Genomic DNA, 72,089 nt, shown 5'->3' with positions numbered 1-72,089 from the left:
CCAAACACTGACCCAATCCGTGATCCAAAAACGAATCTTAACCCTAAAGCTAACCCTGATCCTGAACCTACTCATAAAACAGAACCTAAACATAAAGCTGACCTTATCATAACCATGAACCTAACCCTGACCCTGACCCTAACCCTGACACTAAACCTGTCCAAACCTAACCCTGACCCTGACATGAACCTTGCCCCCAAACCAAAACTTGAACCTGACCCTAAACCTAACCATCAACCTAACACTGACCCTGACCCTGACTCTGGCCCTAACACTAACTGTGAACCTACTGTGAGCCTGACCCTAAACCTAACCATGAACCTAATACTAACCCTGAACCCTACCCTAAGCCTTACGCTAACCCTGACCCCAATGAGGTCTAACCCTAACCCTGACCCTAAGTCTTTCTTAACCCTAACCCTAACACTAACCTGGTCTAAACCCAGGTCTGTTGCCTTGAGCGGGGACAACAGCTGCATCCAGGCCTCGCAGGCGCTGGGTGGAGGCTGTATGGGGGTCACTGGATGGGAACGGCATTGAGTGGAGTGTGAGCCCGAGCATTTTGGGGACTGGCGGCTCAGGGATCTCTGGTACAGCAGGAAGTTCGGTAAGGAGCCCCCAGGCAGTGGTGATTACACATTCTTGACGACAGAGCCCAACGGAATTGGAACCCATGTATCCAGGCACCCCATTACAGAGAAAACCCCCCTGCCCAGCTCATTTCAAGGCACATCCGAAAGGAAGCAACATGTTCTTCCGCTGTACTGAAGCTGAGAGGATGCAAGGAGAAGAGAGCTTGCCTGCCAGACACGTCCCCTCCCTGGCAGGTCATATCAGGATTCCCCAATGCCTCTGGCCCTTTGGCTAATAAAATCAAAAGGTGACACCAGGGGGCTCAGAGTCAGAGAGTCCCACACTTTCTGATCCACGGGTGTAGCCCTAGGTCTCCTCCCCGTTTCTGTGTGTGTGTGTGTGTGTGTGCCTCTGGGTGTCTGTGTGTCTTTGTGTAATAAGGAACTGGACATGCCATCGTGAGTGGAGATGCCCCAAGCAAGATCAGGCTGATGAGGGGTTAGATGTCTGGTGGGCAAGTCATGTTCATACCCCAGTTTAAGGCTGGTTAAGTGGGTCGGGTGGAGGGTCTATACCCTTCGGCCCAGGGTATCGTGAGACCTTGAAGGGATGGGTCCATGACCCAGGAGCTGGGCTCACCCTAAGAGTAACCACTAACCCTGACCCTGACACTGACTGTGAGCCTGCCCCAAACCCGAAACCAAGCCCTGACCCTGACCCTGACCCTGAACCTGACTGTGATCCTGACCTGAACACTAAACATAAACCTAAGCCTGACACTGACCCTGATGTGGACCCTGAATCTAAACCTAACATTGATATTACCGTAACCATGAGTTATACCTAACCATGACCCTGACCCTGACCCTAATCCTAACCCTGACACTGACCTAACCCTGACCCTAACCCTAAAACTGACCGTGACTGTGAGCCTGACCCTAACCATAAACCTAAGGGTAACTCTAACCAATAAGGACCCTGAACCTAAACCTAACGCTGACCCTGACCCTAACACTAACCCCGACCCTAAACCAAATCCTAACCCTGACCTTACGCTGTCTAACCCTAAGCCTAACCATAACCCTACTTCTAACTCTAACCCTAACTCCAATCCCAAACCCTACCGCCAAAACCTAACTGTGACACTGAACCGAACATTGACCCTAAACCAAAGCCTGACCCTAAACCTGACCCTGGCACTGACCTTCACCTGACCCTGACCCTGACCCTAATCCAAACCACGACACTAACACTGACCACTACATAACCCTACCCTGACCCAAAGGTGGACTTTAAACCAAGACCTGAAACTGACCCTAAACCTGACAGTAGCGCTAAACTTCACGCTGACCCTGACCCAGACCATGACCATAAACCTAACCCTGACACTTACAGTGACCCCGACCCTCACCTAAACACTAAACCTGACCCTGACTTTGAGCCTGATCTTAACTCTAACCCTAATTGTAACCCTGACCCTGACACTAACACGGGCCCTCCCCCAAATCCTATCGCTGAACCTAACCCTAACACTAACCCCTAACCCTACCAAGGACCCTGTCCCTAACAAGTTCTAAACCTAATCGTCAAACTAACGCTAACACTAACACTAACCCTAAACTTTAACAATAACCCTGACCTTATACCTGACTGTGATCATAACCCTAACCCTGAACTTTGCCTAAACCAGACCCTGACCCTAAACCTGAATCTGGCCTGACCCTAAACCTAACCATGACCCTAACACAGTGGACTTTAAACCAATACCTGATCCTGCCCGTAAACCTGACACTGGCCCTAGACTTCACCCTGACCCTGACCCAGGCAAAGACCAGAAACCTAACCCTGACTCTAACAGTGACCCTGACCCTGACCCTAACAATAACCCTGACACTGAATGTGATCCCGACCCTAACTCTAACCCTAAACATAACCCTGACCCTGACACTAACAAGGGCCCTGAACCGAAACCTAACGCTGAACCTAACCCTAAAACAAACCCCTAACATTATCCCTGACACTGACCCTAACCGGGTCTAACCCTAACCCGCAACCTACCTCTAACCCTAACCCTAACCCCACATTAACAATAATCCTGACCCTCTCCCGGACCCTGATCATAACCCTAACTCTGAATTTGCCTATGTCAGACCTTAACCTTAAACCTGACCCTGGCCTTGACCTTAACACTGACCCTAACCCTGACTGTAAACCTAACGCTGACCCAATCAGTGATGCTGGACAGAATCGTAACCCTAAAGGTAAACTGATCCTGAACCTACTCATAAAACAGAACCTAAACATAAAGCTGACCTTACCATAACCATGAACCTAACGCTGACCCTGACCCTAACCCTGACACTAAACCTGTGCCAAACCTATCCCTAACCCTGACATGAACCCGGTCCCCAAAACAAAACTTGAACCTGAACCTAAATCTGACCATGACACTGCCTGACCCTAAACCTAACCGTTACCCTAACACTGACCCGGACCTTGACTCTGACAGTAACGCTAACCGTGACCCTACTGTGAGCCTGACTCTAAACCTAACCATGAACCTAACCCTAACCCTGACCCCTACCCTAAGCCTAAAAGTAACGATGACCCCAAAGACGTCTAACCCTAACCGTCACCCTAAGTCTTTCTTAACCCTAACCCTAACAGTAACCTCATCTAAACCCAGCTCTGTTCCCTCTGTTGAGGACAACAGCTGCACTCAGGCCTCCCAGGAGTTTGGGATGGCTATATGGGGGTCACTGGATGGGAAATGCATTGAGTGGACTGTGAGCCTTGACCAGCTTGGGGACCGGTGGCTCAGGGAGCTCTGCTGGAGAAGGAAGTTCGGTAAGGAGCCCCCAGGCAGTGGTTCCCTCACTTCCCTGACGACAGAGCCCAACGGAATTGGAACCCACGTATCCAGGCACCCCATTACAGAGAAAACACCCCTGCCCAGCTCATTTCTAGGCACATCCTAAAGGAAGTGACATGTTCTTCTGCTGTACTGAAGCCGAGAGGATGCAGGGAGAAGAGAGCTCACCCGCCAGACACGTCCCCACCCTGGCAGGTCATATCAGGTTTCCCCAACATCTCAGGCCCTTTGGCTAATAAAATCAAAAGGTGACACCAGGGGGCTCAGAGTCAGAGAGTCCCATGCCTTCTGATCGACGGTGTAGCCCTAGGTCTCCTCCTCGTCTGTGTGTGTGTGTGTGTGTGTGTGTGTGTGTGTGTGTGTCTGTGTGTGCCTCTGGGTGTCTGTGTGTCTGTGTGTAAAGAGGACCTGGCCATGCCATCGTGGGTGGAGATGCCACAAGCAGGATCAGGCTGATGAGGGTTTAGATGTCTGGTGGACAAGTTGTGTTCACACCCCATTTTAAGGCTGGTTAAGTGGGATCAGGTGGAGGATCTACACCCTTCTGCCCAGGGTTTATCCTGAGAACGTGAACGGATGGGTCCATGACCCAGGAGCGGGGCTAACCCTAACAGTAACCACTAACCCTGACCCTGACACTGACTATGAGCCTGCACCAAGCCCTAACCCAAACCCTGACCCTGACCCAGATCCTGTCTGTGATCCTGAACTGAACCCTAAACCTAAACCTAAGCCTGACACTGACCCTGATTGCACCCTGAACCTAAACCTAACGTTGATAGTATTGTAACCAAGACTCATACATAACCATGAACCTGAACCTGACCATAATCCTAACCCTGACGCTGACCTAACTCTGACCCTAACCCTACCCCTGACCGTGACTGTGAGCCTGACCCTAACCCTAAACCTAAAGGTAACTCTAACCATCACCCTAATACGGACCCTGAACCTAAACCTAACGCTGACCCTGACCCTAACAATAACCCCTACCCTAAACCAAACCCTATTTCTGACCTTAAGCTGTCTAACCCTAACCCTAACCATAAAACTACTTCTAACTCTAACCCTAACCCCAATCCCAAAAACTACCGCCAAAACCTAACTGTGAAACTGAACCGAACATTGACCCTAAACCAAAGCCTGAACCTAAACCTCACCCTGGCCCTGACTTTCACCTGACCCTGACCCTGATCCTAAATCTAACCATGACACTAACACTGACCACTACATAACCCTGTCCATGACCTGAAGGTGGACTTTAAACCAATACCTGAACCTGACCCTAAACCTGACACTGGCACTAAACTTCATCTGAATCTGACCCAGACCATGAACATAAACCTAACCCTGACCCTTAAGGTGACCCTGACCCTGACCTGAACACTAAACCTGACCAGGACTGTGAGCCTGACCCTAACTCTAACCCTAAATGTAACCCTAACCCTGACACTAACACGGGCCCTCCCCCGAATCCTATCACTGAACCCAACACTAACACTAATATCTAACCCTACCACGGACCCTGATCCTAACAAGTTCTGACCCTAACCGTCAACCAAACGCTACCCGTAATACTAACCCTAAACTTTAACAATAACCCTGACGTTATACCTGATTATGATCATAACCCTAACCCTGAACTTTGCCTATACCAGACCCTGACCCTATACCTGAACCTGGCCCTGATCCTAAACCTAACCATGACCCTAACACTGACCACGACATAAACCTGTCGCTGACCCGAATGTGGACTTTAAACCAATACCTGATACTGCCCGTAAACCTGACACTGGCCCTAGACTTCACCCTGACCCTGACCCATGCAAAGACCAGAAACGTAACCCTGACCCTAACTGTGACCCTGACCATGACCCTAACAATAGCCCTGACACTGATGTGAGCCTAACCCTAACTCTAACCCTACACGTAACCCTGAACCTGACACTAACACGGGCCCGGACCTGAAACTTAAAGCTGAACCTAACACTAAAACTAACCCCTAACATTATCCCTGACACTGACCCTAACCTGGTCTAACCCTAACCCTCAACCTACATAGCCCTAACCCTAACCCCACTTTAACAATAATCGTGACCCTCTACCTGACTCTGATCATAACCCTATCTCTGAATGTTGCCTATGTCAGAACTTAACCTTAAACCTGTCCCTGGCCTTGACCTTAACACTGACCTTAGCCCTGAATGTACACCTAACTCTGACCCAATCCATGATCCTGAACAGAATCGTAACCCTAAAGCTAACCCTGATTCTGAACCTACTCTTAAAACAGATCCAAAACGTAAAGCTGACCTTACGATAACCATGAATCCAACCCTGACCCTGACCCTAACTCTGACACTAAACCTGTCCCAAACCTAACCCTGACCCTGACATGAACCTAGCCCCCAAACCAAAACGTGAACTTGACCCTAAATCTGACCATGACCCTGAACCTGACCCTAAACCTAACCTTCACACTAACACTGACACTGACCCTGATTCTGACCGTAACCCTAACCCTGACCCTACTGTGAGTTTGACCCTAAACCTAACCATAAACCTAACCCTAACCCTGACCCCTACCCTAAGCCTTACACTAACCCTGACCCCAACGACGTCTAACTCTAACCCTGACCCTAAGTCTTTCTAAACCCTAACCCTAACACTAACCTAGTCTAAACCCAGCTCTGTTGCCTCCAGCGGGGACAACAGCTGCACCCAGGCCTCCCAGTGGTTGGTTGGAGTCTTATGGGGGTCACTGGATGGGCACTGCATTGACTGGAGTGTGAGCCTGAGCAGCTTGCGGACCGGTGGCTCACGGAGCTCTGGTAGAGCAGGAAGTTCAGTAAGGAGCCCCCAGGCAGTGGTGACCTCACTTCCCTGAAGACAGAGCCCAACGCAATTGGAACCCACATATCACGGCACCATATTACAGAGAAAACCCCCCTGCCAAGCTCATTTCTAGGCACATTTTAAAAGAAGCGACATGTTCTTCTGCTGTACTGAAGCCGAGAGGATGCAGGGAGAAGAGAGCTCGCCCGCCAGACACGTCCCCTCCCTGGCAGGTCATATCAGGATTCCCCAACCCCTCTGGCCCTTTGGCTAATTAAATCAAAAGGTGGCACCAGGAGACTCAGAGTCAGAGAGTCCAACACCTTCTGATCGACTGGTGGAGCCTTAGGTCTCCTCCCCGTCTCTGTGTGTGTGTGTGTGTGTGCCTCTGGGTGTCTGTTTGTCTTTGTGTAAAAAGGACCTGGCCATGCCATCGTGGGTGGAGATGCCCCAAGGAGGATCAGGCTGATGAGGGTTTAGATATCTGGTGGGCAAGTCATGTTCATACCCCAATTTAAGGCTGGTTAAGTGGGTCGGGTGGAGGGTCTATACCCTTCGGCCCAGGGTTTCTCGAGAGACCATGAGGGGATGGGTACATGACCCAGGAGCGGGCCTAACCCTAAGAGTAACCACTAACCCTGACCCTGATACTGACTCTGAGCCTGCCCCAAACCCTAACTGAAGCCCTGACCCTGACCCTGACCCTGACCCTGACTGTGATCCTGACCTGAACACTAAACCTAAATGTAAGCCTGACACTCACCGTGATGTGGACTCTGAACCTAAACCTAACTCTGACATTACCGTAACCATGACTCATACCTAACCAAGACACTGACCCTAACCCTATTCCTACACCTGACGCTGACCTAACCCTCACCCTAACACTAACCCTGAACGTGACTGTGAACCTGATCCTAACCCTAAACTAAAGGTAAGTCTAACCATGACCCTAATACGGACCCTTCATAAACTTAATACTGACCCTGACCTCCATATTACCCTGTACCCTAAACCAAACCCTAACCCTGACCTTAAGCTGACTAACCCTACCCCTAACCATAACCCTACTTCTAACCCCAATCCCAAACCCTACAGCCAAAACCTAACTGTGACACAGAACCGAACATTGACCCTAAACCAAAGCCTGACGCTAAGCCGGACCCTGTCCATTACCTTCACCTGACCCTGACCCTGATCCTAATCCTAACCATGACACTAAAACTGACCACTACATAACCCTGTCCCAGACCCGAATGTGGTCTTTAAACCAATACCTGAACCTGACCCTAAACCTGACACTGGCGCTACCCTTCACCCTGAACCTGACCCAGGCAAAGACCATAAACCTAACCCTGACCCTAACAGTGACACTCACCCCGACACTAACAATAACCCTGACAGTGAATGTGAGCCTGACCCTAACTCTAACACTATCGTAACCCTAACCCTGACACTAACACGGGCCCTGACCCGAAAACTAAAGCTGAACCTAACCCTAAAACTAACCCCTAACATTATCCCTGACACTGACCCTAACCTGGTCTAACTCAACCTACTTCCTACCCTAACCCTAACCCACTTTAACAATAATCCTGACCCTCTACCTGACCCTGATCATAACCCTAACTCTGAACTTTGCCTATGTCAGACCTTAACCTTAAACCTGACCCTGGCCTTGACCTTAACACTGACCCTAACCCTGACTGTAAACCTAACTCTGACCCAATCTGTGATGCTGGACAGAATCGTAACCCTAAAGGTAACACTGATCCTGAACTTACTCATAAAACAGAACCTAAACATAAAGCTGACCTTACCATAACCATGAAACTAACCCTGACCCTGACCCTAACCCTGACACTAAACCTGTCCCAAAGCTAACCCTGACCCTGACATGAACCTTGCCCCCAAACCTAAACCTGAACCTGACCCTAAATCTGACTATGACCCTGAACCTGACCCTAAACCTAACCGTCACCTTAACACTGACCCTGACCCTGACTCTGACCGTTACGCTAACCGTGACCCTACTGTGAGCCTGACCCTAAACCTAAACATGAACCTAACCCTAACCCTGACCCCTACCCTAAGCCTTACGCTAACCCTGACCCCAACGACGTCTAAACCTAACTCTGACCCTAAGTCTTTCTAAACCCTAACCCTAACACTAACCTAGTCTAAACCCAGCTCGGTTGCTTCCAGCGGGGACAACATCTGCACCCAGGCCTCCCAGGCGCTGGGTGGAGGCTGTATGGAGGTCACTGGATGGGCACTGCATTGAGTGGAGTGTGAGCCTGAGCAGCTTGCAGACCGAGGCTCAGGGAGCTCTGGTGAAGGAGGAAGATCGGTAAGGAGCCCCCAGGCAGTGGTGACCTCACTTCCCTGACGACAGAGCCCAACGGAATTGGAACCCACGTATCCAGGCACCCCATTACAGAGAAAACCCCCCTGCCCAGCTCATTTCTAGGCACATCCTAAAGGAAGCGATATGTTCTTCTGCTGTACTGAAGCCGAGAGGATGCAGGGAGAAGAGAGATCGCCCGCCAGACACGTCGCCTCCCTTCAGGTCATATCAGGATTCCCCAATGCCTCAGAACCTTTGGCTAATAAAATCTAAAGGGGACACCAGGGGGCTCAGAGTCAGAGAGTCCCACACTTTCTGATCCACGGGTGTAGCCCTAGGTCTCCTCCCCGTCTCTCTGTGTGTGTGTGTGTGTGTGTGTGTGTGTGTGTGTGTGTGCCTCTGGGTGTCTGTGTGTCTGTGTGTAAAGAGGACCTGGCCATGCCATCGTGGGTGGAGATGCCCCAAGGAGGATCAGGCTGATGAGGGTTTAGATATCTGGTGGGCAAGTCATGTTCATATCCCAATTTAAGGCTGGTTAAGTGGGTCGGGTGGAGGGTCTATACCCTTCGGCCCAGGGTTTCTCGAGAGACCATGAGGGGATGGGTACATGACCCAGGAGCGGGCCTAACCCTAAGAGTAACCACTAACCCTGACCCTGATACTGACTCTGAGCCTGCCCCAAACCCTAACTGAAGCCCTGACCCTGACCCTGACCCTGACCCTGACTGTGATCCTGACCTGAACACTAAACCTAAATGTAAGCCTGACACTCACCGTGATGTGGACTCTGAACCTAAACCTAACTCTGACATTACCGTAACCATGACTCATACCTAACCAAGACACTGACCCTAACCCTATTCCTACACCTGACGCTGACCTAACCCTCACCCTAACACTAACCCTGAACGTGACTGTGAGCCTGATCCTAACCCTAAACTAAAGGTAAGTCTAACCATGACCCTAATACGGACCCTTCATAAACTTAATACTGACCCTGACCTCCATATTACCCTGTACCCTAAACCAAACCCTAACCCTGACCTTAAGCTGACTAACCCTACCCCTAACCATAACCCTACTTCTAACTCTAACTCTAACCCCAATCCCAAACCCTACAGCCAAAACCTAACTGTGACACAGAACCGAACATTGACCCTAAACCAAAGCCTGACGCTAAGCCGGACCCTGTCCATTACCTTCACCTGACCCTGACCCTGATCCTAATCCTAACCATGACACTAAAACTGACCACTACATAACCCTGTCCCAGACCCGAATGTGGTCTTTAAACCAATACCTGAACCTGACCCTAAACCTGACACTGGCGCTACCCTTCACCCTGAACCTGACCCAGGCAAAGACCATAAACCTAACCCTGACCCTAACAGTGACACTCACCCCGACACTAACAATAACCCTGACAGTGAATGTGAGCCTGACCCTAACTCTAACACTATCGTAACCCTAACCCTGACACTAACACGGGCCCTGACCCGAAAACTAAAGCTGAACCTAACCCTAAAACTAACCCCTAACATTATCCCTGACACTGACCCTAACCTGGTCTAACTCAACCTACTTCCTACCCTAACCCTAACCCACTTTAACAATAATCCTGACCCTCTACCTGACCCTGATCATAACCCTAACTCTATTATGGTTACGATTCTGATATTTGAAATCCTCCGGTAGCTCCCTGTGCCCCCACAGTGTAGTCCCTCACCTCCTTGGCATAATATACAAACCATCTCACCCCAGTATTAACCCTGGGGCTCAGCCTCCATCCCCAGGTGATGCTGCCAAATCAGCTGTCAGTTATCAAGAACTTGCTGTAGTTTCCTGAATGCACTGAGATGCCTCCTGTCACTTTGAATCTTGACACACTCATCCTCATACTTCCCTTTGCCCTTGTCTATCACCTCCCCTGAAAATCTGTTCCTAAGTGGCTTTTCCCATCTCCCACCGACCCTTGGCAGTCTTTTCTCTCGTGTGGTAAAGCCTGTCACACTGCACTACGGACATGCAGGTTGTCCCCCTGAGAAGAGAAAAGGGACAGTGAGGGCACCCCAGCATTTGCAGCTCTAGTGCAGAGCCCCATGCCTGGCTTCCAGGAAAAGCCAGATCATGACGACAAACGGAGATCATCCTCTGGCTAAAACCAGCTCTTCTTTGCCTACCGCAGGATCTGGATCATTAAAGAGCAGCCAGTTATTATTGCTGTTTTTCTAGGGATTTTTTTTCCCCATATATTTCCGAGGTCTTTACTCATTTTATAGCACTTTAATTCAGGCGTCAACCACTTCCTAGTCAGATCAGCGGAAGTCATTTTCCTTCCCATACCCTCGATGTATTTCACACCTAGTAATTCTTTTTTTAAAGATCTTATTTACCCATTTGACAGACAGATCAGAAGTAGTTAGAGAGGCAGGCAGAGAGAGGGGGGAAGCAGGCTCCCCGCTGAGCAGAGGGCCTGATTTGCGGCCCCACCCTGGACCCTGAAATCATGACCTGAGCCGAAGGCAGAGGCCTAAATCACTGAGTCACCCCGGAGCCCCATATCTGGTAATTTTTAATCAACGTGGATTTGCTGCATGAAATAGTTCCTTCTTCAAATATAAATATATAAATATATTGATTAGGTCACATGCAAGTCTGAGGAGAACGTCATACCTTTACTAGCAAACTTGAAATTTTGGCCATTGGTTATGATTTTTGTTTTGGTTTAATTTGGTTCAGTTTCTGTAATTTTAAAAATTCCTCCAGCCCTTGACTCTGTCTGACCTGATTGCTTTCAGCTGTTTCTGCAACCAAGTTGTCCCAGCAGCGAAAACTCTCATTGTTTACAGTGGCGCCCCCTTCTGAACACTTTGTTAATAAAAAGATTTTTCTTTTTTTCTTTTTTTTTTTTTTTGACTATGGTAAATGTGGAACAACAGTGAGGTATTTCAAAGAGGTGAACCACAGATAAATTTCTCTAAGGGTGGGGTGAGGGTTACTCAAAAAGGAACTTGACAAGGCTTTTAAAGATATCGACAGTCATTATAACATAACGTGACTGATTGTTACCGTGCTCTTAACTGTGGAACACTTGTTGGCTTCCAAGATAGACTAACATAGTTGAAATGGTTCTAGCGGCCTGCTAGCACAGGGTCTCATGAGGCAGGGATTCTAGCCACTGGCTGGGCAAGGCATGAGGCCTGTTAGTGATTCTATTTTTTCCTCTACAGAATGGGTCTTTCTACATTCCAGGTCCTTTCTACCTCAATAAATAATGCGGCGATTCTCTAAGTGAGTTGTACTTTTGGTTTAAACAGCCAACTGTCTCTTAAAAAGGACTTTTGTTTAAATTCCTTTAAAAAAAAAAGTACTTTCAAAAAAATCTTTTATTTATTTTTTATCCCATAGGTTTACTCTGATCCTGCAACTTTGTCATTTTGACCTTCTCTGCTGATTAAAATATTCTTCATCATCAGCACCTACTGCTCTCCTCTCCTGGTGTTCTCTCGCGACGGGGTCTTCTCTAGCTCTTCTAGCAGGAGATGGGCACTTCCCCTCTACCCATGTTGCCAGACCAACCTTACCTATACTGCAGGGTCAGGTCGGCCTGGCCTTTTATCTCTTGCTCTCTTCTGAGTGGTTAGTTTTATAGATACCATGCTTTGCTTTTTTCAGGATTTACCCTGGACTATCAAAACCCTTTTTTGGCGCCAGTGAAGCCTAAGAAACAGTCCTGATGAGTGAACCAGGAACTCGAACAGATCATATTTATCCTGAATGTTCCATCCAAAATGAAAAATACATTTCTGAGGAGCCTCAAGATCTCTGAGAAGGGAAGTTTCACCAACTCTGTCATGTAGGGGCATCAATTCCGATTCTGTGTCAATTTTCCTACGTTCCCAGCTAATAATTCTCTACCTCAGAAAGCCCACTCTCAAACGTTTCCTCTCTCAAAGGCAGTTGCTCTTAGAGTCTGCACATGGCACTTGGGGCCTGCTGGTCGTTGACTACTGCCCTCTGTACCTTGGGTCTAACAGCTGCGAGGCATCAAGATGAGAATGTCTCTTGTTCTAAGACTTAATATAGTTGGGTGCACATGGTAAGCAATAACCACTTATTTTGTTGATCCAAGTGTTCGACCTTTCTTAATTATTCTAGTACCACAGTTTACTTGTTCTAAGATTTGTCCTCCCCGCCCCCATTTTAATATCTCTTAAAGTGGCACTCACCTTGAAGTTGAGGACATATCCTAGTTTAACTGACAGCATTTCTCTTTCTGGGTCGAACATAAACTATAGTGCACCTTACCCTTGATGAAAGCTAGGATGCAATTAAATACTCTATTATGGTTACGATTCGGATATTTGAAATCCTCCGGTAGCTCCCTGTGCCCCCACAGTGTAGTCCCTCACCTCCTTGGCATAGTATACAAACCATCTCACCCCAGTGTTAACCCTGGGGCTCATCCTCCATCCCCAGGTGATGCTGCCAGATCAGCTGTCGGTTATCATGAACTTGCTGTAGTTTCCTGAATGCACTGTGCTGCCTCCTGTCACTTTGAATCTTGACACATTCATCCTTATTCTTCGCTTTGCCCTTGTCTATCACCTCCCCTGAAAATCTGTTCCTAAGTGGCTTTTCCCAGCTCCCACCGACCCTTGGCAGTCTTTTCTCTCGTGTGGTAAAGCCTGTCACACTGCACCACGGACATGCAGGTTGTCCCCCTGAGAAGAGAAAAGGGACAGTGAGGGCCCCCCAGCATTTGCAGCTCTAGTGAAGAGCCCCATGCCTTGCTTGCAGGAAATGCCAGATCATGACGACAAACGGAGATCATCCTCTGGCTAAAACCAGCTCTTCTTTGCCTACCGCAGGATCTGGATCATTAAAGAGCAGCAAGTTATTATTGCTGTTTTTCTAGGGATTTTTTTCCCCATATATTTCCGAGGTCTTTACTCATTTTATAGCACTTTAATTCAGGCATCAACCACATCCTAGTCAGATCAGCGGAAGTCATTTTCCTTCCCATACCCTCGATGTATTTCACACCTAGTAATTCTTTTTTTAAAGATCTTATTTACCCATTTGACAGACAGATCACAAGTAGGTAGAGAGGCAGGCAGAGAGAGAGGGGGAAGCAGGCTCCCCGCTGAGCAGAGGGCCTGATTTGCGGCTCCACCTCGGACCCTGAAATCATGACCTGAGCCGAAGGCAGAGGCCTAAACCACTGAGTCACCCTGGAGCCCCATATCTGGTAATTTTTAATCAACATGGATTTGCTGCATCAAATAGTTTCTTCTTCAAATAGAAATATATAAATATATTGATTAAGTCACACGCAAGTCTGAGGAGAACGTGATACCTTTACTAGCAAACTTGAAATCTTGGCCATTGGTTATGATTTTTGTTTTGGTTTGATTTGGTTCAGTTTCTGTAATTTTAAAAATTCCTCCAGCCCTTGGCTCTGTCTGACCTGATTGCTTTCAGCTGTTTCTGCAACCAAGTTGTCCCAGCAGCGAAAACTCTCATTGTTTACAGTGGCGCCCCCTTCTGAACACTTTGTTAATAAAAAGATTTTTCTTTTTTTTCTTTTTTTTTTTTTTTTTTTACTATGGTAAATGTGGAACAACAGTGAGGTATTTCAAAGAGGTGAACCACAGATAAATTTCTCTAAGGGTGGGGTGAGGGTTACTCAAAAAGGAATTGACAAGGCTTTTAAAGATATCGACAGTCATTATAACATAACGTGACTGATTGTTACTGTGCTCTTAACTGTGAAACACTTGTTGGCTTCCAAGATAGACTAACATAGTTGAGATGGTTCTAGCGGCCTGCTAGCACAGGGTCTCATGAGGCAGGGATTCTAGCCACTGGCTGGGCAAGGCATGAGGCCTGTTAGTGATTCTATTTTTTCCTCTACAGAATGGGTCTTTCTACATTCCAGGTCCTTTCTACCCCAATAAATTATGCGGCGATTCTCTCAGTGAGTTGTACTTTTGGTTTAAACAGCCAACTGTCTCTTAAAAAGGACTTTTGTTTAAATTCCTTTAATAAAAAAGTCCTTTCAAAAAAATCGTTCATTTATTTTTTATTTTTTAATACCATAGGTTTACTGTGATCCTGGATCTTTGTCATTTTGACCTTCTCTGCTGATTAAAATATTCTTCATCATCAGCACCTACTGCTCTCCTCTCCTGGTGGTCTCTCAGGAAGGGGTCTTCTCTAGCTCTTCTAGCAGGAGATGGGCACTTCCCCTCTACCCCTGTTGCCAGACAAACCTTACCTATCCTGCAGGGTCAGGTCGGCCTGGCCTTTTATCTCTTGTTCTCTTCTGAGTGGTTAGTTTTTCATAGATACCGTGCTTTGCTTTTGTCAGGATTTACCCTGGACTATCAAAACCCTTTTCTTGTGCCAGTGAAGCCTAAGAAACAGTCCTGATGAGAGAACCAGGAACTCGAACAGATCATATTTATCCTGAATGTTCCGTCCAAAATGAAAAATACATTACTGAGGAGCCTCAAGATCTCTGAGAAGGGAAGTTTCACCAACTCTGTCATGTAGGGGCATCAATTCTGATTCTGTGTCAATTTTCCTACGTTCCCAGCTAATAATTCTCTACCTCAGAAAGCCCACTCTCCAACGTTTCCTCTCTCAAAGGCAGTTGCTCTTAAGAGTCTGCACATGGCACTTGGGGCCTGCTGGTCGTTGGCTACTGCCCTCTGTACCTTGGGTCTAACAGCTGCGAGGCATCAAGATGAGAATGTCTCTTGTTCTAAGACTTAATATAGTTGGGTGCACATGGTAAGCAATAACCACTTATTTTGTTGATCCAAGTGTTCGAACTTTCTTAATTATTCTAGTACCACATTTACTTGTTCTAAGATTTGTCCTCCCCGCCCCCATTTTAATATTTCTTAAGGTGGCACTCACCTTGCAGTTGAGGACATATCCCAGTTTAACTTACAGCATTTCACTTTCTTAGTCGAACATAAACTATAGTGCACCTTAACCTTGATGAAAGCTAGGATGCAATTAAATACTCTATTATGGTTACGATTCTGATATTTGAAATCCTCCGGTAGCTCCCTGTGCCCCCACAGTGTAGTCCCTCACCTCCTTGGCATAATATACAAACCATCTCACCCCAGTTTTAACCCTGGGGCTCAGCCTCCATCCCCAGGTGATGCTGCCAAATCAGCTGTCAGTTATCAAGAACTTGCTGTAGTTTCCTGAATGCACTGAGCTGCCTCCTGTCACTTTGAATCTTGACACACTCATCCTCATACTTCGCTTTGCCCTTGTCTATCACCTCCCCTGAAAATCTGTTCCTAAGTGGCTTTTCCCAGCTCCCACCGACCCTTGGCAGTCTTTTCTCTCGTGTGGTAAAGCCTGTCACACTGCACTACGGACATGCAGGTTGTCCCCCTGAGAAGAGAAAAGGGACAGTGAGGGCCCCCCAGTATTTGCAGCTCTAGTGCAGAGCCCCATGCCTGGCTTGCAGGAAATGCCAGATCATGACGACAAACGGAGATCATCCTCTGGCTAAAACCAGCTCTTCTTTGCCTACCGCAGGATCTGGATCATTAAAGAGCAGCCAGTTATTATTGCTGTTTTTCTAGGGATTTTTTTTCCCCATATATTTCCGAGGTCTTTACTCATTTTATAGCACTTTAATTCAGGCGTCAACCACTTCCTAGTCAGATCAGCGGAAGTCATTTTCCTTCCCATACCCTCGATGTATTTCACACCTAGTAATTCTTTTTTTAAAGATCTTATTTACCCATTTGACAGACAGATCAGAAGTAGTTAGAGAGGCAGGCAGAGAGAGCGGGGGAAGCAGGCTCCCCGCTGAGCAGAGGGCCTGATTTGCGGCTCCACCCTGGACCCTGAAATCATGACCTGAGTCGAAGGCAGAGGCCTAAACCACTGAGTCACCCCGGAGCCCCATATCTGGTAATTTTTAATCAACGTGGATTTGCTGCATGAAATAGTTCCTTCTTCAAATATAAATATATAAATATATTGATTAGGTCACATGCAAGTCTGAGGAGAACGTCATACCTTTACTAGCAAACTTTAAATTTTGGCCATTGGTTATGATTTTTGTTTTGGTTTAATTTGGTTCAGTTTCTGTAATTTTAAAAATTCCTCCAGCCCTTGGCTCTGTCTGACCTGATTGCTTTCAGCTGTTTCTGCAACCAAATTGTCCCAGCAGCGAAAACTCTCATTGTTTACAGTGGCGCCCCCTTCTGAACACTTTGTTAATAAAAAGATTTTTCTTTTTTTCTTTTTTTTTTTTTTGACTATGTTAAATGTGGAACAACAGTGAGGTATTTCAAAGAGGTGAACCACAGATAAATTTCTCTAAGGGTGGGGTGAGGGTTACTCAAAAAGGAACTTGACAAGGCTTTTAAAGATATCGACAGTCATTATAACATAACGTGACTGATTGTTACCGTGCTCTTAACTGTGAAACACTTGTTGGCTTCCAAGATAGACTAACATAGTTGAGATGGTTCTAGCGGCCTGCTAGCACAGGGTCCCATGAGGCAGGGATTCTAGCCACTGGCTGTGCAAGGCATGAGGCCTGTTAGTGATTCTATTTTTTCCTCTACAGAATGGGTCTTTCTACATTCCAGGTCCTTTCTACCTCAATAAATAATGCGGCGATTCTCTAAGTGAGTTGTACTTTTGGTTTAAACAGCCAAGTGTCTCTTAAAAAGGACTTTTGTTTAAATTCCTTTAAAAAAAAAGTCCTTTCAAAAAAATCTTTTATTTATTTTTTATCCCATAGGTTTACTCTGATCCTGGAACTTTGTCATTTTGACCTTCTCTGCTGATTAAAATATTCTTCATCATCAGCACCTACTGCTCTCCTCTCCTGGTGTTCTCTCGCGAAGGGGTCTTCTCTAGCTCTTCTAGCAGGAGATGGGCACTTCCCCTCTACCCATGTTGCCAGACCAACCTTACCTATCCTGCAGGGTCAGGTCGGCCTGGCCTTTTATCTCTTGCTCTCTTCTGAGTGGTTAGTTTTATAGATACCATGCTTTGCTTTTTTCAGGATTTACCCTGGACTATCAAAACCCTTTTCTTGTGCCAGTGAAGCCTAAGAAACAGTCCTGATGAGTGAACCAGGAACTCGAACAGATCATATTTATCCTGAATGTTCCATCCAAAATGAAAAATACATTTCTGAGGAGCCTCAAGATCTCTGAGAAGGGAAGTTTCACCAACTCTGTCATGTAGGGGCATCAATTCCGATTCTGTGTCAATTTTCCTACGTTCCCAGCTAATAATTCTCTACCTCAGAAAGCCCACTCTCCAACGTTTCCTCTCTCAAAGGCAGTTGCTCTTAGAGTCTGCACATGGCACTTGGGGCCTGCTGGTCGTTGACTACTGCCCTCTGTACCTTGGGTCTAACAGCTGCGAGGCATCAAGATGAGAATGTCTCTTGTTCTAAGACTTAATATAGTTGGGTGCACATGGTAAGCAATAACCACTTATTTTGTTGATCCAAGTGTTCGACCTTTCTTAATTATTCTAGTACCACAGTTTACTTGTTCTAAGATTTGTCCTCCCCGCCCCCATTTTAATATCTCTTAAGGTGGCACTCACCTTGAAGTTGAGGACATATCCTAGTTTAACTGACAGCATTTCTCTTTCTTAGTCGAACATAAACTATAGTGCACCTTACCCTTGATGAAAGCTAGGATGCAATTAAATACTCTATTATGGTTACGAGTCTGATATTTGAAATCCTCCGGTAGCTCCCTGTGCCCCCACAGTGTAGTCCCTCACCTCCTTGGCATAGTATACAAACCATCTCACCCCAGTGTTAACCCTGGGGCTCAGCCTCCATCCCCAGGTGATGCTGCCAGATCAGCTGTCGGTTATCATGAACTTGCTGTAGTTTCCTGAATGCACTGTGCTGCCTCCTGTCACTTTGAATCTTGACACATTCATCCTTATTCTTTGCTTTGCCCTTGTCTATCACCTCCCCTGAAAATCTGTTCCTAAGTGGCTTTTCCCAGCTCCCACCGACCCTTGGCAGTCTTTTCTCTCGTGTGGTAAAGCCTGTCACACTGCACCACGGACATGCAGGTTGTCCCCCTGAGAAGAGAAAAGGGACAGTGAGGGCCCCCCAGCATTTGCAGCTCAAGTGAAGAGCCCCATACCTTGCTTGCAGGAAATGCCAGATCATGACGACAAATGGAGATCATCCTCTGGCTAAAACCAGCTCTTCTTTGCCTACCGCAGGATCTGGATCATTAAAGAGCAGCTAGTCATCATTGCTGTTTTTCTAGGGATTTTTTTCCCCCATATATTTAACAGGTCTTTACTCATTTTATAGCACTTTAATTCAGGCGTCAACCACTTCCTAGTCAGATCAGCGGAAGTCATTTTCCTTCCCATACCCTCGATGCATTTCACACCTAGTAATTCTTTTTTTAAAGATCTTATTTACCCATTTGACAGACAGATCACAAGTAGGTAGAGAGGCAGGCAGAGAGAGAGGGGGAAGCAGGCTCCCCGCTGAGCAGAGAGCCTGATTTGCGGCTCCACCTCGGACCCTGAAATCATGACCTGAGCCGAAGGCAGAGGCCTAAATCACTGAGTCACCCCGGAGCCCCATATCTGGTAATTTTTAATCAACGTGGATTTGCTGCATGAAATAGTTCCTTCTTCAAATATAAATATATAAATATATTGATTAGGTCACATGCAAGTCTGAGGAGAACGTCATACCTTTACTAGCAAACTTTAAATTTTGGCCATTGGTTATGATTTTTGTTTTGGTTTAATTTGGTTCAGTTTCTGTAATTTTAAAAATTCCTCCAGCCCTTGGCTCTGTCTGACCTGATTGCTTTCAGCTGTTTCTGCAACAAAGTTGTCCCAGCAGCAAAAACTCTCATTGTTTACAGTGGCGCCCCCTTCTGAACACTTTGTTAATAAAAAGATTTTTCTTTTTTTCTTTTTTTTTTTTTTTTTGACTATGGTAAATGTGGAACAACAGTGAGGTATTTCAAAGAGGTGAACCACAGATAAATTTCTCTAAGGGTGGGGTGAGGGTTACTCAAAAAGGAACTTGACAAGGCTTTTAAAGATATCGACAGTCATTATAACATAACGTGACTGATTGTTACCGTGCTCTTAACTGTGAAACACTTGTTGGCTTCCAGATAGACTAACATAGTTGAGATGGTTCTAGCGGCCTGCTAGCACAGGGTCTCATGAGGCAGGGATTCTAGCCACTGGCTATGCAAGGCATGAGGCCTGTTAGTGATTCTATTTTTTCCTCTACAGAATGGGTCTTTCTACATTCCAGGTCCTTTCTACCCCAATAAATAATACGGCGATTCTCTCAGTGAGTTGTACTTTTGGTTTAAACAGCCAACTCTCTCTTAAAAAGTACTTTTGTTTAAATTCCTTTAAAAAGAATGTCCTTTCAAAAAAATCGTTCATTTATTTTTTATTTTTTAATCCCATAGGTTTACTCTGATCCTGGAACTTTGTCATTTTGACCTTCTCTGCTGATAAAGTATTCTTCATCATCAGCACCTACTGCTCTCCTCTCCTACTTGTGATCGGTACTCAAATGGGTAAGTAATATTTGTAAAAAAAGAATTACTAGGTGTGAAATACATCGAGGGAATGGGAAGAAAATGATTTCACCTAATCTGACTAGGAAGTGGTTGACGCCTGAATTAAAGTGCTATAAAAAGAGTAAAGACCTGGGAAATATAGGGGGAAAAATCCCTAGAAAAACAGCAATAATAACTGGCTGCTCTTTAATGATCCATATCCTGCAGTTGGCAAAGAAGAGCTGCTTTTAGCCAGAGGATGATCTCCGTTTGTCTTCATGATCTGGCATTTCCTGCAAGCAAGGCATGGGGCTCTGCACTAGAGCTGCAAATTCTGGGGGGCCGTCACTGTCCCTATTCTCTTCTCAGGGGACATCCGGCATGTCCATGGTGCAGTGTGACAGGCTTTACCACAGGGAGAGAAAAGACTGCCAAGGGTCGGTTGGAGCTGGGAAAAGCCACTTAGGAACAGATTTTCAGGGGAGGTGATAGACCAGGGGAAAGCGAAGAATGAGGATGAATGTGTCAAGATTCAAAGTGACAGGAGGCAGCACAGTGCATTCAGGAAACTACAGCAATTTCAAGATAACCGACAACTGATCTGGCAGCATCACCTGGGGATGGAGGCTGAGCCCCAGGGTTAACACTGGGGTGAGATGGTTTGTATACTATGCCAAGGAGGTGAGGTACTACACTGTGGAGGCACAGGGAGCTACCGGAGGATTTCAAATATCAGAATCGTAACCATAATAGAGTATTTAATTGCATCCTAGCTTTCATCAAGGGTAAGGTGCACTATAGTTTATGTTCGACTAAGAAAGTGAAATGCTGTCAGTTAAACTGGGATATGTCCTCAACTGCAAGGTGAGTGCCACCTTAAGAAATATTAAAATGGGGGCGGGGTGGACAAATCTTAGAACAAGTAAATGTGGTACTAGAATAATTAAGAAAGGTCGAACACTTGGGATCAACAAAATAAGTGATTATTGCTTACCATGTGAACCCAACTATATTAAGTTTTAGAACAAGAGACATTCTCATCTTGATGCCTCGCAGCTGTTAGACCCAAGGTACAGAGGGCAGTATCCAACGACCAGCAGGCCCCAAGTGCCATGTGCAGACTCTAAGAGCAACTGCCTTTGAGAGAGGAAACGGTTGAGAGTGGGCTTTCTGAGGTAGAGAATTATTAGCTGGGAACATAGGAAAATTGACACAGAATCGGAATTGATGCCCCTACATGACAGAGTTGGTGAAACTTCCCTTCTCAGAGACCTTGAGGCTCCTCAGAAATGTATTTTTCATTTTGGACGGAACATTCAGGATAAATATGATCTGTTCGAGTTCCTGGTTCTCTCATCAGGACTGTTTCTTAGGCTTCACTGGCACAAGAAAAGGGTTTTGATAGTCCAGGGTAAATCCCGACAAAATCAAAGCAAGGGATCTATGAAAAATATATCTTAGAAGAGAACAACAGATAAAAGGCCAGACCGACCTGACTCTGCAGGATAGGTAAGGTTTGTCTGGCAACAGGGGTAGAGGGGAAGTGCCCATCTCCTGTTGAAGAGCTAGAGAAGACCCCTTCCCGAGAGACCACCAGGAGAGGAGAGCAGAAGGTGCTGCTGATGAAGAATATTTTAATCAGCAGAGAAGGTCAAAATGACAAAGTTCCAGGATCGGAGTAAACATATGTGATTAAAAAATAAAAAATAAATAAAAGATTTTTTTGAAAGGACTTTTTTTTTTAAAGGAATTTAAACAAAAGTCCTTTTTAAGAGACAGTTGGCTGTTTAAACCAAAAGTACAACTCACTGAGAGAATCGCCGCATTATTCATTGGGGTAGAAAGGACCTGGAATGTAGAAAGACCCATTCTGTAGAGGAAAAAATAGAATCACTAACAGGCCTCATGCCTTGCCCAGCCAGTGGCTAGAATCCCTGCCTCATGAGACCCTGTGCTAGCAGGCCGCTAGAACCATCTCAACTATGTTAGTCTATCTTGGAAGCCAACAAGTGTTTCACAGTTAAGAGCACGGTAACAATCAGTCACGTTATGTTATAATGACTGTCGATATCTTTAAAAGCCTTGTCAAGTTCCTTTTTGAGTAACCCTCACCCCAACCTTAGAGAAATTTATCTGTGGTTCACCTCTTTGAAATACCTCACTGTTGTTCCACATTTACCCTAGACAAAAAAAGAAAAAGAAAAATCTTTTTATTAACAAAGTGTTCAGAAGGGGGCGCTTCTGTAAACAATGAGAGTTTTCGTTGCTGGGACAACTTTGTTGCAGAAACAGCTGAAAGCAATCAGGTCAGACAGAGCCAAGGGCTGGAGGGATTTTTAAAATTACAAAAACCGAACCAAATCAAACCAAAACAAAAATCATAACCAATGGCCAAGATTTCAAGTTTGCTACTAAATGTATGACATTCTCCTAAGACATGCGTGTGACTTGATCAATATATTTATATATTTATATTTGAAGAAGAAGGAACTATTTGATGCAGCAAATCCATGTTGATTAAAAATTACCAGATATGGGGCTCCTGGGTGGCTCAGTGGTTTAGGCCTCTGCCTTCGGCTCAGGTCATGATTTAGGGTCCGGGGTGGAGTCCCAAATCAGGCTCTCTGCTCAGCGGGGAGCCTGCTTCCCCCTCTCTCTCTGCCTGCCTCTCTACCTACTTGTAATCTGTCTGTCAAATGGATAAATAATATCTTTAACAAAAGAATTACTAGGTGTGAAATACATCGAGGGTATGGGAAGGAAAATGATTTCACCTGATCTGACTAGGAAGTGTTTGAAGCCTGAATTAAAGTGCTATAAAATGAATAAAGACATCGGAAAAATTTGGGGAAAAAATCCCTAGAAAAACAGCAATAATAACTAGCTGCTCTTTAATGATCCAGATCCTGTGGTAGGCAAAGAAGAGCTGGTTTTAGCCAGAGGATGATCTCCGTTTGTCTTCACGATCTGGCATTTACTGCAAGCCAGGCATGGGGCTCTGCGCTAGAGCTGCAAATGCTGGGGGGCCCTCACTGAACCTTTTCTCTTCTCAGGGGAACAACCGGCATGTCCGTGGTGCAGTGTGACAGGCTTTACCACACGAGAGAAAAGACTGCCAAGGGTCGGTTGGAGCTGGGAAAAGCCACTTAGGAAAAGATTTTCAGGGGAGGTGATAGACAAGGGCAAAGCGAAGAATATGGATGAGTGTGTCAAGATTCAAAGTGAAAGGAGACAGCACAGTGCATTCAGGAAACTACAGCAAGATCATGATAACTGACAGCTGATCTGGCAGCATCACCTGGGGATGGAGGCTGAGCCCCAGGGTTAACACTGGGGTGAGATGGTTTGTATACTATGCCAAGGAGGTGAGGTACTACACTGTGGAGGCACAGGGAGCTACCGGAGGATTTCAAATATCAGAATCGTAACCATAATAGAGTATTTAATTGCATCCTAGCTTTCATCAAGGTTAAGGTGCACTATAGTTTATGTTCGACTAAGAAAGAGAAATGCTGTCAGTTAAACTAGGATATGTCCTCAAGTGCAAGGTGAGTGCCACCTTAAGAGATATTAAAATGGGGGCGGGGAGGACAAATCTTAGAACAAGTAAACTGTGGTACTAGAATAATTAAGAAAGGTCGAACACTTGGATCAACAAAATAAGTGGTTATTGCTTACCATGTGCACCCAACTATATTAAGTCTTAGAACAAGAGACATTCTCATCTTGATGCCTCGCAGCTGTTAGACCCAAGGTACAGAGGGCAGTAGCCAACGACCAGCAGGCCCCAAGTGCCATGTGCAGACTCTAAGAGCAACTGCCTTTGAGAGAGGAAACGTTTGAGAGTGGGCTTTCTGAGGTAGAGAATTATTAGCTGGGAACGTAGGAAAATTGACACAGAATCGGAATTGATGCCCCTACATGACAGAGTTGGTGGAACTTCCCTTCTCAGAGATCTTGAGGCTCCTCAGAAATGTATTTTTCATTTTGGACGGAACATTCAGGATAAATATGATCTGTTCGAGTTCCTGGTTCTCTCATCAGGACTGTTTCTTAGGCTTCACTGGCACAAGAAAAGGGTTTTGATAGTCCAGGGTAAATCCTGACAAAAGCAAAGCACGGTATCTATGAAAAACTAACCACTCAGAAGAGAACAAGAGATAAAAGGCCAGGCCGACCTGACCCTGCAGGATAGGTAAGGTTGGTCTGGCAACAGGGTTAGAGGGGAAGTGCCCATCTCCTGCTAGAACAGCTATAGAAGACCCCTTTGCGAGAGACCACCAGGAGAGGAGAGCAGTAGGTGCTGATGATGAAGAATATTTTAATCAGCAGCAAAGGTCAAAATGACAAAGTTCCAGGATCAGAGTATACCTATGGGATTATAAAATAAAAGTAAATAAAAGATTTTTTTGAAAGGACTTTTTTTAAAAGGAATTTAAACAAAAGTCCTTTTTAAGAGACAGTTGGCTGTTTAAACCAAAAGTACAACTCACTGAGAGAATCGCCGCATTATTTATTGGGGTAGAAAGGACCTGGAATGTAGAAAGACCCATTCTGTAGAGGAAAAAATAGAATCACTAACAGGCCTCATGCCTTGCCCAGCCAGTGGCTAGAATCCCTGCCTCATGAGACCCTGTGCTAGCAGGCCGCTAGAACCATCTCAACTATGTTAGTCTATCTTGGAAGCCAACAAGTGTTTGCCCCGTTAAGAGCACGGTAACAATCAGTCACGTTATGTTATAATGACTGTCGATATCTTTAAAAGCCTTGTCAAGTTCCTTTTTGAGTAACCCTCACCCCAACCCTAGAGAAATTTATCTGTGGTTCACCTCTTTGAAATACCTTACTGTTCTTCCACATTATCCATAGCAAAAAAAAAAAAAAAAAAAAATCTTTTTATTAACAAATTGTTCAGAAGTGGGCGCCACTGTAAACAATGAGAGTTTTCGCTGCTGGGACAACTTTGTTGCAGAAACAGCTGAAAGCAATCAGGTCAGACAGAGCCAAGGGCTGGAGGGATTTTTAAAATTACAAAAACCGAACCAAATCAAACCAAAACTAAAATCATATCTAATGGCCAAGATTTCAAGTTTGCTACTAAAGGTATCACATTCTCCTAAGACATGCGTTTGACTTGATCAATATATTTATATATTTATATTTGAAGAAGAAGGAACTATTTGATGCAGCAAATCCACGTTGATTAAAAATTAGCAGATATGAAGATGGCGGAGAAGTAGCAGGCTGAGACTACTTCAGCTAGCCAGAGATCAGCTAGATAGCTCATCTAAAGATTGCAAACACCTGAAAATCCATCGGCAGATCGAAGAGAACAAGAACAGCAATTCTGGAAACAGAAAAACAACCACTTTCTGAAAGGTAGGACCGACCGGCAGAGAAGTGAATCCAAAGCGACGGGAAGATAGACCCCGGTGGGAGGAGCCGGCTCCCGGCAAGCCGCGGAGCAACCGCGCACTAAATCAGGACTTTTAAAAGTCTGTTCCGCTGAGGGACATGCTCCAGAGGCTACCCGGCGCAAAGCCCACACGAGGTCAGTGTGGCCTCAGGTCCCGCAGGGTCACAGTAGGATCGGGGGTGTCTGAGTGTCGCAGAGCTTGCGGGTATTGGAACAGGAAAGCGGGCTATAGAGACAGAGCCAACAGTAAGCTCGCAGCTCGGTGTTACCTTGAACCGGTCGCAGGCTCAGTGAGCTCAGAGCGCGGCCGGAGGTCAGGCAGACGGGAGTAACTGGGCGCTGTTCTCTGAGGGCGCACTGAGGAGTGCGGCCCTGGGCTCTCGGCTCCTCCAGGCCGGAGACCAGGAGGCCGCCATTTGTATTCCCGTCCTCCGGAACTCTAGGGAAAGCGCTCAGGGAACAAAAGCTCCTGAAAGCAAACCCGAGCGGATTACACACCCCGGCCCTGTGTAAGGGCAGTGTAATTCCGCCTGGGGCAGACACTTGAGAATCACTACAACAGGCCCCTCCCCCAGAAGATCAACAAGAAATCCAGGCGAGACCAAGTTCACCTACCAAGGAGTGCGGTTTCAATACCAAGGAGAGCAGCAGAATTCCAGAGGAGGAGAAAGCCAAGCACGGAACTCTGGCTTTTTCCCTGTGATTTTTTTTAGTCTTGCAGTTAATTTAATTTTTTTCTTTTTCATTTTTTCTTTTTTTTTTTTTCTCGCCTTTGGGTAAAATTTTTTTTTAAACTGTTACCTTTTTCTTTTTTAACGATTTTTTACTAGTTTATCTAATATATATATTTTTTCTTTTTTATATTTTTCTTAGGTGATTTCTTTTTTTTTAATTTTTTTTCTTTTTTTTTCTTTCTTTCTTCCTTTTTGAACCTTTTTTTATCCCCTTTCTCCCCCCTCACGATTTTGGATCTCTTCTAATTTGGTTAAAGCATATTTTCCTGGGGTTGTTGCCACCCTTTTAGTATTTTACTTGCCCCTTCATATACTCTTATCTGGACAAAATGACAAGAAGGAAAAATTCAACACAAAAAAAAGAACAAGAGGCAGTACCGAAGGCTAGGGACCTAATCAATATAGACATTGGTAATATGTCAGATCTAGAGTTCAGAATGACAATTCTCAAGGTTCTAGCCAGGCTCGAAAAAGGCATGGAAGATATGAGAGAAACCCTCTCGAGAGATATAAAAGCCCTTTCTGGAGAAATAAAAGAACTAAAATCTAACCAAGTTGAAATCAAAAAAGCTATTAATGAGGTGCATTCAAAAATGGAGGCTCTCACTGCTAGGATAAATGAGGCAGAAGAAAGAATTAGTGATATAGAAGACCAAATGACAGAGAATAAAGAAGCTGAGCAAAAGAGGGACAAACAGCTACTGCACCACGAGGCGAGAATTCGAGAGATAAGTGACACCATAAGACAAAACAACATTAGAATAATTGGGATTCCAGAAGAAGAAGAAAGAGAGGGGAGCAGAAGGTATACTGGAGAGAATTATTGGGGATAATTTCCCCAATATGGCAAGGGGAACGAGCATCAAAATTCAGGAGGTTCAGAGAATGCCCCTCAAAATCAATAAGAATAGGCCCACACCCCGTCACCTAATATTAAAATTTAGAAGTCTCAGTGACAAACAGAAAATCCTGAAAGCAGCCCGGGAAAAGAAGTCTGTAACATACAATGGTAAAAATATTAGATTGGCAGCTGACTTATCCACAGAGACCTGGCAGGCCAGAAAGAGCTGGCATGATATTTTCAGAGCACTAAATGAGAAAAACATGCAGTCAATAATACTATATCCAGCTAGGCTATCATTGAAAATAGAAGGAGAGATTCAAAGCTTCCAGGACAAACAAAAACTGAAAGAATTTGCAAACACCCAAACCAGCTCTACAGGAAATCTTGAAAGGGGTCCTCTAAGCAAAGAGAGAGCCTACAAGTGGTAATCAGAAAGGAACAGAGACCATATACAGTAACAGTCACCTTACAGGCAATACAATGGCCCTAAATTCATATCTCTCAATAGTTACCCTGAATGTTACTGGGCTAAATGCCCCTGTCAAAAGACACAGGCTATCAGAATGGATAAAAAAACAAAACCCATCTATATGTTGCCTCCAAGAAACTCATTTTAAGCCCGAAGATACCTCCAGATTTAAAGTGAGGGGGTGGAAAAGAATTTACCATGCTAATGGACATCAGAAGAAAGCAGGAGTGGCAATCCTTATATCAGATCAATTAGATTTTAAGCCATAAACTCTAATAAGAGATGAGGAAGGACACTATATCATACTCAAAGGGTCTGTCAAACAAGAAGATTTAACAATTTTAAATATCTATGCCCCTAACGTGGGAGCAGCCAACTATATAAACCAATTAATAACAAAATCAAAGAAACACATCAACAATAATACAATAATAGTAGGGGACTTTAACACTCCCCTCACTGAAATGGACAGATCATCCAAGCAAAAGATCAGCAAGGAAATAAAGGCATTAAACGACACACTGGACCAGATGGACATCACAGATATATTCAGAACATTTCATCCCAAAGCAACAGAATACACATTCTTCTCTAGTGCACATGGACATTCTCCAGAATAGATCACATCCTCGGTCCTAAATCAGGACTCAACCGGTATCAAAAGATTGGGATCATTCCCTGCATATTTTCAGACCACAATGCTCTAAAGCTAGAACTCAACCACAAAAGGAAGTTTGAAAAGAACCCAAATACATGGAGACTAAACAGCATCCTTCTAAAGAATGAATGGGTCAACCGGGAAATTAAAAAAGAATTGAAAAAAATCATGGAAACAGATGATAATGAAAATACAACGGTTCGAAATCTGTGGGACACAACAAAGGCAGTCCTGAGAGGAAAATATATAGCGGTACAAGCCTTTCTTAAGAAACAAGAAAGGTCTCAGGTACAAAACCTAACACTACACCAAAAGGATCTGGAGAAAGAACAAGAAAGAAACCCTAAGCCCAGCAGGAGAAGAGAAATCATAAAGATCAGAGCAGAAATCAATGAAATAGAAACCAAAAAAAAACAATAGAACAAATCAACGAAAGTAGGAGCTGGTTCTTTGAAAGAATTAATAAAATTGATAAACCCCTGGCCCGACTTATCAAAAAGGAAAGAGAAAGGACCCAAATAAATAAAATCATGAATGAAAGAGGAGAGATCACAACTAACACCAAAGAAATACAAACTATTATAAGAACATACTATGAGCAACTCTACGGCAATAAATTTGACAATCTGGAAGAAATGGATGCATTCCTAGAAACATATAAACTACCACAACTGAACCAGGAAGAAATAGAAAGCCTGAACAGACCCATAACCAGTAAGGAGATTGAGACAGTCATTAAAAATCTCCAAACAAACAAAAGCCCAGGGCCAGACGGCATCCCGGGGGAATTCTACCAAACATTTAAAGAAGAACTAATTCCTATTCTCCTGAAACTGTTCCAAAAAATAGAAATGGAAGGAAAACTTCCAAACTCATTTTATGAGGCCAGCATCACCTTGATCCCAAAACCAGACAAGGATCCCACCAAAAAAGAGAGCTATAGACCAATATCCTTGATGAACACAGATGCGAAAATACTCAACAAAATACTAGCCAATAGGATTCAACAGCACATTAAAAAGATTATTCACCATGACCAAGTGGGATTTATTCCAGGGCTGCAAGGTTGGTTCAACATCCGCAAATCAGTCAATGTGATACAACACATCAATTAAAGAAAGAACAAGAACCATATGATACTCTCAATAGATGCTGAAAAAGCATTTGACAAAGTACAGCATCCCTTCCTGATCAAAACTCTTCAAAGTGTAGGGATAGAGGGCACATACCTCAATATCATCAAAGCCATCTATGAAAAACCCACCGCAAATATCATTCTCAATGGAGAAAAACTGAAAGCTTTTCCGCTAAGGTCAGGAACACGGCAGGGTTGTCCATTATCACCACTGCTATTCAACATAGTACTAGAGGTCCTAGCCTCAGCAATCAGACAACAAAAGGAAATTAAAGGCATCCAAATCGGCAAAGAAGAAGTCAAATTATCACTCTTTGCAGATGATATGATACTATATGTGGAAAACCCAAAAGACTCCACTCCAAAACTGCTAGAACTTATACAGGAATTAAGTAAAGTGTCAGGATATAAAATCAATGCACAGAAATCAGTGGCATTTCTCTACACCAACAGCAAGACAGAAGAAAGAGAAATTAAGGAGTCAATCCCATTTACAATTGCACCCAAAACCATAAGATACCTAGGAATAAACCTAACCAAAGAGACACAGAATCTATACTCAGAAAACTATAAAGTACTCATGAAAGAAATTGAGGAAGACACAAAGAAATGGAAAAATGTTCCATGCTCCTGGATTGGAAGAATAAATATTGTGAAAATGTCTATGCTACCTAAAGCAATCTACACGTTTAATGCAATTCCTATCAAAGTACCATCCATCTTTTTCAAAGAAATGGAACAAATAATTCTAAAATTTATATGGAACCAGAAAAGACCTCGAATAGCCAAAGGGATATTGAAAAAGAAAGCCAACGTTGGTGGCATCACAATTCCGGACTTCAAGCTCTATTACAAAGCTGTCATCATCAAGACAGCATGGTACTGGCACAAAAGCAGACACATAGATCAATGGAACAGAATAGAGAGCCCAGAAATAGACCCTCAACTCTATGGTCAACTAATCTTCGACAAAGCAGGAAAGAATGTCCAATGGAAAAAAGACAGCCTCTTCAATAAATGGTGCTGGGAAAATTGGACAGCCACATGCAGAAAAATGAAATTGGACCATTTCCTTACAACACATACAAAAATAGACTCAAAATGGATGAAGTTTTTCAAGGTGTGAAAGGAATCCATCAAAATCCTTGAGGAGAACACAGGCAGCAATCTCTTCGAACTCAGCCGCAGCAACATATTCCTAGGAACAACACCAAAGGCAAGGGAAGCAAGGGCAAAAATGTACTATTGGGATTTGATCAAGATCAAAATCTTTTGCACAGCAAAGGAAACAGTTAACAAAATCAAAAGGCAACTGACAGAATGGGAGAAGATATTTGCAAACGACATATCAGATAAAGGACTAGTGTCCAGAATCTATAAAGAACTTAGCAAACTCAACACCCAAAGAACAAATAATCCAATCAAAAAATGGGCAGGGGACATGAACAGACATTTCTGCAAAGAAGACATCCAGATGGCCAACAGACACATGAAAAAGTGCTCCATATCACTCGGCATCAGGGAAATACAAATCAAAACCACAATGCGATATCACCTCACACCAGTCAGAATGGCTAAAATCAACAAGTCAGGAAATGACAGATGCTGGTGAGGATGCGGAGAAAGGGGAACCCTCCTACACTGTTGGTGGGAATGCAAGCTGGTGCAGCCACTCTGGAAAACAGCATGGAGGTTCCTCAAAATGTTTAAAATAGAACTGCCCTATGACCCAGCAATTGCACTATTGGGTATTTACCCTAAAGATACAAACGTAGTGATCCAAAGGGGCACGTGCACCCAAATGTTTATAGCAGCAATGTCCACAATAGCCAAACTATGGAAAGAACCTAGATGTCCATCAACAGATGAATGGATCAAGAAGATGTGGTATATATACACAATGGAACACTATGAAGCCATCAAAAGAAATGAAATCTTGCCATTTGCGACAACATGGATGGAACTAGAGCGTATCATGCTTAGTGAAATAAGTCAAGCAGAGAAAGACAACTATCATATGATCTCCCTGATATGAGGAAGTGGTGATGCAACATGGGGGCTTAAGTGGGTAGGAGAAGAATAAATGAAACAAGATGGGATTGGGAGGGAGACAAAGCATAAGTGACTCTTAATCTCACAAAACAAACTGAGGGTTGCTGGGGGGAGGGGGTTTGGGAGAAGGGGGTGGGATTATGGACATTGGGGAGGGTATGTGCTTTGGTGAGTGCTGTGAAGTGTGTAAACATGGTGATTCACACACCTGTACCCCTGGGGATAAAAATATATGTATATAAAAAATTAAAAATTAAAACTTTAAAGAAAATTACCAGATGGGGGCTCCTGCGTGGCTCAGTGCTTTAGGCCTCTGCCTTCGGCTCAGGTCATGATTTAGGGTCCGGGGATGGAGCCCCACATCAGGCTCTCTGCTCAGCAGGGAGCCTGCTTCCCCCTCTCTCACTGCCTGCCTCTCTACCTACTTGTGATCTGTCTGTCAAATAGGGTAAATAAGATCTTTAAAAAAAGAATTACTAGGTGTGAAATACATCGAGGGTATGGGAAGGAAAATGATTTCACCTGATCTGACTAGGAAGTGGATGAAGCCTGAATTAAAGTGCGATAAAAAGAGTAAAGACCTGGGAAATATATGGGGAAAAAATCCCTAGAAAAACAGCAATAATAACTGGCTGCTCTTTAATGATCCAGATCCTGCGGTAGGCAAAGAAAAGCTGGTTTTAGCCAGAGGATGATCTCCGTTTGTCTTCATGATCTGGCATTTCCTGCAAGCCAGGCATGGGGCTCTGCACTAGAGCTGCAAATTGTGGGGGGCCCTCACTGTCCCTTTTCTCTTCTCAGAGGGACAACCAGCATGTCCATGGTGCAGTGTGACAGGCTTTACCACAGGGAGTGAAAAGACTGCCAAGGTTAGGTTGAATCTGGGTAAAGCCACTTAGGAACAGATTTACAGGGGAGGTGATAGACAAGGGCAAGGCGAAGAATGAGGATGAGTGTGTCAAGTTTCAAAGTGCCAGGAGGCAGCACAGTGCATTCAGGAAATTACAGCAAGTTCATGATAACAGACAGCTTATCTGTAAGCATCACTTGGGGATTGAGGCTGAGCCCAGGGTTTAACACTGGGGTGAGATGGTTTGTATACTATGCCGAGGAGGTGAGGTACTACACTGTGGGGGCACAGGGAGCTACTGTAGGATTTCAAATATCAGAATCGTAACCATAATAGAGTATTTCATTGCATCCTAGCTTTCATCAAGGGTAAGATGCACTATAGTTTATGTTCGACCAAGAAAGAGAAGTGCTGTCAGTTAAACTAGGATATGTCCTCAAGTGCAAGGTGAGTGCCACCTTAAGAGATATTAAAATGGGTGGGGGGAGGACAAATCTTAGAACAAGTAAACTGTGGTACTAGAATAATTAAGAAAGGTCGAACACTTGGATCAACAAAATAAGTGATTATTGCTTACCATGTGCACCCAACTATATTAAGTCTTAGAACAAGAGACATTCTCATCTTGATGCCCCGCAGCGGTTAGACCCAAGATACAGAGGGCAGTAGCCAATGACCAGCAGGCCCGAAGTGCCATGTGCAGACTCTAAGAGCAACTGCCTTTGAGAGAGGAAACAGTTGAGAGTGGGCTTTCTGAGGTAGAGATTATTAGCTGGGAACGTAGGAAAATTGACACAGAATCGGAATTGATGCCCCTACATGACAGAGTTGGTGAAACTTCCCTTCTCAGAGATCTTGAGGCTCCTCAGAAATGTATTTTTCATTTTGGACAGAACATTCAGGATAAATATGATCTGTTTGAGTCCCTGGTTCTCTCATCAGGACTGTTTCTTAGGCTTCACTGGCACAAGAAATGGGTTTTGTTAGTCCAGGGTAAATCCAGAGAAAAGCAAAGCACGGTATCTATGAAAAACTAACCACTCAGAAGAGAACAAGAGATAAAAGACCAGGCCGACCTGACCCTGCAGGATAGGTAAGGTTGGTCCGGCAACAAGGGTAGAGGGGAAGTGCCCATCTCCTGCTAGAAGAGCTAGAGAAGTCCCCTTCCCGAGAGACCACCAGGAGAGGAGAGCAGTAGGTGCTGATGATGAAGAATATTTTAATCAGCAGAGAAGGTCAAAATGACAAAGTTCCAGGATCAGAGTAAACCTATGGGATTAAAAAATAAAAAATTAAAAAAAAAAGATTTTTATGAAAGGACTTTGTTTTTAACGATATTTAAACAAAAGTCCTTTTTAAGAGACAGTTGGCTCTTTAAACCAAAAGTACAACTCACTGAGAGAATCGCCGCATTATTTATTGGGGTAGAAAGGACCTGGAATGTAGAAAGACCCGTTCTGCAGAGGAAAAAATAGAATCACTAACAGGCCTCATGCCTTGCACAGCCAGTGTCTAGAATCCCTGCCTCATGTGACCATTTTAAAAGCTTACTCATAATGGAACGGAAGGTGTCATTTCCCTATAATTTTATATATGTCATTAATTTGCTTCAAAGCCCAGTAGCAGGGAGCAGAAACTGAGACCAAAGAGTGAGCACCCTGTTTGACAAGCGGGACCAGCCTCCTCTTCTTCAGATGCAGGGGGAGCCCTGGCGTGCTGCCCCCTCCCTTCTTCCTTTCCCCTCTCCTCCCTCCCTCCATCTTTCCCTTCCCCTCTCTCCTTCCCTGGTGGTGCCCTTTCCAGATGCCCACCTCATCCCTTTTCTTTTCTTACATGCCTGTCATCTAGAGTTTCTTCTCTCCTCCCAATTACTTTCCTTCGTCTGAATCTCCTCTTTGGTCCCTTTCTCCCTGCTCTCTGCTCCTCCTCCCTTTTCCTGGCCCCTGTTCAGCTCCATCCAGACTGCAGGCAGAGCTGGACTAACACGCTCACTCGCTAGCTCAGCCACCCTCCAGAGATGTCACTCTTTGGTGGCCATCTTCCTGATCCCCTGGTCCTTTCTCCACTTATTCAGCTATTGCTCTGAAGTCTGAGGAGGACAGAGCGGGGCTGCCGCAGAATCAGGACAGAGGAGAAACCAAACTATGTGTCCACACTGTCCCCCAGTACTGCTGCTCTGAGAGCTTTCAGAGTCCTCAACAGGGTTAGGATTTAGGGGCTTCTTCAGAACCGGGAGTGAAAACAGCCATAGGTCAAAAGAAAAGCTATGGCCCCCACACAAAAATAATAATCACAAATGAAAACTAAGTTAACTCTGAAGTCCCAAAGTCAAAGAATTGCCTTGAATCTGTCATTAGAAAGCACCGAAGGCCTCACTCTCTGGGTTCTGGGTGCCCTGGGAATGGCAGGAGTCTCTGACCCCCTTCCCTCCTCATTCACTCCCAAAGAACGTCCTCTGAGGTGGTCTTCAAACTTTCTCTGAGAAACTGTCTCTGGGAACTGTAGGCCGTTGGCTGCTGGGACGAATGAGGGTGATGTCAGGACCTGATGGGCAGCTTTAACAGGAGACTGTGGCTTCTGGATGCAATCCTCAGGTCCCATGGAAGGGTGAGATCTAGGTCTTTGAGTGGAGGAGGACAGATGAGATTTCAGATTTTGAGTTGATTCTGGGATGATTAGTGCTTTGGAGGGCATTGGGTGAAGGTATTTTGCACACGGGAAGGACACGAATTTGGGGAGCCAGAGAGTGGACTGTTAAGTGCTGACCTGCATTACCCCCAGAAACCTTGCTGCTGTCCTTATCTCTGGTACCACAGAACGTGACCTTATTTGGAACTAGAGTCCTTACATATGCAATCACATTACAGTGAGGTCATTAGAGTGGGCCCTAATCTCCTGTAACTGACCTCCTTATGTAAAGGGAAAATCTGGACAGAGAGATGTCCCTACTGTCAGTGGTGGGCAGTGCATGAACTTCTAGAACCCTGACAGTAGTGGAAAACAGACTCAGGCTGGGCACTAGGTAAATGGGAGCTCTAGTGGAATTTCAGATGAAGATGCTGTGGACCTCGGCTTCCCAGGTCATAGTGACGTTAGGATTTCAAATTCAAGTCAGAGATGAAAGAAACATCTGGACTCGGTCCTCAGGTACACGCAGTATTCTGAACTGAGGCTAGAACCAGAGACCATTCTAATGAAAGGCCCCCACAGGTGGGCTCTCACAGGTGGGCTCCGACTCAGTTTCCTGTATATTCATTCATGAAACCGCTCTGCCGGTCAACATGCAGAACAAAACCATTTAATAAAAGTGACAATGAGGTGAGGAAAGGGACGCGAGAAGGCATGTGAATGTGGAGAGAGGAAGAGCCAGGGCGGGCTGAAAAACCGAAAATCCCTCCCTGAGCTCCTTGCTGCCCAGGAGGTCTGAGGGACTAGTTTCCACCTGGGATCCCAAGTCCAGAACTAAAGAGGCGGGGCCACGCCACGGGATGAGGGAAGGGGGTCCTCGGCACCCGCGTGGGGGTGCCAAACGATGAGGGCTATTGCACTCGCTGGCGGGGGGCACCTCGCATGGCTCTGTCCCCGGCCGGACCCCGTGGGGTCCCGGGTGCGGCGTGTCCTCTGGGGTGGTCCCGCTGCCCCGGGGGTCGCTGGAGGCTGGGTCCCGACACCCCCGTGAGCTCGCGGCCCGCGCTTTCTGCTCCAGGTGGGGCACGGCGCGGTGTCACTTTACCTGCTCGCAGAGGGTCCTCTGGGAAGCCATGGGGCAGGGCGGGGCAGCGGGCAACGGGAGCCAGACAGCGCGGCCTCAGGGGCTAGGCTGGAGCTCGGGAGTGCAGGGGCGGCAAGGCAGGGGTCCTGAGTCCCGACTGGGCCGCAGCACAGCACCGTGGCGCTGCGCGCCCCTCCTCCGCCAGCCCCTCCACCTCCTCTCAGACTCTCTGCCGTGTCCTCCGCAAGCTCACTTCCCGCTTCTGCAATTAGCAAAGCCCCTTCGCGGGGCGCCCCCGCCCCCCTCCCCCTCCGTCCTGAGGCGCGGGCCCGGGGCACAGGCGCTGGAGAAGTCCCGGGGGCCTGCGAGCTGGCCAGCGCCAGCGCTGTGCAGCCTCCTAGCCTGGCTCCCCAAGCGGGTATCCGCGTGCTGCCTGGCTGTGAAAAGATCATCAGCCCTAAACCCGGCTGCACTCTCGGGTCACTTCGCTGGCTTCCTGATTGTGCCCAAAGCCGGGAACCAGCTTCCCCAGCACAGGCCTGGGCTGAGATGCCTGCCCGCCAATCTCTTTGAGCAGTCTCCTAGTCTCCAGGCAGGGTCCGCCATTGCATGATGGCACCCGCAAATCACTTCGACCTGGATGTTTAGGTTTTTTGTTTGTTTTTTGGTTATTGGTTATTACATGATCTCCATGGTAGGTGCTCCACAAAGGGACTGAAAAGAGGACGCCTGATACATACGCATATGGCCATTCTAGAAAAAGAGCTTGGGGTTCTCTCGGAAGCGGGGCATTGGTCCTTGCACTATGTTTTAATAGATATGGGATTATGCACCAACTTACTTAAATGAGCATAGTTTGAAATCGTTTATTGAGAATAAATAATTAAAACAGTTATATTTTAACTAAATCTATCATCAATCATAAATCTATTGCATGAAGGTTACAGGTAATTTAAATGCAATAGCACTGTCTTCAGGGTTTTAAATAATCCGTGTCTGTCTTGGCGCATGAGACTGCAAAAATAGGAAATGGTTTGTAAAAGATCATATAATAGCTTTTACTATACGGTATCAGCAATTTATCCTAAAGGAGCGGCCACCAGCTAAAAACTCAGCTTTGAAAAATGCAGAAAAGCAGCAAACGTTTACATACCCTCTTGGTGACCAGAGGCATGCTTTGTGCCCCTCATCATGTCTTTCGTGGTTCTGAGGCCCTTGGCGCTCAGTAGTTTAGTGTCTTATTCTCTGGAATAGGCCATTGAAGAAATACCAGGCCCAGAGAAGAAGGTCCTGCTGGGTGTCTGAAGAAAGTACAACCTTTTAGATGAAGCTTTCTGGGGAATTTGTTAGTGGTTTGGTCTGCTTCTGATAGGAAGGGAAATTTTCTTTTTAAAGATTTTATTTATTTATTTGATAGAGATCACAAGTAGGAAGAGAGGCAGGCAGAGAGAGAGGAAGAAACAGGCTCCCTGCTGAGGAGTGAGCCTGATGTGGGGCTCAATCCCAGGACCCTAGAATCATGACCTGAGCCGAAGGCAGAGACTTTAACTCACTCTGCCACCCAGGTGCCCAAGGGAAATTTTTTTTTTAAGATTTTTTTTATTTATTTGACAGACAGAGATCACAATTAGGCAGAGAGCAGGCAGAGAGAGAAGTGGAAGCAGGCTCCCTGCTGAGCAGAGAGCCAGACATGGGGCTGAATCCCAGGACCCTAGGATCATGACCTGAGCCGAACGCAAAGGCCCAGTGAGCCAAACTCACTGAGCCACTCGGGTGCCCCAGGAAGGGAAATTTTTTTAAGAGTATTTTCTCTTTGAATCTGTTTTGAGGTTTGGTTTGTGGTTCTTTCTGACTTCTCATGAAATGGAATTTCTTCTGAGGTTGGCTGTCAGGAACCGCATATCAAATCGACCTATCTTGTTAGCAATAAATAAATAAATAAATAAATAAATACTCAAGTGTTCGTATAAAGCCATTATGCTTTTCAAAATCCCGAACTTTCAGTCTTTTAAGGAATTTATCATCATTTCTTTGTTTTTGGATAATATCTGAAATAGTTCCATATTACACTTGCATAATTTCTCCAGAGCTGACTTTGAAGGAGGCATTCAGTTCCAGCTAGTACCATATTTTGGCAAGAACTATAATTCTATTAAAAAAAGAACATATTTTAGAGCGCCTGGGTGGCTCAGTGGGTTAAAATCTCTGCCTTCGGCTCAGGTTATGATTCCAGGTTCCTGGGATTGAGTCCCACAGTGGGCTCTCTTCTCAGCAGGGAGCCTGCTTCCATTCCTCTCTCTCTGCCTGCCTCTCTGCCTTCCTTTGATCTCTGTCAAGTAAAAAATAAAATTTTTAAAAAACATATTTTATACCAGTTATTCATGTGTATTAACTAAGATATCACAATACAAATAATACAAATAGTTGCTCTTTATTAATACCTTCAACCAAGATCAAAAAAATACATCATATTTTCTCCAAAAATTTTATATCATCTGATAGGTCAGATATATATATAAAATTACATTTAAAGTTTTGAAACTATCAGCAAATATTTTCATTTAAATGCAAATTTCAAAGAAAATCTACTTTTCCAAACACGACTTTTTATGCTATTTTTTTTTAATTTTGTCGACAACTGATAAAATGTTTAGTGACACTATAAATGTTAGATCGAAAAAAATGATTAATAGATGTAGGTTCAAATTATTATGTTCGATTAAAAATGATTTAGTCTTTGATGAACATCTGTTTGGTAATATGTTGTATCCAGATATAGTAAATTAATGACATATATAAAATTATAGGGAAATGACACCTTCCATTCCATTATGAGTAGAACTTTTAAAATGCTATTTGTCACACCCTGTCATCTTGTCATTATGTACCATTATGTAGCATTTAAAAAATGTATACTCTTCACTTTGAAGTCTTTTAGAAATCTAAAATATGACATTCTATGGTTTGTGTTTCCATATTCCTTTATTGCCAGTTTGAACAAATCCACATGCTTTGATTCAAAGGTAATAAATTCCTCTTATTTGGAAAAATGATGTTTATTTTTGTTCTCTCACCCTTAGCAGGTGGTTTCATTTTAGCACACTTCAGAGTTATAATTTCATGCTTATTAAAAACATTTATTATGATCTACATAGATGAATGAAACTTTTATTTTATTAAATTATTTGCCAAAATATCTGTTATTTTTAAAAATGTATTTCCTTTGAAGGGTTATTTTAGAGCATTCAGAGAGGATTTGGAGTGTGGTATTATGCAATTTTTAAGTAGGTATGAAATGGTTATTTATATGATTGTTTCTTTAAGGCTTATGTATATTGTCCATTATATGCTATAAAATATTTTGAAAGTAAATTTAAGGTATGTTTTACATAGTTTATTTTTTGGAAAATTATATTGAAATGACTTATGAAATTCGGTATACTCTCAACATTAATTTTTTCTGAAATTTACCAATTGTTTAATGAACCTATTATATGGCAGATATTACTTCAGACTACACTGGTAAATGAAATACTTGGCTTTGTAGAACGTTTATTTTAAAGGGTGAGACAATTAAAAGCTATAAACCTTAACAGAAATTGCATAGTGTATTAAAAAATGATGAGTACAATGGGGAAAAAGAAAAATTAAATCAGGGTGAGAAAAATCAAGGTTGCTAGGCAGGGGATGGGGAGTTAAGAATTTTAATAGGAAGATCAGGGTAGTTACAGTGAAGCTGACAATTGAACAAAGGTATGGAAAGGTGATGAATTTGCCCAGAACTATCAGCAATAAGGTCACTCCAGACAAAGGAATTGGCTATCTTGAAGGCCATAAGGTTGGATCGTGCCTGGCATATCTGAGGAATAGCAAGGAGGCCACTGTGAGGGACTGAAGAGTAGCAGGGAAAGAGGTCACAGAGGTTAAATGAGTGGCTAGATCATGTAAAAGCTTAGAAGTCATTGTAAAACTCTGGCTTTTATATTTGGAAACTTACTGTGTGATAGAATTTCTGCTAATAACTGAGAGTTCAAATGTCCATAAAATTTCAAGGATTCTTATTCTAGTAAGACAGAATACAGAAAAAGAGTTCATATTTTCACATGGTGTAACAAATGCTCGGAGATCCAAGTGTAGGAAGCTATGGGAGCACAGAAGAAGGCACTAAAATCACACCAATATATTTGATGACTGTGACTATATATAAATTTGTATTTTCTAGATTTTTTTATAGTCATGGAATCACACAGTATATACTATTCATTGCCTGGCTTTTCTTTTCACAGCACCATTACTTTGAGAATCTCCAATTGTAAATAGTTCATTTGGATGTTAAATAGTAATCTCTTGGTTAAATGCCTAGAATTAAAATGGCTATTTGTGTAACTGCAACATATTTTGCATTTAAAAAAATTTCAAACTATTTTCCAAAGTGGTGGTATCATGATATATGGCAACAACAGTTTGGTTTTTTTTGTGGCTTCTCAATCTAGCTCAGACGAAGTACAATTAGCCTTTATAATTTTAGCCATTCTAATAGATATGTAAGCATGCCTCATGATTTTAATTTGTATTTCTTTAATGTCTAAATGTTAAGAAATTTGTCATATGCTTATATCCTTTTGGTGACATGTCTCTTCAATAATTTTCTTCACATGTAAAATTGGATACTCTGTTTGGTTATTAGTAAGGTTTTTTATTTTTATTCATTTTTTAATAATCAGTGGAGATGTCCATTATCAGATATATAAGTTGCAAATCCCTTCTCCATCTTTACGGTTTTTCAATGGAGCTTTGATAGCTGTGTCTTTCAAGAAATATGCTACTTCTTTCCTGGTACACGGAGGTATGACTAGAACATTATCAATGTTGACCTTTGCAAAGAAAATCATGGCTTAAGATATATGTAGTTTGCAGCTGTTGGGAGTGTTCTGTAATATCAAGCATACCTAGTTAGTTGATAATTTTGTTCAAGTCTTACATATCTTACCAATTTGATGACCATTTGTCTATATAATCTTAAAATAAAAGTGTTGCAATTTTTTCCATTTCAATTCTAAGGTAGAAGTTATGATTTTTGTTCTTAGTTTTTCCCTATATATCCCCAAATCTGTTATTAAGTATTAAAAGTCAAGAATTATTATACTCCCTGATGAATTCATCCGTTTACTCTTCTGTAATTTTGACTTGATCTTTATGTCTGATAATGAAATTTGCTTTAAAATCACTTTTCATTATCTTGATATAACCACCAAAGTTATAGTGTGATTAGTGTTAATATAGCATATATTTTCCCTTACTTTATACAGCACTTCTATATTTAATCCTGAAAAAATAAACAGCTTTTTAGCTCTGGAAGCATCTTTCTAAATTATCTTTTCTTTTTTTTTTAATGAATCAGTACAAATTTTTGATAAGGCACCTAAATTGAAAGTAGGTTTAGAATTTTATTTATTTATTTAGTAAAAGATTTTATTTTGTTTATTGACAGCGAGAGAGAGAGAGAGGGAGAGTTAGCGCACAAGTGGGGGTAATCACATGCAAAGGGAGAGGAAGAAGCAAGCTCCTTGGGGTGCAAGTAGTCCCATGCAGTGCTGGATCCCTGTACACTGGAATCATGCCCTCAGCCAAAGGCAAACATCTGCTTAAACAACTGAGTCATCCAGGCACCCCTAGAAAATTTAAAAAAAAAAAAAACCTTTTAAAAACATTTTGTTTCTTTATTTTTTAAAAATATTTTAATTATTTGACAGACAGAGAGACAGGAAGAGGAACTATAAGCAGGGCAGAGGGAAAAGGAGAAGCAGGTTTCCCACTGAGCAGAGAGCCTGATGTGGGGCTCCATCCCAGGACCCTGAGATCATGACCTGAAAAGAAGGGACACTTATGGAGGAAGCCACCCAGACACCTCTTTTCTTTGTTTTTAATATATGGCAACTGATGCTTCCCAGCCACGAGGAGAATATTACCCATTGATTAAATCTTTGATAACAACCTATTTAAAAAGGTGTGTAAATATATACTTACTCAGATTTATACACTTTGTTTTCTTCATAGTTTGAGTCTGGACCCCATGGTCACAACACTGCTTCCAGTCTTTGCCTTCCCATCTTTTGATACCAGGTATTTGGTCAGCAAAGCAAATTAGTATCAAAATTAATAAGCCCTTGGCACCATATCTCTGGAGCATGGGTTGCTCTTAGCCAAGGCCCAGAGCAGTTGACCTCCCCTCGCTAGTGCTATAGCCCCAAGGACTAGGTCCCTGCCAGCAGAACTCAGTCTTACATGTTATGCTAAGCAGACAAAACCAAAACAGGAAAGCTCCGACAGCTTTAACTGGCATGCCTCATCTCCCACTCCCTCGACGTCCAGGCAGTACCAGATGCCAGGGAGGGGTCTTGGTCCAACATATGGGAGGGAAGTACCTGCCTCTCTGTGCCTTTCTTTCATGAGCAGGTTGTAAGGAGGAGGAAGAGGAAGGGGAAGAGAGGTGAACTTCAAGGGGTGAAGGCTTCAGGTAGGCAGCTGGCTCCTGCCAGTAGGAAAGGGACAAAGGAGAAGGCAGTGAGACTTGCAGGGACGGTGGGGGGTAAGGGTTACAGCTTATGACGGAATCTGGACAGGAGTAATAGGGATACTAGTCATTTGAGTCCACCATTGACAAGCTGGGCTTGGTGTCAGGGCAGATAGGCCTCCCTGGGCAATGGCACATGAGAAAAGGTGGAATTCTTCTCCGAGGAGCAGGTGGAGCTTTGGGTGTTGGGAAAGCATAGACAGAATTGTTCCAGGGCCAAGGACAGGTCGGGGTACTCCTGGTTGGACGTTAAGGCCACAGTATGATCCAGGTCTCCTACCACCAGCTTGAAGGTACCACATGCCAGCCACCCCTCATTATTGTGTATAACTCTCTGGTGCACTTATTGGCTTATCCATCAAATGACTCCTTCAGCAGCTTGAAAACCACATCCACAGGCACTCCAGGATATGGGAGGCTTCCAGAATGAAGATTTTGCACAGGATCGCCCCAAAAGACCAGAAGTCACTCTGGTCAATGTAGATCTGGTCAAACATGGCCTTAGGGACCATCCCCTTCACAGGCAGTCCACTGTTGGTTGTCTTTTTATAGTAACTGATGTGGTGATATCTCTGGCAAGGCTGAAGTCTGAGATCTTCATCATGTTGTCCTTTGTCACCAGCACTTCCCTGGTGGCCAGGTCTTGGTGTATGCACTTCTTGGAGGCAAGGTACTCCATGCCTCAGGCTACCTGATAGGCACAGGATACCAGGTCCTTGGAGGAGAGTTGCTCTGCTGCATTGTGGCTGATATTGTAACAGTATTCCAGGTCAGGAGGCCTCTGGGCCTGCAGGTACTCCTGTATGTTGTCTTTGGAGGCATATTCCATGAGAATGTACAAAGGACCGTCCTGTGTGCAGGACCCCGCAGGTTGATGGTGTCCTTGTGCTGTCCAAACATCTTCATCATCTCCATTTCTGAGATTAGGTTTGACAGGTCTTTCTCTGTTGCATCTGACTTCAACATCTTCACAGACACTTTAGACAAATGGTTGGATTTGTCTTTGTCCACACAATGGCCTCCTCCAAAACCACCTGCCCAAAGTAGGCCTGTCTTAGGGGGTCTGCCTAAACTGCCTACAACCAGCCTGTCTCAAGGCAGTTATGAACTCTAGATTATCCTCAAAAACATTAAACCACAAGCTAAAAGTTCTCTTCACTAGGTCTCTGTCGCAGGTCTAATTTTTTTATCTTTCATCATTTATCTTTTTCCTAATTCTTATTTTCTGTATAGTTTATTTTGCTTCCAGGGGGTTCCCCTGGTTTCTGTATGCTCTTTCATAGGGGAGAATTATCCTGTCATAAAATTATTTCTTGAGCATTCATTACAACTCTCAGTTAAAATGGGTTCTTTTATGGTATTGATTCATTTGAGTTTTCTCAAAATGGGAAGAATTTTCAAAATGGTGTTTTCCTCAAGGTTCAGAGTATGTCTTAGCCTTATCTTTACTCTTTTTGAAATTCACTTTTCAAATTCTTGTCCCTCTTTTTATCTTTTTAAATTAAAATGTTTTATTTTTACTATTCTTTTATTTGAGTATAGTTGATATTCAGTGTTACATTGGTTTCAGGTTTTCAATATCTCCATTCATTATTCTATGATCACTACAAATATAGCCACCATCAGTCACCATATAACACTATTATAATATCATTGACTATATTCTCTACACTGCCCCATATCTCTTTTTAAAATCTCTGATTTTTATGTTTTCTCTTTTTCCAATTTTCGACCCTCATTTTACTTGGTTATTTTAATAAAATATGCCTGATTACACACTCTTTGCTGAAAACCATAGCATTTGATTTATAGTAGTCTTCTTTTTTTTTTTAATTAACATATAATGTATTATAAGCCCCAGGGGTACAGGTCTGTGAATCGCCAGGTTTACACACTTCACAGCACTCACCACAGCACATACCCTCCCCAATGTTCATAACCCCACCACCCTCTCCCTACCCTCCCCACCCCCACAGCAACTCTCAGTTTGTTTTGTGAGATTAACAGTCTCTTAAGGTTTGTCTCCCTCCCGATCCCATCTTGTTCCATTTACTCTTTTCCTGTCCTCCATATTGCACCTCCATTTCCTCATATCAGGGAGATCATATGATAGTGTCTTTCTCTGGTTGACTTAGTTTGCTAAGCATAATACCCTCTCGTTCCATCCATGTCATCGCAAATGGCAAGATTTTATTTCTTTTGATGGCTGCATATTATTCCATCATATATATATATATATATATATATATATATATATATATATATAATTCATTTGTTGATGGACATCTAGGTTCTTTCCATAGTTTGGCTATTGTGGATATTGCTGCTATAAATATTTGGTGCACGTGCCCCTTTGGATCATATAGTAGTCTTCTTTACCTCTATCAGAACCCCAGGAAGCTTTATTTATTGATTTACTCACATAAACAGATGATTCAACACAACGTTTTTTGATGTTCAAATGTATTATAACGTCTTACCGCTTAACACTATGCTTACTGCTCTCTTTCACTGTCTGACTAAATCCTCATCATCACTATGCCATTTAATCATTAAGAACATTTGAACTCAGAGTTCTCTCCATATCAGGGAATGAAGACTCCACCCTTCTGTTTGTGCAGGTAAAATAAATGTTGATATTGTCTGTCCTGCACATACTCCATCCTGTTCACCAGAATATTCACCATCCAAATATATACAAAATAAAAACCATACCTCACCACTTCTATTACCACCCAGCATGCTAAAAACACCATCATATGTTCCTGAATTATTGACTTGATTGATAACCCCACTTCCACACATACTGCACTCCTTTCTCCCTGCAAATTTATTTTGGTACAGCAACTTATCCTAAACGTCAAGTCAGATGATTTTATTCTGCTGTCGAAAGTTTTTTGGTATCTTCCCCTTTCATATTGAATAAAAACTGAAGGCGTTTCAATGCACTAGAAGGTCACGCATCAATACGTTCTTCCTCTCTCCACCACTATGAACTCCTCATTAGCCTCCTTGCTTTTCCTCAAAAGTAACAGACCAGCTGTTCACACAAATTCTATATACTTACTTACTCTGCCTAGAGCAATCTTTTCCTTTAATATGTGTATAACTCCCTCCTTCACGTCCTGGGTCTTTGTGCAAATAACATCTCATAAATGAGATATAACCACCCAACACAAAATAAAATTAACTTTCCTCCCAGCATTCCCCAATGGCTTTTACCTTTCTTGTATTTCTTTGTAACACTTATCACCATCAACCATCAATCATTATTCTATTACTGGTTTATTTTCTTATTGGAGACAGAGAGAGATAGAATTGGGAGGGGGCGCAGAGGAAGAAGAAAGCACCCCACTGCCTAGAAAGCCTGCTGGGAGTTACATCTCAGACCCTGAGATCATGACCCAAGCCAAAGGCAGTCACTCAATGGACTGAGCCACCGAGGTGCCCCTCTATTATTGGTTTATTTCACTATTATATTTCAAAAGAATGTAAGCTCTTTGTGGTCAGGTATTTTATATGTTTTATTAATTGAAGTATTCTCAGAAAGGTAGCTGGCAGATTGTAAGGGCTCACTAAACTGTATTTTGTTGTTATTATTGGGCTCCTTTATGGGCTTTACCTCTTATGCTAGAAGTCTATCCTTCAGATGTAAGCAATAAGAATAGAGCCCTGCTGCCTGTTCAAATGAGTAAAAAGCCTGTATTAAGTGGATATTTTAAAAGCTAAATGAATGGCTTAATAGTTGTATATAGGGGGAAAGGGAACATATTTTCCACGGTTTAGAAGTGGAGTTCTTTTATAGAGTTCTTGTACAAGCCGACACTATTGAACAATAATGGGCAGTTGTACATTCCAATTACACAAACACTTTGGTAATTTATATCCTTTTTTTGTAATTCATGACTGGATCATTTAATTCCTTAGGAGCATTATAGCATTTCAACTTTTCCTGTTCAATAAATTTATTGGGGTTGCTACCTTTTTTATTCAAATGGAGAAATAGTCATGATTTAATCTAAATAAAGTGTTATTGATTGTGTTGTTTTCTAGGAATGAGTCGCACATGCTAGTTTAAAAGTTTTGTTAAATTCCCAAGTCTGTCACCGATAAAAGCCTTTTGTAGATTAGTCACTTGATCAAAACAGAAAAGTTATGTAACACTCAATTGTTATACTATCTTTGTTTCCATCTTGCATTGTAATAACAACCATCTTAACTCTATTTAAGACAAGTCATCGCCAGATGGCTTTCTGGCATTGATTGCATGATATGAAATGTAATATAACTAAAAGATTTTGGTTTTAGTAGCATATAAATCAATTTAGAAAAATATATGTATTTGAATATAAGATAAAGTTTTAAATTATTTGGCAATAGTAAACTAAACTTTTTTTTTGTAAATTTTCATTTTATTTTCTATAATTTCATTGAGCTCTTTTGCAATAAGAAACAAGTTACAAAATTTAAGGTTTTTTTACCCCAATTCAAAATTATTAGGAATATAATCATAGAGGTTGAAGTATTTAAAATATTGACCCCAAAATATTTTATTAGGTAAATTCATGAATGCTGAGCATTCACTGTTAAAATATACTAATACTATTGATACTAATACTATTGATAGACTGGTAGAAGCCTAAAATCATATATTTATTAAATATTTATATCCATATCTTTTCATGGTGTGGAAATTCATTTCTCTAGCATTAAATAATATTCCATTGTTTGCATGTACTACACTTTATTTGACCTTTCACCTATGGAAGGATATCTTGGTTGCTTCCAAGCTTTTGTCAGTTATGAATAAAACTGCTATAGACATCTTTGTGGGTATAGATTTCATCTTCTTTGGATAAATACCAAGAACTGCTACTGCTGAATCATCTGGCAAGAATATGTTTAGTTTTGTAAGAAACTGCCAAGTTGTTTTCCATTCTTTATTCTCAATAGACATGGAAGAACATTCCTGTTGCTCCACATCCTCACCAACATTTCGTGTTCTGTTGTCAGTGTTCTGGATTCTGGGTATGTACTGGTGTCTCTTTTTTGTTTTAATTTGCATTTTCCTGATGACATATGATGTGAACCATCTTTTTATATGCTTATTTGCCATCTGTAATATTTTCTTTTGTGAGGTATCTGCTAATATCTTTAGCTCATTTTTAATCAGGTTTTTCCCCCATTGTTGAGATTTAAGGGGTCTTTTTATATTTTTGATTAACAGTCCTTTGCCAGATGTGTATTATGCAAATTTTTTCTCATAGTCTGTGCTTTGCCTTTTCATTCTCTTGGCATTGTGTTTCACAGAGTAGACATTTTTAAATTCAGTGCTTGTGCTTTGGTAGCTAAAGTTATTTCCAAAACCAAGGTCATTTAAATTTTCTTCCATATTACCTTCTACATGTTTCATGTTTAGGTTTATAATCCAATCTGAGTTAATTTTTGTGAAGAGTGTATGATATCTTCCTGGATTTATTTTATTTTATTATTTTATTGTATTTTTATTTTATATTTTTACATTTAGCTTCACCATTACTCCAGAACCATTTGTTTAAAAGATTGTATTTTGCTCTCTTGTATTGCTTTTGCTTTTATATTAAATATAAAATATAATTGATAATATATATTCCGTTCCTTTAATCTAGTCTTTCTGTGATATTACAATATCTTGCTTACAATTATCGTTATGGTATACTTTTTTTAAAAGATTTTATTTATTTATTTGACAGAGAGAGAGATCACAAATAGGCAGAGAGACAGACAGAGAGAGATGAGGAGAAGCAGGCTCCCTGCTGAGCAGAGAGACCAATGCAGGACTCGATCCCAGGCCCCTGGGATCATGACCTGAGCCGAAGGTAGAGGCTTAACCCATTGAGCAACCCAGGCGCCCTATCGTTATGGTAAACTTTGAAGTCAGTCCTCAGTCTTTGTTCTCCTTCAACACTATGTTGACTATTGTGAGACTTTGCCTCTCCATATAAACTTAAAATAAGATTGATAATATTAAGCAAAATGAGACCTCAAGGATCTGAGAGATGTCTAAGAAGTACTTGATACATCCCTTGGGTATGGTTTATTGAAGTGTCCACCTGTCTGAAAGCTGGGGAATCTAGATAAGGGAGGGAAAATTAGTTATGATAAAACATATCAACAAACATGAATAAATTTTGTAAAACTTATTGTCATGGCTCATATACAATATGACCAACAGAGGGACTATCAAAAGGAAAGCATCAGTTATGTTTATTGTGAAATTTTTTATTCAAAATAAAGCAATGAGAGGGGAAGACACAATGAGAAAATTACCATTTTTTAAACGGTAAACTTCTTACCAACAGGAATAGGTTTTATATTCTAAGTAGTATATTGAAAAGTAAAACATTGGGGCGCCTGGGTGGCTCAGTGGTTTTGGCTGCTGCCTTTGGCTCGGGTCAAGATCTCAGGGTCCTGGGATCGAGCCCTGCATCGGGCTCCCTGCTCCGCAGGAAGCCTGCTTCCCTCTCTCTCTCTCTCTCTGCCTGCCTCTCTGCCTACTTCTGATCTCTGTCTGTCAAATAAATAAATAAAATCTTTAAAAAAAGAGAAGAAAAGTAAAACATTAAAAAATAAAATTTTAATTTTAAAAAATTATGTAATTTATTAAAAAGTTTAAAAATAGCAGAACCATTTTTCTTATAACTGGAAAATACATTGTATATATATCTATCAAAAATAACTTGTCATGGGGGCGCAGGGTGGCTCAGTGGGTTAAAACCTCTGCCTTCATCTCAGGTCATGATCCCAGGATCCTTGTATCAAGTCCCACATCGTGCTCTCAGCTCAACAGGGAGCCTGCTTCCTCCTCTCTCTCTGCCTGACTCTGCCTACTTGTGATCTCTGTCAAATAAATAAATAAAATCTTTTATAACAAAAATTAAAAAAAATAACTTTCATGTCTGGAATCAGGAGCATATGGAAAAAAATAATATCTGAGGACAGTACTTCTGCCATGTTTTGTGCCTTGTTAATATTTTTAAACAGTCAGTCAACTTTTAGCTTTATTGAAATACCTGCTAAGATACCAGCAGTGCCTTTTGGAGCCCTATGACTATAAAAATTAATTGCAAATATTCAAAATGTTTACTATGGTGTCACTATTTAGGGCAACCACCAAGTATGTTTCAGACGTAAGCATAACTGTTACTCTTCCATAAGGCAAAAGGGCATATTTTCAGGAGTTCCATCTGCTGTACCAGGAGGTGAATCAAGTAATGATTTTTGTCTATAAAATAATTCACTTTTCAATCTAACATTCCTCATTCCACATTATAATAATAAAAACTAGGAGGAGACTAAAACAAACAAACAACTACAACTACAACCACCAGCTTTTCCTTCAGTGGAAAAGTAAATAGAACCTTATGAGTAGCCTGAAATTTATTTTTAAATATTTTTAAGATAAGCGTTTTTGTTAGAAAACCATATATTTTATATTACTAAGAAATAACAGGCAAAGTTTTATTAACTTCTAAAAAGTCTAGTTACTTCATCTCTTTATGAAGTAGAACATGATCACACGTATTGTAACTACCCAAGTTTGTATGCTTTGGTTATTTCATGTTTGCTACTTCCTTGCTTAATTTTTACAATATTTGATACATAATAGTATCTTTAAGTACATCTACGGTTTCACAGAATTTGTTTGAACTTCATAAAAATGTACCATACTTTTTGCACTGTCCTTGTTTTAATTCTCTATTAACTTTCCAAGATTTATTCACTTTAGAGTGTGTAGCTATCATTTATTTTTATTCCTCCATAATGCTATGTTTACAAATTTGTATTTATCTGTACCTTTAAAAATATCTTAATTATATACCATTTCTCATGTCACGTAACACTCATGTTACTTCTACACTTATCAGATATTATGTAACTGAAAACCACAACTCAGCAACAATATAGAACCATTTTTCAAAATTTAATGGCTTATGAGAATTCTTTAATTCTACCCTTTATTTGTATTAGATGACCCTTCATTCTGGTATTTGGCATTGTTCATAGGGAGGAAAGCTTATAAGTTGATATTCCATAAATAGAAGGATTTATTATGATTGATTAATTATTTTCATTTAGAATGCATAGAATATGGTTGATTTAATATTTGTTTCTTACTCTCTGCCTGGAACATAGTGCTATCTATGTAATAGCCACTAAAATATTAAGTTAATTACCTAGACTTTAAACTTCATATGAATAGGAATAACATACAGAACTCTTCTCAGATTGGGACACCTGGGTGTCTCAGTCAGTTAAACGCCTGAGCCTTTAGCTCAGGTCGTGATCTTAGGGTCCTGGGACTCAGTTCTGCAACAGATTCCCTGCTTAGCCGGGAGTTTGCTTCTCCCTCCCCCTGCTGCACCCCCTGCTTGTGCTCTCTCTCACTCACAAATAAATAATATTAAAAAAATATATTCTTCTCAGATAGCTAATATAGAATATCGTCTTTGTATTCATCAAAGGGAAAGTGCCATATAATAATGAAATTCAGACTACTTCAAATTCATTTTTTAACCAGTAAGAAAGTACTGGAAACAAGCCAAAAATGTCTTTAATGAATTAAAGAAATAGATTGATTTTCAATATCTTAATGTTTCTAAAATAAATTGCAAGATTTTTATACTAGATATCAGTGTAAATATTCATTATACAAGGATATTCTAAAAATAAACCTGAGAAAACTATTTGACATATATGATGACAAAAACGAGTTTGACAAAAGTCAGTTTGGGTAAAACTTACAACACCTACCACATGAAACTCTTGTTCTATAATTTAATTATTTTAATTTACAAAAATACAAAAATAATATATCAGAGTAAGTATATTGATAGCTTTGAAGGTATGCTCTGGTTGTGCACTGTTTACTATTGAAAGGGGAATCAAATATGTGATGCTTATGGTGTGACTATATTAAAATTCAACAAGTTCAGAAGCATACGAGGAATAGAATAAAGACAAAAGATGACCCTTACTTATCCTAAAGATAGACAATGGTATATATGTGCTAGTTGGGGAGAGAATCCAGTCAGTAGATGGAGGATGTGGTGTTGGAAAAAAAAAAGACACAACGTTTTGGTTGAACGTTTAGCACTATATTTAACAAAGTGAAATTGTGTGTTAATAGCCTTGAATAAAATCCAAAAAATATTTTCAATTCATTGAAGATTATTTAGGAAAAACTTGAAAAATACAACTTGATAAGGATTCCAATAAAAGATTCATAAGCAATACAAGTTTCATAATTTTTAGTATATTTTCCCTAAAAAGCCATTTGATTTAAATTAAAAGGAGTTCTATTTACATGCCACTTAAATAAGAGGAAATTATTTGGTTTTGTAATAACTCAATAAAATAATATATCTTCAGAAAACAGATATGCACACTAATTTTAAAATAATAGTGCTTAAGCTGTTCAGCAAACATTTGCAAAATTCCTGAGGTATTTCAAAGAGGTGAACCACAGATAAATTTCTCTAAGGGTGGGGTGAGGGTTACTCAAAAAGGAACTTGACAAGGCTTTTAAAGATATCGACAGTCATTATAACATAACGTGACTGATTGTTACCGTGCTCTTAACTGGGCAAACATTTGTTGGCTTCCAAGATAGACTAACATAGTTGAGATGGTTCTAGCGGCCTGCTAGCACAGGTCTCATGAGGCAGGGATTCTAGCCACTGGCTGTGCAAGGCATGAGGCCTGTTAGTGATTCTATTTTTTCCTCTACAGAATGGGTCTTTCTACATTCCAGGTCCTTTCTACCCCCAATAAATAATGCGGCGATTCTCTCAGTGAGTTGTACTTTTGGTTTAAACAGCCAACTGTCTCTTAAAAAGGAATTTTGTTTAAATTCATTTAAAAAAAAAGTCCTTTCAAAAAAATCTTTTATTTATTTTTTATTTTTTAATCCCATAGGTTTACTCTGATCCTGGATCTTTGTCATTTTGACCTTCTCTGCTGATTAAAATATTCTTCATCATCAGCACCTACTGCTCTCCTCTCCTGGTGGTCTCTCGGGAAGGGGTCTTCTCTAGCTCTTCTAGCAGGAGATGGGCACTTCCCCTCTACCCCATTTTCCGGTCCAACCTTACCTATCCTGCAGGGTTAGGTCGGCCTGGCCTTTTATCTCTTGTTCTCTTCTGAGTGGTTAATTTTAAATAGATACCGTGCTTTGGTTTGTCAGGATTTACCCTGGACTATCAAAACCCTTTTCTTGTGCCAGTGATTCCTAAGAAACAGTCCTGATGAGAGAACCAGGAACTCGAACAGATCATATTTATCCTAAATGTTCCATCCAAAATGATAAATACATTTCTGAGGAGCCTCAAGTTCTCTGAGAAGGGAAGTTTCACCAACTCTGTCATGTAGGGACATCAATTCCGATTCTGTGTCAATTTTCCTACGTTCCCAGCTAATAATTCTCTACCTCAGAAAGCCCACTCTCAAACGTTTCCTCTCTCAAAGGCAGTTGCTCTTAGAGTCTGCACATGGCACTTGGGGCCTGCTGGTCGTTGGCTACTGCCCTCTGTACCTTGGGCCTAACAGCTGCGAGGCATCAAGATGAGAATGTCTCTTGTTCTGAGATTTAATGTAGTTGGGTGCACATGGTAAGCAATAATCACTTATTTTGTTGATCCAAGTGTTCGACCTTTCTTAATTATTCTAGTACCACAGTTTACTTGTTCTAAAATTTGTCCTCCCCGCCCCCATTTTAATTCTCTTAAGGTGGCACTCACCTTGCACTTGAGGACATATCCTAGTTTAACTGACAGCATTTCTCTTTCTTAGTCGAACATAAACGATAGTGCATCTTACCCTTGATGAAAGCTAGGATGCAATTAAATACTCTATTATGGTTACGATTCTGATATTTGAAATCCTCCGGTAGCTCCCTGTGACCCCACAGTGTAGTACCTCACCTCCTCGGCATATTATACAAACCATCTCACCCTAGTGTTAACCCTGGGGCTCAGCCTCCATCCCCAGGTGATGCTGCCAGATCAGCTGTCAGTTGTCATGAACTTGCTGTAGTTTCCCGAATGCACTGTGCTGCCTCCTGGCACTTTGAATCTTGACACACACATCCTCATTCTTCGCTTTGCCCTTGTCTATCACCTCCCCTGAAAATCTGTTCCTACGTGGCTTTTCCCAGCTCCAACCAACCTTTGGGAGTCTTTTCCCTCGTGTGGTAAAGCCTGTCACACTGCACCACGGGCATGCCGGTTGTCCCCCTGAGAAGAGAAAAGGGACAGTGAGGGCCCCCCAGCATTTGCAGCTCTAGTGCAGAGCCCCATGCCTGGCTTGCAGGAAATGCCAAATCATGAAGACAAACGGATATCATCCTCTGGCTAAAACCAGCTCTTCTTTGCCTACCGCAGGATCTGGATCATTAAAGAGCAGCCAGTTATTATTGCTGTTTTTCTAGGGATTTTTTCCCCCTATATTTCCCAGGTCTTTACTCTTTTCATATCACTTTAATTCAGGCTTCAACCACTTCCTAGTCAGATCAGGGGAAATCATTTTCCTTCCCATACCCTCGATGTATTTCACACCTAGTTATTCTTTTGTTAAAGATCTTATTTACCCATTTGACAGACAGATCACAAGTAGGTAGAGAGGCAGGCAGAGAGAGACGGGGAAGCAGGCTCCCCGCTGAGCAGAGAGCCTGATGTGGGGCTCCATCCCAGGAACCTGAAATCATGAGCTGAGCCGAAGGCAGAGGCCTAAACCACTGAGCCACCCAGGAGCCCCATATCTGGTAATTTTTAATCAACGTGGATTTGCTGCATCAAATAGTTCCTTCTTCAAATATAAATATATAAATATATTGATTAAGTCACACGCAAGTCTTAGGAGAATGTCATACCTTTAGTAGCAAACGTGAAATCTTGGCCATTGGTTAGAATTTTTGTTTTGGTTTAATTTGGTTCGGTTTCTGTAATTTTAAAAATCCCTCCAGCCCTTGGCTCTGTCTGACCTGATTGCTTTCACCTGTTTCTGCAACAAAGTTGTCCCAGCAGCGAAAACTCTCATTGTTTACAGTGGCGCCCCCTTCTGAACACTTTGTTAATAAAAAGCTTTTTCTTTTTCTTTTTCTTTTTTTTTTTGGCTATGGTAAATGTGAAACAACAGTGAAGTATTTCAAAGAGGTGAACCACAGATAAATTTCTCTAAGCGTGGGGTGAGGGTTACTCAAAAAGGAACTTGACAAGGCTTTTAAAGATATCGACAGTCATTATAACGTAACGTGACTGATTGTTACCGTGCTCTTAACTGGGCAAACACTTGTTGGCTTCCAAGATAGACTAACATAGTTGAGATGGTTCTAGCAGCCTGCTAGCACAGGGTCTCATGAGGCAGGGATTCTAGGCACTGGCTGTGCAAGGCATGAGGCCTGTTAGTGATTCTATTTTTTCCTCTACAAAATGGGTCTCCTACATTCCAGGTCCTTTCTACTCCAATAAATAATGCGGCGATTCTCTCAGTGAGTTGTACTTTTGGTTTAAACAGCCAACTGTCTCTTAAAAAGGAATTTTGTTTAAATTCCTTTAAAAAAAATTCCTTTCAAAAAAATCTTTTATTTATTTTTTATTTTTTAATCCCATAGGTTTACTCTGATCCTGGATCTTTGTCATTTTGACCTTCTCTGCTGATTAAAATATTCTTCATCATCAGCACCTACTGCTCTCCTCTCCTGGTGGTCTCTCGGGAAGGGGTCTTCTCTAGCTCTTCTAGCAGGAGATGGGCACTTCCCCTCTACCCCATTTTCCGGACCAACCTTACCTATCCTGCAGGGTCAGGTCGGTCTGGCCTTTTATCTGTTGTTCTCTTCTGAGATATCTTTTTCATAGATCCCGTGCTTTGGTTTTGTCAGGATTTACCCTGGACTATCAAAACCCTTTTCTTGTGCCAGTGAAGCCTAAGAAACAGTCCTGATGAGAGAACCAGGAACTCGAACAGATCATATTTATCCTGAATGTTCCGTCCAAAATGAAAAATACATTTCTGAGGAGCCTCAAGATCTCTGAGAAGGGAAGTTTCACCAACTCTGTCATGTACGGGCATCAATTCCGATTATGTGTCAATTTTCCTACGTTCCCAGCTAATAATTCTCTACCTAGAAAGCCCACTCTCAACCGTTTCCTCTCTCAAAGGCAGTTGCTCTTAGAGTCTGCACATGGCACTTGGGGCCTTCTGGTCATTGGCTACTGCCCTCTGTACCTTCGGTCTAACATCTGCGAGGCATCAAGATGAGAATGTCTCTTGTTCTAAGACTTCATATATTTGGGTGCACATGGTAAGCAATAATCACTTATTTTGTTGATCCAAGTGTTCGACCTTTCTTAATTATTCTAGTACCACAGTTTACTTGTTCTAAGATTTGTCCTTCCCGCCCCCATTTTAATATCTCTTAAGGTGGCACTCACCTTGCACTTGAGGACATATCCTAGTTTAACTGACAGCATTTCTCTTTCTTAGTCGAACATAAACGATAGTGCATCTTACCCTTGATGAAAGCTAGGATGCAATTAAATACTCTATTATGGTTACGATTCTGATAGCTGAAATCCTCCGGTAGCTCCCTGTGCATGCACAGTGTATACCTCACCTCCTCGGCATAGTATACAAACCATCTCACCCTAGTGTTAACCCTGGGGCTCAGCCTCCATCCCCAGGTGATGCTGCCAGATCACCTGTCGGTTATCATGAACTTGCTGTAGTTTCCTGAATGCACTGTGCTGCCTCCTGGCACTTTGAATCTTGACACACTCATCCTCATTCTTTGCTTTGCCCTTGTCTATCACCTCCCCTGAAAATCTGTTCCTAAGTGGCTTTTCCCAGCTCCAACCGACCCTTGGCAGTCTTTTATCTCCCTGTGGTAAATCCTGTCACAGTGCACCACGGACATGTCGGTTGTCCCCCTGAGAAGAGAAAAGGGACAGTGAGGGCCCCCCAGCATTTGCAGCTCTAGTGCAGAGCCCCATGCCTGGCTTGCAGGAAATGACAGATCATGAAGACAAACGGAGATCAACCTCTGGCTAAAACCAGCTCTTCTTTGCCTACTGCAGGATCTGGATCATTAAGGAGCAGCCAGTTATTATTGCTGTTTTTCTAGGGATTTTTTCCCCCTATATTTCCCAGGTCTTTACTCTTTTTATAGCACTTTAATTCAGGCTTCAACCACTTCCTAGTCAGATCAGGGGAAATCATTTTCCTTCCCATACCCTTGATGTATTTCACACCTAGTAATTCTTTTTTTAAAGATCTTATTTACCCATTTGACAGACAGATCACAAGTAGGTAGAGAGGCAGGCAGAGAGAGAGGGGGAAGCAGGCTCCCCGCTGAGCAGAGAGCCTGATGTGAGGCTCCATCCCAGGACCCTGAAATCATGACCTGATCCGAAGGCAGAGGCCTAAATCACTGAGCCACCCAGGAGCCCCATATCTGGTAATTTTTAATCAACGTGGATTTGCTGCATCAAATAGTTCCTTCTTTTTCAAATATAAATATATAAATATATTGATCAACTCACACCTATGTGTTAGGAGAATGTCACACCTTTAGTAGCAAACTTGAAATCTTGGCCATTGGTTAGGATTTTTGTTTTGGTTTAATTTGGTTCGGTTTTTGTAATTTTAAAAATCCCTCCAGCCCTTGGCTCTGTCTGACCTGATTGCTTTCAGCTGTTTCTGCAACAAAGTTGTCCCAGCAGCGAAAACTCTCATTGTTTACAGTGGCGCCCCCTTCTGAACACTTTGTTAATAAAAAGCTTTTTCTTTTTTTTTTTTTTTTTTTTTTTTGGCTATGGTAAATATGGAACAACAGTGAGGTATTTCAAAGAGGTGAACCTCAGATAAATTTCTCTAAGGGTGCGGTGAGGGTTACTCAAAAAGGAACTTGACAAGGCTTTTAAAGTATCGACAGTCATTATAACAGAACGTGACTGATTGTTACCGTGCTCTTAACGGGGCAAACACTTTTTGGCTTCCAAGATAGACTAACATAGTTGAGATGGTTCTAGCGGCCTGCTAGCACAGGGTCTCATGAGGCAGGGATTCTAGCCACTGGCTGTGCAAGGCATGAGGCCTGTTAGTGATTCTATTTTTTCCTCTACAAAATGGGTCTCCTACATTCCAGGTCCTTTCTACCCCAATAAATAATGCGGCGATTCTCTCAGTGAGTTGTACTTTTGGTTTAAACAGCCAACTGTCTCTTAAAAAGGACTTTTGTTTAAATTCATTTAAAAAAAATTCCTTTCAAAAAATCTTTTATTTATTTTTTATTTTTTAATCCCATAGGTTTACTCCTATCCTGGATCTTTGTCATTTTGACCTTCTCTGCTGATTAAAATATTCTTCATCATCAGCACCTACTGCTCTCCTCTCCTGGTGGTCTCTCGGGAAGGGGTCTTCTCTAGCTCTTCTAGCAGGAGATGGGCACTTCCCCTCTACCCCATTTTCCGGACCAACCTTACCTATCCTGCAGGGTCAGGTCGGCCTGGCCTTTTATCTCTTGTTCTCTTCTGAGTGGTTAGTTTTTCATAGATACCGTGCTTTGCTTTTGTCACGATTTACCCTGGACTATCAAAACCCTTTTCTTGTGCCAGTGAAGCCTAAGAAACAGTCCTGATGAGAGAACCAGGAACTCAAACAGATCATATTTATCCTGAATGTTCCATCCAAAATGAAAAATACATTTCTGAGGAGCCTCAAGATCTCTGAGAAGGGAAGTTTCACCAACTCTGTCATGTAGGGGCATCAATTCCGATTCTGTGTCAATTTTCCTACTTTCCCAGCTAATAATTCTCTACCTCAGAAAGCCCACTCTCAACCGTTTCCTCTCTCAAAAGCAGTTGCTCTTAGAGTCTGCACATGGCACTTGGGGCCTGCTGGTCGTTGGCTACTGCCCTCTGTACCTTGGTTCCAATCGCTGCGGGTCATCAAGATGAGAATGTCTCTTGTTCTAAGACTTAATATAGTTGGGTGCACATGATAAGCAATAATCACTTATTTTGTTGATCCAAGTGTTCGACCTTTCTTAATTATTCTAGTACCACAGTTTACTTGTTTTAAGATTTGTCCTCCCCCCACCCCATTTTAATATCTCTTAAGGTGGCACTCAGCTTACACTTTAGTACATATCCTAGTTTAACTGACAGCATTTCTCTTTCTTAGTCGAACATAAACGATAGTGCATCTTACCCTTGATGAAAGCTAGGATGCAATTAAATACTCTATTATGGTTACGACTCTGATATTTGAAATCCTCCGGTAGCTTCCTCTGATCCCACTGTGTAGTACCTCACCTCCTCGGCATATTATACAAACCATATCACCCCAGTGTTAACCCTGGGGCTCAGCCTCTATCCCCAGGTGATGCTGCCATATCAGCTGTCGGTTATCATGAACTTGCTGTAGTTTCCTGAATGCACTGTGCTGCCTCCTGGCACTTTGAAACTTGACACACTCATCCTCATTCTTCGCTTTGCCCTTGTCTATCACCTGCCCTGAAAATCTGTTCCTAAGTGGCTTTTCCAAGCTCCCACCTACCCTTGAAGTCTTTTCTCTCGCTGTGATAAAGCCTGTCACATTGCACCATGGACATGTCCGTTCTCCTCGTGAGAAGAGAAAAGGGATATTGAGGGCCCCCCAGCATTTGCAGCTCTAGTGCAGAGCCCCATGCTTGGCTTGCAGGAAATGCCAGATCATGAAGACAAAGGGAGATCATCCTCTGGCTAAAACCAGCTCTTCTTTGCCTACCGCAGGATCTGGATCAATAAAGAGCAGCCAGTTATTTTTGCTGTTTTTCTAGGGATTTTTTCCTCCTATATTTCCCAGGACTTTACTCTTTTTATAGCACTTTAATCAGGCTTCAACCACTTCCTAGTCATATCAGGTGAAATCATTTTCCTTCCCATACACTCGATGTATTTCAGACCGGGTAATTCTTTTTTTAAAGATATTATTTACCCATTTGACAGACAGATCACAAGTAGGTAGAGAGGCAGGCAGAGAGAGACGGGGAAGCAGGCTCCCCGCTGAGCAGAGAGCCTGATGTGGGGCTTCATCCCAGGACCCTGAAATCATGAGCTGAGCCGAAGGCAGAGGCCTAAACCACTGAGCCACCCAGGAGCCCCATATCTGGTAATTTTTAATCAACGTGGATTTGCTGCATCAAATAGTTCCTGCTTCTTCAAATATAAATATATAAATATATTGATCAAGTCACACGCATGTCTTAGGAGAATGTCATACCTTTAGTAGCAAACTTGAAATCTTAGCCATTGGTTATGATTTTTGTTTTGGTGTTTTGGTTCGGTTTTTGTAATTTTAAAAATCCCTCTAGCCCTTGGCTCTGTCTGACCTGATTGCTTTCAGCTGTTTCTGCAACAAAGTTGTCCCAGCAGCGAAAACTCTCATTGTTTACAGTGGCGCCCCCTTCTGAACACTTTGTTAATAAAAAGCTTTTTCTTTTTCTTTTTCTTTTTTTTTTTGGCTATGGTATATGTGGAACAACAGTGAGGTATTTCAAAGAGGTGAACCTCAGATAAATTTCTCTAAGGGTGCGGTGAGTGTTACTCAAAAAGGAACTTGACAAGGCTTTTAAAGATATCGACAATCATTATAACAGAACGTGACTGATTGTTACCATGCTCTTAACTGGGCAAACACTTTTTGGCTTCCAAGATAGACTAACATAGTTGAGATGGTTCTAGCGGCCTGCTAGCACAGGGTCTCATGAGGCAGGGATTCTAGCCACTGGCTGTGCAAGGCATGAGGCCTGTTAGTGATTCTATTTTTTCCTCTACAAAATGGGTCTTTCTACATTCCAGGTCCTTTCTACCCCAATAAATAATGCGGCGATTCTCTCAGTGAGTTGTACTTTTGGTTTAAACAGCCAACTGTCTCTTAAAAAGGACTTTTGTTTAAATTCATTTAAAAAAAAAAGCCAATTCAAAAAAAATCTTTTATTTATTTTTTATTTTTTAATCCCATAGGTTTACTCTGATCCTGGATCTTTGTCATTTTGACCTTCTCTGCTGATTAAAATATTCTTCATCATCAGCACCTACTGCTCTCCTCTCCTGGTGGTCTCTCGGGAAGGGGTCTTCTCTAGCTCTTCAACAGGAGATGGGAACTTCCCCTCTACCCCTGTTGCCGGACCAACCTTATCTATCCTGCAGGGTCAGGACGGTCTGGCCTTTTATCTCTTGTTCTCTTCTGAGATATCTTTTTCATAGATACCGTGCTTTGGTTTTGTCAGGATTTACCCTGGACTATCAAAACCCTTTTCTTGTGCCAGTGAAGCCTAAGAAACAGTCCTGATGAGAGAACCAGGAACTCGAAGAGATCATATTTATCTTGAATGTTCCGTCCAAAATGAAAAATACATTTCTGAGGAGCCTCAAGATCTCTGAGAAGGGAAGTTTCACCAACTCTGTCATGTAGGGGCATCAATTCCGATTCTGTGTCAATTTTCCTACTTTCCCAGCTCAGAAAGCCCACTCTCAACCGTTTCCTCTCTCAAAGGCAGTTGCTCTTAGAGTCTGCACATGGCACTTGGGGCCTGCTGGTCCTTGACTACTGCCCTCTGTACCTTGGGTCTAACAGCTGCGAGGCATCAAGATGAGAATGTCTCTTGTTCTGAGACTTAATGTAGTTGGGTGCACATGGTAAGCAATAATCACTTATTTTGTTGATCCAAGTGTTCGACCTTTCTTAATTATTCTAGTACCACAGTTTACTTGTTCTAAGATTTGTCCTCCCCCCCCCCCCATTTTAATATCTCTTAAGGTGGCACTCACCTTGCACTTGAGGACATATCCTAGTTTAACTGACAGCATTTCTCTTTCTTAGTCGAACATAAACTATACTGCATCTTACCCTTGATGAAAGCTAGGATGCAATTAAATACTCTATTATGGTTACGACTCTGATATTTGAAATCCTCCGGTAGCTCCCTGTAACCCCACTGTGTAGTACCTCACCTCCTCGGCATATTATACAAACCATCTCACCCCAGTGTTAACCCGGGGCTAAGCCTCTATCCCCAGGTGATGCTGCCAGATCAGCTGTCGGTTATCATGAATTTGCTGTAGTTTCCCGAATGCACTGTGCTGCCTCCTGGCACTTTGAATCTTGACACACTCATCCTCATTCTTCGCTTTGCCCTTGTCTATCACCTCCCCTGAAAATCTGTTCCTCAGTGGCTTTTCCCAGCTCCAACCTACCCTTGGCAGTCTTTTCTCTCCCTGTGGTAAAGCCTGTCACACTGCACCATGGACATGCCCGTAGTCCCCCTGAGAAGAGAAAAGGGACAGTGAGGGCCCCCCAGCGTTTGCAGCTCTAGTGCAGAGCCCCATGCGTGGCTTGCAGGAAATGCCAGATCATGAAGACAAAGGGAGATCAACCTCTGGCTAAAACCAGCTCTTCTTTGCCTACCGCAGGATCTGAATCAGTAAAGAGCTGCCAGTTATTATTCCTGTTTTTCTAGGGATTTTTTCCCCACATATTTCCCAGGTCTTTACTCTTTTTATAGCACTTTAATACAGGCTTCAACCACTTCCTTGTCTGATCAGGTGAAATCATTTTCCTTCCCATACCCTCGATGTATTTCACACCTAGTAATTCTTTTTTTAAAGATCTTATTTACCCATTTGACAGACAGATCACAAGTAGGTAGAGAGGCAGGCAGAGAGAGAGGGGGAAGCAGGCTCCCCGCTGAGCAGAGAGCCTGATGTGAGGCTCCATCCCAGGACCCTGAAATCATGACCTGATCCGAAGGCAGAGGCCTAAATCACTGAGCCACCCAGGAGCCCCATATCTGGTAATTTTTAATCAACGTGGATTTGCTGCATCAAATAGTTCCTTCTTTTTCAAATATAAATATATAAATATATTGATCAACTCACACCTATGTGTTAGGAGAATGTCATACCTTTAGTAGCAAACTTGAAATCTTGGCCATTGGTTATGATTTTTGTTTTGGTTTGATTTGATTCGGTTTTTGTAATTTTAAAAATCCCTCCAGCCCTTGGCTCTGTCTGACCTGATTGCTTTCAGCTGTTTCTGCAACAAAGTTGTCCCAGCAGCAAAAACTCTCATTGTTTACAGTGGCTCCCCCTTCTGAACACTTTGTTAATAAAAAGCTTTTTCTTTTCTTTTTTTTTTTTTTGCTATGGTAAATGTGGAACAACAGTGAGTATTTCAAAGAGTGAACCACAGATAAATTTCTCTAAGGGTGCGGTGAGGGTTACTCAAAAAGTAACTTGACAAGGCTTTTAAAGATATCGAAAATCATTATAACATAACGTGACTGATTGTTACCGTGCTCTTAACTGGGCAAACACTGGTTGGCTTCCAAGATAGACTAACATAGTTGAGATGGTTCTAGCAGCCTGCTAGCTCAGGGTCTCATGAGGCAGGGATTCTAGCCACTGGCTGTGCAAGGCATGAGGCCTGTTAGTGATTCTATTTTTTCCTTTCCAAATTTGTCTTTCTACATTCCAGGTCTTTTCTACCCCAATAAATAATGCGGCGATTCTCTCAGTGAGTTGTACTTTGGTTTAAACAGCCAACTGTCTCTATTCGCTCTTTTGGGTGAATACCAAGGAGCACGATTGCTGGATCATATGGTAAGAATATTTTTAGTTTTGTAAGAAACTGCCCAACTGTCTTCCAAAGTGGTAGCACCATTTTGGTGTTCTCACCAGAATGAATGAGAGTTTCTCTTGTTCCTCATTGTCAAAAGCATTTTATGTTGTCAGTAATTTGGTTTTTAGCCATTCTAATAGTTGTGTAGCGATATATCATTGTTTTATTTATTTATTTATTTTTTAAAAAGATTTTATTTATTTATTTGACTGAGAGAGATCACAGGAAGACGGAGAAGCAGTCAGAGAGAGAGAAAAAGGGAAGCAGGCTCCTGCTGAGCAGAGAGCCCAACGTGGAACTCGATACCAGGACCCTGAGATCATGACCTGAGCCAAAGGTAGCGGCTTAATCCACTGAGCCATCCAGTTGCCCCTCATTGTTCTTTTAATTTACAATTCCTTAATTAGACATGCTGTGGATGATCACAGCATCTTTTCATATCATTATTGCCATCTTAGTATCTTCTTAAGTGAGTTGTCTGTTCCAGTCCTTGCCATTTTTTCAATCAGGTCATTTATTTTCTTGTGTTTGAGTTAATAAATGAATAAATAATAATAATAAATAATAAATAAATAAATAATAAATGAATGAATGAATTTATTATATATATTATATATGTTATATATTATAAATATTATTTTATATTAAATAATAATTTATTAAAAATAGATTTACTTATGAGGCCAAGAATTCAGAATCACACATACTTCAGAACTATTAATAACTGCCTTCACTTGATGTTATTCTATAAGATAAATCCTACGATCAAGTTACAAATTTAAATTCTTACAATTTTAAATTCTTAAATCCTTATGAAGAAGCATCATTTGGAGGGAGCAGTTTTCATAATTTAGCATCCACCAGCCTTTTTTTTAAGATTTTATTTATTTAATGGACACAGAGAGAGAGAGAGATCACAAGTAAGCAGAGACGCAGGCAAGCAGGGAGGGAAGCAGGCTTCCTTTTGAGCAGAGCCCGATGTGGGGCTGTATCCCAGGACCCAGAGACCATGACTTGAGATGAAGGCAGAGGCTTAACCCACCACCCACGTGATGAGAGAGCCCCTCAGGTGCCCCTCATCCATCAGTCTTAATTGTTTGGAGGAAAATGTGTGGATGAATAATGCCTTAGGGAGCTAATCTCTCTAAAGAATTTTTAAGTCTTTACCCCTTCAAGGTTTTTGTACAGTTCTGATAGCCTCTAAACATCCAGCTGATTTCTACAGTGACAGGCCTATTAAGACCTTTCCTCAAACCAGGAATAGAGCTTGAAACATACCAGTCAAGAGCAACTTTGAGTCTTTTAAGGAATTTATCATCATTTCTTTGTTTTTGGTTCATATCCTAAATAGTTCCATATTACACTTGCATAATTTCTCCAGAGCTGACTTTGAAGGAGGCATTCAGTTCCAGCTAGTTCCATATTTTGGCAAGAACTATAATTCTGTATATAAAAAAAACATATTTTAGTGTGCCTGGGTGGCTCAGTGGGTTAAAATCTCTGCCTTCGGCTCAGGTTATGATTCCAGGTTCCTGGGATTGAGTCCCACAGTGGGCTCTCTTCTCAGCAGGGAGCCTGCTTCCATTCCTCTCTCTCTGCCTGCCTCTCTGCCTTCCTGTGATCTCTGTCAAGTAAATAAATAAAATTTTTTAAAAAACATATTTTATACCAGTTATTCATGTTTATTAACTAAGATATCACAATACAAATAATACAAACAGTTGCTCTTTATTAATACCTTCAACCAAGATCAAAAAAATATGTCATATTTTCTCCAAAAATGTTATATCATCTGATAGGTCAGATATATATAAAATTACATTTAACGTTTTAAAAATATTAGCAAATATTGGGAAGTGGTAGACTACCTTAGGTAGAAATAAGACCCACAGACCATAGAAGAAATGAAATGCCACTTTATTTTAAAAATTTGAAAAAGATTTGTATATCAAAAAAGAGTAAAGCTGCATGTGGGCAACAGGCTGTGAAAAGCATCTGTAACATCAGCTGTTCAAGGAGTTCATGTCTCTGACGTGCCTACAAATTGAGAAGAAGACAAACAGTCCGATTAAAAAACAGACCAAATGAGAGGAAGGAGAAGTTCATGGAAAAGGAAACAGAAATGACCCTGGATTTCATAGTGAGCCAGGGAACACCATTAGTTCTGGACCATGTTGAGACACCTTTATTCACTCACCCTGTAGACAAAAACTAAAAATCATCAGGTAGACAAAAATTTGCCTGAAATCATACATAAGAAACTCAGCCCCACTCTTTAATAAATTTTACAGTCTATCTTGTGTGATTGTTAAGTCAATTCAAAACAATCTGTTTAGAGACTCTGTTCCCTACTTGGTTACAAATTTTCAGGGAACCATCACTGTATTCATTGAGAATAAGTTCCTCATTCTTGAAAAATACATTTGAGTGATGAAAAATAGCAAGAATAGCGGAATAACCACAAACTCAAGGTTCTAGTTTCCCCCCCGCCCTTAGTTGGAAAGGAAACTTATCACACATGTGAGTCATCTACTTTTATTATCTGGCTTTCTTAGTTTCCGTAAAGTCTGACGTCCTGAATCAGTTTGGATGGTTGTCTCATCCTAACTCAAACTGCATTAAAGATTAAAAAAAATAAAAACAAAAACAAAACAACAACAACAAAAAACCCTTCAATCTCATGAAGAAGCAGCTCATGGCAGGGCTTGCAGAGAATGTGTTTTATTCACACTGTCTCCATGATTTTCTCCATTTTTCCCTACTCTGCCCTTTCCCTCTGGCCAGTTTGTCTTCCACCCCCTGCTGACTGTGTGATGGCTGCCCGCAGTGGGGGCACTGCTTTCCTTGTTCACATTCAGAGACAACCCAGATATTTCTGTAAAGCCCTTCCCGTTTGTGTGTGTGGGACATCCTAGGTTACTGTCTCTCGTAGAACAGTAACAAGGCACTGACTGTCGTGCAGCTGGTTGTGTGAATGGCCCAGGAGGAACATGACTGGCTTCCATGACAGAACCCTTCCCTGTAGTGTGGATGGGGCCAGCTTCCTGTGAGTCACCTGGGCTGCAGTGGAGGAGGCACACAGTGCACTGGGGTTCAGGAAGGGGGAGGGAGGAAGGATGCTGGCAGTCAACTCTCCAGACCCAGTACTACCACACCCTGAAGATAGTCCTACCTAGAAATGGTCCCTGCCATTGTACAGACTCAATATGTCTCAGTGAGTTCTAGTAGTTTTTTAGTGCCACTGTAGCAAATGACAAATTCTCAGTGGCTTGAAACAACACAAATTGATTATCTTGCAGTTCTGGAGGTCAGAAGTTCAAAAATCAGTCTCAGTGTGGTAAAATCAGGGTGTTAGCAGCCTGTGTTCCTTCTGTAGGCTCTAGAGGAGAATCCACTTTCTTGCCTTGTCCTGCTTCTAAAGCTACCTGCATTCCCTGACTTGTGGCCCTTCATTGCACCACCTTTTATCCCTCTGTTTCCAACTTCACATTGCCTTCTGATTCTGATCCTCCTGTCTCCTTATGGATTCTCATGATTACATTGGGACCACCGAGGTAATCCAGGATAAACTCTCCCCCCTCACACCTTAATTTAATCATGCTTGCTAAATCCCATTTGCCAGGTAAGGTGAAGTACTCAGAGCTTCTTGGGCTCAGGATATGGTCATCTTTGGGGCAGTCGCTATTCAGCTGATCAGTTGCCTCCTGTACTCCCTTTTATGCCTCACCCCTCATCTCACCTGTGTCTGCATTGCAAATGAGAAATGCAGCAATTTAAACCATTGAATATTAGATTTTGGAGATAGTTGCGGGAATAAAAGCACATATAATTTTATTTGTGTCCTAAAAGTTTTTGTTTGGAATTTTAAATTTTATCTAATTGTCCCTAGGTAAATTAAATATGATTCAATCAGTTGATCTGAAAAATCTTTTCAAAGAGTATACCGCTGTTGTAAAGGCCCTTCAAAACAGTATTTTGAGTGCTGTTTCCAAATGAAGTTTACACTTTCACCCTTATCACTGTATTAAAGGTCATGTTGGAGGGTTTTGTGTGTGTGTGTGTGTGTGCTTTTTTCCAAAGTGAACTTGCTTCTCTGTCTAAAACTAATACCTCTAACAGTATTTTTCACCAGGGAGGAGAGGAATTAGTGTACCTTCTAGACTAAGTTTTCTTTCCACGTGAAGAGTCTGTTAGGACTAATATTCATGGGAGAAGGAAAACACAGTAGCTCTTACACCCCATATACTATGTTGACAACAGCAGTATAAGCCTGACCAAAGCTGTACATCTTGGTGCATCATTTCAGCTGAAACGTGTTCAGTGAAGTGTGATTTATTCCTTAGTAATTCATTTTTGTGTGAGATAAAAGTACATCAACAGGAATTAGGGAAAGCAGAGTGGTAATTTTAAAATTTCATCAGTGACTGTTTTTTTACCAGTTCTATAAGCACATTAATTGATCTTAAAACCCATAAAAGTTCATTTGGGAATAAAAAAGAACGTTTGAGGTGGTATTGATTTTTTTAATGATATTTGTATTTATGTGTATGATTACGCTTAGTTACACTTTGATTGAGTCCGAATGTGCCCTTAACAATAATCCATGGGCTCTGGGTTTCCTGAAATTGTATGTCATGGGGTGAACAGTTAGAAAAAGTGAATCCCACAAATTGACAACCCTATGGGGTTTATATATTACACAAACACATTTGTTTGTTGACTGCCACTCCAGTACATTCTGTGTCCTAGAGCTCTACCCACGTGGTGCAGGCTGCCCCCATCTGTGCTGGAGAATCATGACGGGGCATTCAGTGGCCTTAGGCATCCCCACAGAGCTGCAGTTGCATCCTCTCATTTCCCACCTAGTTTGTGGGCATCCATCCCCCTTTAGCTTGACCCTGACAGTGGACAGGTCTCAGTATGAGCTGTCTGTGGGAAGAAACAAGATGTAGGGGGGCAGGGTAGTTGTTGATGGGAAGTTTTAAGTGTCAGGTTGTATCTTGCAATTTTCCGAACCCTGGAAGTGCAGGCCTGGGCCAACCTGGTATGTCTGTTTCACCGACCAAATCTTCCTCATGTGCCCAAGAAGTGAAACCATATTTGCATTTGCCACCAGAATCAACTAATACTAAATAATCTTTGAGAATTCCAGCTTGATTATAGTGAGTGGAAAATAGACCTCTCTCTGGTTAATTCTTACATATGATTTTACTGTTCATCTTCATAAAAGGGATAAGAAATGAGGAAAAGTGGATTATCAGTTTGTTTTCTCTCTCATCACTCACTGCAGTTATAATTTTCAAAATACTAAGATGTTTTTCGAAAGTAGGTTTTTTTTTTTTTTTTTTTTTGTGGAGGGAGTAGGGACTAAGACTAAGGAAAGCATTGTTCTATCAAGAGAAGTCGTTTTCAATTTATGGTATGATGGGAAATCCATCTCGTATGTCCTATTTGGATAACAGAGCTCACTTTTAATTTTTTTAAACTTCCTTTGATTTTTTAATTGAAGTATAGCTGACCCACAATGTTGCATTAGTTTCAGATATAAAACAACAAGATTTGACAAGTCTGTACGTTATGCTGCACTCGCCGTACTGTACTACCAACCATATTCCCTATGCTGTGCCTTTCGTCCTGCAACTTATTAATTTTGTAACTGGAAGCCTGTTATCTCCCACTGTATTTCACGCATTTTGCCTGTCCACCCACTTCCTCCTCTTTGGAAACGATCAATTTGTTCTCTGTAGTTATGGGTCTCTTTCTGTTTTTCTGTGTGTTCAGAGAACTTTTTAAGATAACTTGGTGCCTTTAAACATATTCCTTGATTTACATTATTTTGGATACGTATTTGCCATGTTACCCAATTAGTTATGTAATGACTTCAAAATTTGGGGGCTTAAAACAACCCTTTTGTCATATTACATATGTTTTGGGGGTCAGAAATTAGGGCAGGATCACATGGGGCAATTTTTATGCTTAATACGGCATTAACTGAGGTCAGTGGGTGGTGGCCTTCAGCAGGTGGCTGCTTGGTCTAGAGGATTTAGGATGACTTCATGCACATGCCTGTCACTCAGGCATGGAGGGCTCAGATGGCCCTCCACTTCCGTGCAGTCTTTGTAACAAGGTTGTTGGACTTCTTTCCTGTCCACTCAGAGCTCCAATAGCAAATGTTCCAAGAGAGGGGTTCCTTTTGGACTTGGGCCTGAAACTGACACGTTTCTTTCACTGTTTAACAGTCACATAGCCCATGTGAATCAAAGGGAATAGGGAGTCATAGGATTTGTGATCATGTTTTAACGTGCTACATATGTTCATATGTGCATTTTTTCCCGTTTCTCTGACCTGTGGGAAAATGGAAGTTATCGATCAAAGAGTCACAGGTTATCAAGCTGTACGAGAGACTTCAGACTTAATCCAACCTCCATACTTTATAGATTAAAGAATATATATGTAGGTGCACATGTACATCTCCATATCAGTTATTATATATACACTTGTATATCACTAAAAATGGTATCTGTGGATCAGCCAATTCTTCTATTTTCATAGGAATGAAAAGGACTCGTCATTCCCCGGCAAATCTGAAGAAAGAAGCCAGATCAAGAGTAAGGGAGAAAGAGAGTGAGAGGAGCATCTGATGGGATAGGATTTCTTACAAAAGGACTCCTGAAATGACCAGAGAAAACAGACCAACAGAAAAGGGCAGACTTTGACCAAGCGGTGCTCAATGACGTGAATATCCACATGGAACAGAAGAGGTTTTAACGCTATTCCCTACTGATGTAGCCTACATACTAAAGAGGACATCAGAAGTTTTCTGGAAGATACAATAGAAAACCATTTTGAGGACCTGGGGGCGGTGGCAGAGATGAGTGAAACAGAACACCAAAAACAGGAAGCCCAAGAAAGCTTGGGTGCCGCTTCCAGTCGGCGACGAGAGAAGAATTAGGCATGAACCAGTCAGCTGCAAAAGACTGGGAGCAGGGGACAACAGTCGAAAAGGACGGCTGCCAGGAGCAACTCCAGTGTCTCACTTTTATTGGATAGAAAACAATAGCCAATAGAAGGATTGAGGAAGGTCAAATGTTAATCCCATCTTGCTGACAAGCAATAAGGAGGATAAAGTTTATAGTTAAACAAGCACATTGAAAGAACTCTTCTAACTAACAAGGGCACTTCTGGGAAGAGAAAGGCTCCATGGCGGATAACGGAGGCAGGCGGTTTTCATTCCACCCTGAGCTAACCTGGCGTTCCCGGGTGCTCCGCTTTCCTGAAGCAGGCGGCATTCCGCCCTGGGCCGGCCAGGCTTCCAGCCAGCGCAGCTTCTGTGAGGGGGCTGCATTCTGCCATGAGCAAGCGAGGTATCCCCCGCTGCCCAGCTTCTGTGAAGGGGCGGTGTTCCGCCCTGAGGATCTGGCCATGCCATCCTGGGGGGAGATGCCCCAAGCAGGATCAGGCTGATGAGGGGTTAGATGTCTGGTGGGCAAGTCATGTTCACACCCCAGGTTGAGGCTGGTTAAGTGGGATCGGGTGTAGGGTCTAGACACTTCTGCCAAGGGTTTATCCTGAGACCTTGAAGAGATGGGTCCATGACCCAGAAGCCGGGCTAACCCTAACAGTTAACACTAACCCTGAACCTGACACTTACTGTGAGCCTACCCCAAACCCTAACCCAAGCCCTGACCATGACCCTGACACTGTCCCTGACTGTGATCCAGACCTGAACCCTAAACCTAAACCTAAGGCTGACACTGACCCTGATGTGGACCCTGAACCTAAACCTAACTCTGACATTACCATAACCATGACTCAAACCTAACCAGGACCCTGACCCTGACCCTAATCCTAACCCTGACGCTGACCTAACCCGGTCCCTAACCCTAACCCTGACCGTGACTGTGTGCTTGACCCTAACCCTAAACCTAATGGTAACTCTCACCAGGACCATAATAAGGACCCGGAACCTACACCTCATGCTGACCCTGACCCTAACACTAAACCCTACCCTAAACCAAACCCTAAACCTGACCTTACGCTGTCTAACCCTAACCCTAACCATAACCGTACTTCTAACTCTAACCCTAACCCCAATCCCAAACCCTACCGCCAAAACCTAACTGTGACACTGAACCGAACATTGACCCTATACCAAAGCCTGACCCTCAACCTGACCCTGGCCCTGACCTTTACCTGACCCTGACTCTGACCCTAATCCTAACCTTGACACTAACCCTGACCACTACATAGCCCTATCCCTGACCCGAATGTGGACTTTAAACCCTGAACCTGAACCTAAAAGGACACTGGTGCTAACCTTCACCCTGACCCTACCCAGAACATGACGATAACCTAACCCTGACCTTTACAGTAACCCCGACAATCAACTGAACATTAAACCTGACCCTGACTGTGAGACTGAACCTAACTCTGACCCTAAGTGTAACCCTGACCCTGACACTAACATGGGCCCTCCCCCGAATCCTATCTCTGAACCTAACCCTAACACTAATACCTAACCCTACCACAGACCCTGACTTTACGAGGTCTAACCCTAACACTCAACCTAACGTTAAATGTAGAACTAACCCTAAACATTAACAATAACCCTGACCCTATACCTGACTATGATCATAACCGTAAACCTGAATTTTGCCTATACCAGACCCTGACACTAAACCTGACACTGGCCCTGACCCTAAACCTAACCATGACCCTAACAATGACCACTACATAACCCTG

This window comes from Mustela lutreola, chromosome 1, assembly GCF_030435805.1.
Source record: "Mustela lutreola isolate mMusLut2 chromosome 1, mMusLut2.pri, whole genome shotgun sequence".
In the NCBI taxonomy this organism is placed as follows: Eukaryota; Metazoa; Chordata; class Mammalia; order Carnivora; family Mustelidae; genus Mustela; species Mustela lutreola.
The sequence above is the reverse complement of the archived record's forward strand: the minus strand, read 5'-3'. Positions refer to the sequence as shown.